We start from the raw sequence: 72089 nt of genomic DNA, 5'->3' as shown, positions 1-72089 counted from the left end.
CAAAATTAATTTTAATTAGCTTTAATTATTCTATATCAACATATGGCAGACAACAGTATATGGGTCATGGAATTAAATAGATCGTGGTGGGATCTCACCGCTTCAAAGATTTGGAATTTATCAACCTCTGCCTTTCCCAGCCCCACGTACCTACAGTTACTAAATCTTTCAAACTAGCAGCTCAATTCCTCCTGGTTTCTAACCAAATCTGCACAGCTAGATAGTACAATAGCAGTTCATCCCCACAAGAGGTGGGCTAAAATTAGTCCTGTCACCCCAAATTCTGGTGGCAATGACCTTGCATGATCCCATAGGCTTCCGAATGCTAGAATAGCTACAGTCTTCACATTATCCCCTTCCCCAGGTATCCTGTCCTCACGCCCAATTCCTGCTCTCCATTCCAACTCTCCACTGGAATTGGAGCCCAGGCCTCTGGCTAATTGATGTGAATTTCCTTTCCCAGTCTCTCTTCCCCTTTCCAAATGCCAGGCCACTGACAAAATTCTTGCTTCACATAGGAGTAACTATCCTGGTCTGACACCTGTCTAACAAGAGTATCATTGCTGCTAGTAATGTTGTTACTCTCTCCCCACAAGACTAGTGCTGATAGATGTGAACACCCACCTGGCTCCAGGTCAGGCTGGCCAGGAATACGTGAGCAGTATGATTTAGTGACTGCCTACTCTCGCAAGGGACAGCCCAGTGGTGGAGACGCGCCCCATTCCTTTACTAAAAGTAAAAATTTAGAAAACAGACTGAGAGGCCTTATCCAACAGGTTAACAGTAATTATTTGTCTGGATCATGGGATGGTGGAGGATTTTTCTCTTCTTCCTTATCCATCTTTCCTAACTCTTCTATAATAAACATGTTATTTTTAAAGAAAAAAATCAACTAACATTATTTTTAATCAATACTTGATCCAAATGTGTCATGATCATGTCAGCAACAATTATGCACTCATAGGCAACAATTATGCTAAAAGGGATAGGAACACCTCAGAGTGTCCAAGATTGGTTAAATGCTCAGTTCACTCTTCTGGAAAGAAGATTCCAGAAGTCATTCATTCACTAAATAAATGTTTATTAAACACCCACTATATGCTCAGCATTGTCACAGGCATAGGAGATAAAGATAAATAACATATAATCCCTCCCTGTAGAAGCTTTCAGTCCAGTGGGGCAGCAGACATTCAGACATGGATAAGAGGGGAGAAATAAACTATATGGACACAGACTATGTGTATATTTAAATAAAATACACACACACACACACACATATATGTATGTATTTTTGTTTATAAAACAGAATCAACATGAAATGATACTCTGTTAAATGTAGAAAATGAAAAAAGAGAAATGAAGGACAATTCCAATTTCCAGGCTGTTGAGAGGGGACCACGCTGCCTTTTGGGGGGATAATAATCTCGGGAGAGGAACCAGTTTGGTGGGGGAAATGGCACCTTCTGTGTTGCACTTGCTTACCAAGGGACCTGTGGGCAGCGGTAAGAGTGGTTAAGAAGTAGCAGAAGCTGGGGCGCCTGGGTGGCTCAGTGGGTTAAGGCCTCTGCCTTCAGCTCAGGTCATGGTCTCAGGGTCCTGGGATCGAGCCCCACATCGGGCTCTCTGCTCATTGGGGAGCCTGCTTCCTCCTCTCTCTCTCTCTCTCTGCCTGCCTCTCTGCCTACTTGTGATCTCTGTCTGTCAAATAAATAAATAAAATTAAAAAAAAAAAAAAGAAGTAGCAGAAGCTGAGAGTCTAGAGCTCAAGACAGAGGTCTGAGGAGAGAGACAGGGTGATTGAAGCCACAGGCATGGGTAGTGTTGCCTGAACAGTGCTGGGAATTAGAAGACAGGTCCTAGAAAGGAGCTCTGAGGAACACTGACATGTAAGAGCTGGATACCGAAGGGGAGCCCATGAAGGAGAAGAGGGAGGGGCCAGGAAGGTAGGCAGACAGCCGGGGGTGGATGGTGTTCCAGGAGCCAGGGCAGGCGATGGCTCCAAAACGGGAGAGTGGTCAACCATGCTGACCTTCAGGGAAATGTTGAGACGGGCAACCAGCGGGAAGTGTTCTCCACATCAGTGGATTTGACAACCAGGAGATTTGATGATCATAACCGGAACTATATCAATGGAACGATGGCCAAGGGAGTGAGGAATTCAGCACAGAAGTCACTTGTGCAGAGAATGGAAAGTAAAGAAAAGGAGACTGCCAGGAAAACCCCTCTGTCTAGAAGCCCAGATGTGAAGAACAGGGACAATCGCTAGGGTTGCTACGGGACACTCAGCTTGGCAAAACCAGGTTAGTGTGGACAAGATGAAAGGGAATCCCATGTTGATTCCCATGGAGATACAGAATAGAAACACAGATGCTGAAGGAGTAAATCCCCAAAGAGGTTGGATAGATGGGATCTGGAGTATAGGAGCAAAAAGGGAACCCAGCTAAGAGGAAGGACACCTCTCCCTTTAGAAAGGGAGAGGGAGGTAGAGATAAACACAGATGGGCACCAGCTATGGAGAATTCTCCATGGAATAGCCTGCCAAGTTCCACTGGCTGGAGATCAGGGAGCATTTGGTATGGGACTTGATTCTAAGGGTTTGCTTCTGCCTCCGTGGAAGGTAGGAGTGCACAGTTATGCATGCTCAGAGGAACAAGCAGGTTGGAAACGCAGCTGTTACTGGACACCTAGATGAACTTGAAGCTCCACGGGCACCCTGCCCAGCTGTGCTTCGTTCCACGCTATACCTGCCCGCGGTGCCCGGCACGGTGCCTGACATATGACACAGGCTCAGCAAAGTTTTTATTTATAAGTGAGTGGACACCTTGCACTGACAGCAGCAACAGTCTAACCGTCTGATTCTACCCAGTAGTTTTCATACCCTGAACATAGGACTAAACTTTAAGGCTAAATAGTTTCTAGAGAAAGGAAAAGAGAATGTTGATGCAGTAAGTTCAGGGGACTGACCAGAGAGCGGTTAAAGGATGGCATGTGGAGACGAGACAGAAACAGATTCAAATTATCTGCACACCTTGTTCAATGGAGGTCCCTACGTATACTCAAGAGACACGCTCCAGGGGCGCCTGGGTGGCTCAGTGGGTTAAGCCTCTGCCTTCGGCTCAGGTCATGATCTCAGATCAGGCCCTTGAGATCAGGCCGCTGGGATCAGGCTCTCTGCTCAGCAGGGAGCCTGCTTCCCCCTCTCTCTCTGCCTGCCTGCTTGTGATCTCTCTCTCTCTGTGAAGTAAATAAATAAAATCTTAAAAAAAAAAAAAAAAGGGACACGCTCCAATGGGATGATGGGGGGGAAAGGACATTAAATCACAATTTAAAAAAAAAACAAAGCACTTCTTTGTCACAGTTCCACGAATGGATAATGTCCACACTGGCATTTCCAGCCACCTCTGAGACGTGAAGGCTCTTTTAGTCAGCAAGCATCTCCTACCTCTGACTCTAAGAATGAGTCAAGAGGTGAAGGTTTCAGGCAGAGCAGACTCTTTACTCCAGCCAAGCCCCCACTCAGAGCCAGCCTTGGAGACTGGGGACTCGTGGACTCAGCCGGTCATTGGCCGCCAATGGCTTTGCCCCTGTCCTCCAGGTATGCCGGTGTCAGGCAAGGAGCCGAACCCATGTGCCAGTCAGCAGCCCCAGTTATCAGGAAGAATGTGAGCCAGGAAAACACGGTCTGAGGGCCAGCGACGATCAGCCTGGCCCAGGCACCATCAGCCACCTGCCAATCCTGGGGCTGTGGCTCTTAGAAGTGAAGGTTTGGGCACAAAACAGATTTCCTCCAGGACCAAGGAGCACTGGGTAAACACACTCCTTGAAATGTCACCTACCTGACTGCCTGCAAAGTTGCCCTCCCTGTCCACCCCCATATCCCTCTCTGCTGTCAAGAGCCACGAAGTACATCACTCAAGAAAGAGAATGGCTCCAGTCTTCCCGAGCAGCCCTGGACTGGCAGACGTGGCCCACCTTGCCCTCACTTTACCAGCCCCCATTTTATCGATGCCCCAGGATGAACCAGGATGAGTGGGTGGCAGACAGATGCCGCTGTGACTTCTGACCTCACCTCAAGGGCCAACGGGTGGTGGTGACTCACACAACCACTACACGACATAGAGTGCTGTCACCTCAGAGCGTTCTCCGAGACAGCGAGGCTAATAGGACACAAATTCCCCAGAGGAGCAGGACACCTTATTCCGGTGGCCCCAGAATAAGCCTGTCTGGGAGTGAATCTCAGCTCCCCGCTTCACGATGCACTGGCTGGTGAATGTGGCAAGTCGTTCTGTGTCTCCTTGTCATCATCTGTAAGACGAGGACAATAACAGAAGTGACCTCACAGTGTTATTATAAGGGTCTAATGAGATTAACACTTCCCAAGTGTTTGGCATATAGTAAATGCTCAATAAATGTTAACTGTTAGTTCCACGGAAATGCTATAAAGTGCCTAGGAATGGTTCTACACAAGTCATCAGGAAGGGATTAGTCAAGGATCCATCACTGCTGGGAATCACACAGGTTCTTAGTCCAGTGCTCCCCCTCCCCCCACGAAGCCAGGAGATCAAGGGAAATTATGTCAAATACTACCTAGGACGAAAAGAATGGATTAAGATAAGATCACCAGAATTAGAAACTTCAACAAAGCACAGCCAGTACTTCTCATGACAGAGCACCTGCAACCCCAGGAAGGATGTGTAGGACACCGCAGGATAGGCACCAGTTTTAATGTATAAGCAATTTTAAAATGTATTTTAATTTTAAACAAATACAAATATCATATTATTGAGTATTAAGGAATGCAATTCAAATCTGCATTAATTTTTACTATGAAGCATGAGACTTCAAAGAAATTTCACACCTGGAATGGGACAAATAGACACACACACTCACACACACACACACACACACACACACACACACACACACACTTACACAGTCACATGCATGATCAGTGATCTGCACCCCCCAGATCACTCCTGCCATTCGCTGGAAATGTTTAAGAGACTCATTCTGAACAAGAGCAGACATTCAGACACCTAACCGATGAGCTGGAAAGAATCTCTAGAAAGTGTCTGCCCCTGCAGGTGGAGCAGGATCTAAGCCAGGGAGACTCAGGCCAAGTCCTCACTCACATTCAGCTTGTGGCATTTGCAGACCCCTAGTGTTCCAAGTTCTCCTGCTGGATTCAGATTCTCTGCTGCATAAGACACTATAGGGACCCAGGAGCCCAGTGACACTCTCTCGGTTTACCTGGGGCAGGAAGTGTTGGCTCTCCAGTGAAGGTGGGTCCTCAGGCTCCTTATGGAAACACATCCCAGTATTTTAGAGTCAAGATGCCCTTCCTGATGTCTAACACACACACGTGACTCAGAGTCTGGTTAAACCCTTTGAATAAGGGAAAGCAGCCATCATGGCCATCAGCAGCCTTCTCCTCCCCATCCCATTGATATTTCCTTATAAAATGTCCTTCCCTCAATCATTTTGAGCAGCAAAGGCCCAGGGGAAAGAAAATAGGAGTTGACTTTTGGATTTCATTTTAATTATGCCATTTCCCAACCATGTGTCTCAGAGGGTGGGGGGAGGAATGGGGGGTGGGGAGCGGAGATCACTCAATATCTAGGAGACCTTGTTTCCTCATCTTTAAAATGAAATCTAGAAAGTCCCCCCACAGGGCTGTAATGTGGGTGAACTGAAATGATATACAGACAAACATCAAGGTGCCTGTCAAATGGGGAAATGGGTTTTCAAAAACTCTTTGCCTTTCCTCTTCTAGGTTCCTATATTCTGTTAAAGGTGTGTGCAAAGCTCATGAGTGTGGTGCAGAACAGCAGATACGAGCTCAGGCTTGGCGATCAGAGCTGGATTGGAGTCCCAGAAACTCCAGGACTAGCTGGGGGACTTCAAGCCAGTTACTTAAGCTCTCAGTTGCTAAGTGTCCTCATCTGCTAAATGATCTGAAAACAACAGTACAACAATCTTCACAAAGTTGTTGTAGGATAAATGAGATAATGTACTGCTCAAGGTATGTCATAGGTGCTCGATTAATAGCTGATGAATAAATGCATGCATGACCTAGGATAATCTCTTAGCACAGCACCTACGCACAGCAAGTGTTGGACAAATGCTTATTGTCAATGTTGCTATTTAAAAGAGCCCAGGAGTAGACTTAGCTTCTGGGAGGTTCAGTGTATCTCTTCTAACTGAGCATTCATCACTGCAGTTCATATCTAGTTTTTATTCTAGCTGTTCCTTATTATTGGCTTAGAATCTAATCTGAGGTATTGGTTTCCATTTTTATTCTGCCCTCTGTCTCATAATTATCCATTACATTCATAGCTTCTCTTCCCTATCTATGCCCATCCTTGGCCCATTGTTTTCATTACCCAGTAGCATCAGTAGAGAGTTTGTCGATTTGAGGACAATAAAAGCAAGACCAGAAAGGGTAAGAGATTTCACCAAACTCACACGGTGTCAGTATGTCATCAAGTGGAGGAAAAATCAGCCACAGGACTTCTAGTCAAAGCTTTGTTCAGAAAAGCATACCGATTAGAAATAGCCATGTGACACATTTAATGCAAAAAAAAAAAAAAAAAAAAGAAGAGGCAATTATTTAGAAAGTTATTCCATGAGAATACAATGATTACAATCTTCAAACTATCAGTCAGTGTAAATAGGTTCATTCAACCCAAGATACAGATATAGATATAGATATAGATATATAATCATAAAAATGAGAACTCAAAGGTTAATTTCTGTATTTTCTCCTTGTCCCATTTGTTAGTCAATAAATGTGCATAACATTTTGCCGGTTCTCTTCCTCTGCCCACTGTTCCGTGGATAGAAAGAGCCTATGCCTGTACAGAGCATCAGTACACACGTTATTTCAGCGGTACTCACATCCCTGCTCTCTCAGTTTGGATAAATGACTGCAGATACAGCAAAGAAGCCCAGGAGTGCTGTTCTAATGCTGAACTGAGCACATCGGGGCAACTTTCATAGGAGCCACTTACGATGCCAAGAAACAAAGTTCAAACTTCAGTTTCTGGAGGACATCAAAGGATATGTCAAGATGATGGAGAAGTTTCTTTTCTAAGCATAGATGTCTGCAGGTATCACAAGGGAGATGGCCAAAGTTCATTATTTTCTGGGAGGATCCCATAAACGAATGTTAGAGTTTCCTGGCATGCTGAGTGACTACTTATTGCCTTTCCCGACATCGCTTCTGCAATGTTTCTGCACCAGCTTCCCAAGGATATTTCCTTTCTCACTGAAGATGCACTACTTTGTATGACATGGACACTATGCCATCATGACCTGGTGCTGGTCCAAATGTCATTTAGTGAATGAATGATGTCATTAAGTGAAACCAATGGGGGTATATAGCCTTACTCCTGGAGTGAAAAAAATGATTATTTCTATCATCCAACAAATAATATGTTAGACAAATATTAATTCATTATTTGTTGTAATAAAAATATTTTCTCCCACGGAAGCTGAAACTCTCCATACTTTCTCTGATAAAGCAAAAGGATCCCCAAAAAGTCCCTGCTTCTATTGAATAACCAAGAAATGGGAGAGAAACTGAGTACATTAGTCTAGAAAGAGGGGAAGGAGAGCAAGAGAGAATGTGTTCCCCCAACAAAAGCTGTCTAGGTTAAGGGCTCAGAGATAAAGGAGAGCCCGTGTATTCAGCATATCATCAGTGAGTTTTATGTGCAGTGTGGTTAAAGCCTAGGGTACAAAAAGAAGTTGCTGGACTGTGTCTGCATCCCCCCACCAGTTTGTATGTTGAAATCTAATCCCCATGTGATGGTATTAGGAGATGGAGCCTTTGAGGTGATTAGGTCATGGGATGGAACTCTCTGGAACGGGATTAGTACTCTAGTAAAAGGAGCCCCAGTGCCCTCCATCAACCCTTCTGCCAAGTGAAGATATGCTGCACACAGAGACACAAGGACACAGGTTATCTGTGAATCAGGAAGCAGACCTCACCAGACTCCAAATCGGCCAGCACCTTGAACTTAGACTTCCCAGTCTCCAAAATCGTGAGGAGTAATTTTCCATTGTTAATAATCCAGCCAGCCTGTGGAATATGTCATAGCAGCTCAAGCAGACTAAGACAGCAGTGGTAAGAGCTGAGACTGAAATAAGTCAAGCAGAGAGAGTCAGTTATCATGTGGTTTCACTTACTTGTAGAGCATAAGGACATGGAGGACATTAGGAAAAGGAAAGGAAAAGTGAATTAGGGTAAATCAGAGGGCGAGACGAACCATGAGAGACTGTGGACTCTGAGAAACAAACTGAGGGTTTGGAGAGGGGGGAGGTGGGGGGTTGGTGAGCCTGGTGGTGGGTATTAAGGAGGGCACGTATTGCATGGAGCACTGGGTGTGGTGCATAAACAATGAATCTTGGAACACTGAAACAATAAAATTAAATGAAAAAAAGAAAAAGGTTAAACTGAAGAGATTGTCCCAGCTGCCTCAGCCAGCCACGTGGGGCAGCGTGTAGCCCCAGCTCTTCCCAATACCTACATTGTTTGCACACACGATGGCGAACATTGCTATGTCTGCCTCCCTAGCGTCCTATCCTCCGATCAGCTTCCCTGCCCCCTCTCAGTTTATACAGCACGTATAGGACTGACCCTCCCTCTCTCTAAGAATCGACACAAAATTCCTACCTGGACAATAAAAGTCTCACAGCTCCCTGGCCACAGTGATTAATTCAGAAGTTAGCATGTGCCCAGGGACATGTCCAAGAAGCATCGTCTCTGAACTTACACTTGGACTACTGAGAAAGAAGTGTGTTCCCCCCAGCGAGTTGACTGAAATAACAGAATATCAACGTGGAGCTCCACACAGCCTTCTGTCCACAACTCATTCATTGAAGAGCCGTTATTGAATAGCAATTACGTGCCTCATGCCCTTGTAGGCATTAGGAATACAGAAATAAGACATAATTCTGTTTCTTAGCTCTTCACCACCAACTCGAAAGGCAAATAAAGTAAATTAATCACTTTAATAAAATGTGATAATTGTTACAAAAATTAATATATCATCTGGAAAGGACAGCTAACTCAGGAAAGGCTTCCTGAGGTAGAAAAACTCACAGAACCTTGTTGGATAATTAGCAGGAACCTGGGTGAATTGGGGCATAGGGATGGTTCCAGAAGAGGAATCAGTAAGTACAAATGCACGGAGAGTATGTTCAGCTGGGCAGGCTCTGGTGACCCACCATATTCAATCAGATTGGAGAGTAATGCCCATCCTGGGGAATGGGAGAAAGGAGTCCATATAGTGAAGCTGGGAATGAATCATGAAGATCTGGAATTTTTGCTAAATACCATGAAGAGCATTTTTAAAAATTATACAAGTCACCATGTAGAGAATGGTTTGGGGAGTGCCAGACTGAAGGCAGGGTGAGGCTTAAAAGGCAGTTGCCAACATCTCCCTTGTTAAAGTCAACGCAAGCCAAACTAACGTTCTGGCAGAAAGGCAAATGTGAGCAGGGGGTGGGCGCCAGATCCAAGAGAGAACAAGGAACCAGAATAAACGAGATTTAGAGGGTAATTGAATTTACACAGCCCTGGCCTGGTCATGTCCCTGAAAGTAAAAGACGGAACTGTCAACTTACTAAGTTGAGTTGCCTGTAGGACAATGCACCAGAGTTGTCTCGGGCAGTAAAGGAGTCGGGAGATCCTGAGAGAAGTCTGCCGGAACTCACATGTGTGGTGGGTGGACTTTATTTGTTTATATGTTGCTTCTTTCCTGAAGATTCGTATGTGCTTTAATTTAGGTGTTATCAGCACACAAGTCTTCATTAAAATCATGGATGTGGATGAGATTGTCAAGGAAGAGCACAGACTTCGAGAATAAAAAAAAAAAAAAAAGCTTAAGCTAAAAGGCAGAGAAAGACAAGTCCATGTGGACTGAGAAGGCCTAAGTTAGAACAGCATCAAGAAAGTCAAGGAAGGAGGAATTTAAGACACAAAACAGGTAAATTTAATAGAAGGGAAGGAAAAATAAAATAAGATAAAAACAGAGAGGGAGGGTGTCTGGGTGGCTCAGTGGGTTAAGCCTCTGCCTTCGGCTCAGGTCGTGATCCCAGGGTCCTGGGATCAAGTACCGCATTGGGCTCTCTGCTTCGGTGGGGAGCCTACTTCTTCCTCTCTCTCTGCCTACTTGTGCTCTCTGTCTGTCAAATAAACAAATAAAATCTTTAAAAAAAATTTTTTTTAAAAAACAGAGAGGGAGGCAAACTATAAGAGACTCAAAACTCTAGAGAACAAACTGAGGGTTGCTGGAGGGGAGGTGGGTGGGGGATGGGCTAAATGGGTGGTGGGCATTAAGCCCACGTTTTGTGATGAGTACTGGGTATTTTATGTAAGTGATGAATCACTAAATTCTACTCCTGAAACCCATACTACACTATACATTAACTAACTGAATTTAAATAAAGTCTCGGAAGAAAAAAAATAAAAAGAAAGTCAAGTAAGGAGAGTGTGTCAAGAAAGAGGAAGAGGTAAAGAGAAAAAAATATAGTAAGAGATCAAGTTCTACAAGAACTTGAAAGTATCCCCTGGATTCCATAGGGTTGGTGGGATGGTCTGAAAAGGGATAGGACAGCAAGGAGAAACCATGAGGGGTTTTCATTGGCTGACCGGTTGGTTGGTTGGTTGGTTGGTAGGTTTGTTGGTTGGTTGGTAGTTTTGTTGGTTGGTTGGTATAAAATGGGAGGCACTATGGTGGAAACCCAATTAGAGAAGAAAAATTAGAGAAAGCCAATTAGAGAAGAATGTCTGATGGATGTGGTCCCACCAGGAGGCCAATGGGTATGGAGTTTATAGTCCAAAAGAAGGGATTACTCAGGGGTCAGGAAGTACATTTATGCCACTGAGAAGGGAGAGGGCAGCAAGGGATGTATGACTGCCCATGTGGATAATTTTGCGAGGTAGGCTAAGCAAGGCTGATGGGAAAAAGAATTATGCATGCTAGTTATATTAAAAGAATTGATTTGATCCATCATTCTATTAAAATATGTCAATGGAACTCCCACAGTGTTCAAAGCCAAAAATGACTGAGCTGATGGTGATAAGTTTCTGAACACTGATACTATTCTGCTCAGTCACCAAGATGGGTATTTTTATTTTTTCTTTCTTCTTCTTTTTTTTATGGTATTTTCTGTTCTATCTGAAACCACAGCCTGGCTTATTTTTTACTCAGTTTAATTTCTTTCAAGCTGTAGCCTGTGAATCACACCTATTTCAAGCAATTTTCATTTTCCCTGGTGTCAGACTTTTGTATCTTTTCCCCTCAAAAATCAGCAGCAGCTGGAAAGGTACTTGTTCCAATCAATAACCACTTGAAAATAGAAACTCAGATCTTTAAGATGCGTCTGTATGCAACTGCTACCTTTAAGACTTCTTTCTTGGAAGCAACCTTCCCTCCTACCAATATGATATTGTCCTTCAAGTTTCTGTTACAGAAAATTATGATCTGATGAAGTCTGGTTGGTGATACATGAGGTAGGCTTCATAAAGAAGGCCGCCCTCCCCTCCCTACCCCCGCCACCACCGTGCCCCCTTCCCAAATTGGATGTGGAGCAAATTCAAGGCTGTGTGAAAATCTGCTCAGCAAGGGAAAAAACTCACACTAGGTGAGGAATCAATTACTGAGGAGGCCATCCCTTCCAACCCATTTATTTTATAGCAATAAACTGAAGCCAGGAGCGCCGTCTGGTTCACTGGGATCAAGGCCAGGACCTGATTCCAGGTCTCCTGACTCTCCATCCACTGTTCATTCATCCTGTCATAACATCTCTTACTCCTGCTGGGCAGCAAACTCCACAGGGCCAGGAACCTCTTCCCTATTGTTCACTTAGATATCCCCAGCATAGAGGTGACAAGCAAAAATATCTGTTAGTTCACTACACTCAGGGCGGACTGCTACTTGTCACTCGTGAAGTTTCACGCAGAGCTAAACATCAGAGTAAAAGGTCTCAACAGAAAGAAAGAGAAATCACCAACCCATAAACACATGGTTTATGACCTCGGAAAACACCAGAGCCTCTGCTCATGCCTTCCAGGGTGGAAGCCTCGGGAAGAGCGGCCCTAGAGCCCTCCCTTGCTAAAGGATCCACATCAAGGTTTCACTTGTCATCGGGTTGGCAGACACCACACCCCAAGTCACAGCCCGAGAACACAGAAGTTTCCACGTTGCCTCCAGATCAGCTTTCACCAACCTGAATCCTCCTTAAAATATTTAACAGGCTCTCTCCTCTCCCCCAGATGCTGTAACTGCGAGGCTCCTCCCATCTTCCCATAATCAAACCTGCCTAAAATGTTTAGGTAAGTTGAAATCCCACTAATGTTCTTTTGGCACATTAGCAACACGTGCCATCCCGCGGGGGACAGCCCCTGTGGCAGCCTGCAGGCACTTAGAGGGACTCGAAAGGGGCTTTAGCCACAGTTGAAGTTTGTTTTGTAAAACAAGACCCTGGGAGGTTCTTCATTTGGCTGAAAACCATGTGTCAGCCCGATGGCTTTCTACTCTGGTGGAGACCAAATGCTTCTCAAATGAATCTGTTAGAAGAGTCTCTGGTGGGAATTGGATTCCCTCTCCGCATTCTTCAGTTTGAGTTTGCTTTGGTTAATGGTGCAAATAAGTACTTACATCTCTGGCCCCTAGATCAGGAGCTCCTGCTGCTGCGGCTGCTGCTGCTCTATCCCATCGTGACAGCCTGCTGTTACAGCCGGCCGGCCAGCTCTCTGAACTGGGATGCCACGTCAGCCGCCCAGAACCTTTCTGCTTGAGCAGCAGTTTCCCAACGGAATGATTCTCTGTGTGGGTCCTGAGGCTGGAAACATGATCTGACCGCCATGCTGAGAAGGTCATAGTTAAAGAGGCCACTACCTGGGAAGAGAGACGGAAACCACACATACCTCTTGGTGTGACTAAATAGCGGGTTGACTTTCTAAACAACGATGACAGCAAGTTAACAACTGACCCAAAAAGTCAGGATTAGAAATTAGAAAGAGTAAAATTTAGAGACTTTGAATCAGTATTATGGATTTTAGTTCATTAAAAAAGCATGAGCTTGGGGGTGCCCTGGGTGGCTCATTCCATTAAGCCTCCACCTTCAGCTCAGGTCATGATCTCAGGGTCCTGGAATCAAGTCCCGAATTGTGCTCCCCGCTCAGTGGGGAGTCTGCTTCTCCCTCTCCTGCTCCCTCTGTGCTCTCTCCCCCTCTCTCTCTCAAATAAATACAATCTTTTTAAAAAAATAAATAACTAAAAAAATAAAAAATTATGAGGTTGGAGTGAAATGAATTTCATTTAAAAAAAAGGGGAATTTCATTTCAAAAAAATGAGAAAGTGAGTGCTCATGAATAGGGAAATGGTTGAATAGATTATGAGATATTTATGTCATGACATATTAGGATATCTAGTAACAAATAATAAATTAGAGTTGTAGCAGTTCACTTGGAGGAATTTCTGTGGCATATATACCAAGCAAAAAAATAAATAAATAAAAATAAAGGTATATAATATTATCTCATTTGGGGGTTGTTATGAAATCTTTTGAGTGAAAAGGACTATATTATCCCATATGCATATATATATAATTATATAAGGATTCATGTATCTACATAGACAAAAGTATATAAAAGATACATCCCGGGCAGTTTAAATACTTCCTTTGTTTGAGGGAGATTATTGTGCAAGGGCAATGGGTAAGGGTACAAGTAACTTTGTTAAAGGCTTCACAATTAGCAGCATTTATCACATCACTCCTGTAAAATTATCTATATGAGAATGATGTGTGTGCTTAAAGAGAAGTACATGTTAAGTTTACAAAAGTGTTAATTAGAATGTTTTCAGGAGTTGGAATGCCATCTGACTTTGATTTTATTCTCTATCATTTTATATATCAATTTTTTAAAGATTTTATTTCTTTAAGAGAGAGAGACAGAAAGCATAAGCAAGGGGAGGGGCAGACGGAGAGGGAGAAACAGGCTCCCCGCTGAGCAGGGAGCCCCACCTGAGGCTCCATCCCAGGACCCTGAGATCACGACCTGAGCTGAAAACCGATATTTAACTGACTGAGCCACCCAGGCACCCAATACTTCAATTTTCTCAAGAAAAAACTTTTATTTATATAATCAGAAGAAACAATAAAGCTATTTTTATTGTGTAAAAATTACAAGTGGTATCTTGCCTGAACTGTTACAGGGCTGTGTCCCCAAAACATTCAAGAATTCTAAAGATGTTCTCGTGCTTCCCTGGAGCAGACAAGCCATGCCAAAAAGAAATGTAAAATACTTTTAGCCCAGACCTCACACAGCTCTCCTCTCCTTGAGGGTGATGTCAGGGGTGGTCCCTTCTTCCCCCCTTCATGATGTGGGTGCAGAGGGATGTGACCACAGCACACACACACGAGCAATGTCGCTGAGAGTGCTGTCCTCCATACTGTGATGATGCCTGCAGCGGTGGCCAGAAACCATTTAGGAGGGGCACCTGGGTGGCTCAGTGGGTTAAGACTCTGCCTTCAGCTCAGGTCATGATCTCAGGGTCCTGGGATCGAGCCCTACATCGGGATCTCTGCTAAGCAGGGAGCCTGCTTCCCCCTCTCTCTCTGCCTGCCTCTCTGCCTACTTGTGATCACTCTCTCTCTCTGTCAAATAAATAAATAAAACCTTTAAAAAAAAAAAAAGAAACCATTTAGGAACATGCTGATTGAGAAAAAGAAAGAAGTTGGAATTCACCAACTGATCCCTACATCTCAGTAACAGAGCCAGAGATTGGGAGGAGCCTGGGTGGCTCAGTGGCTCATTAGGCATCTGTCTTCAGCTCAGGTCATGATCCCAGGGTCCTAGGATTGGGCTCTGCATCAGGCTCCCTGCTCAGCGGGAAGCCTGCTTCTCCCTCTCCCACTCCCCCTGCTTGTGTTCCCTCTCTTGCTTTCTCTCTCTGTGTCAAATAAATAAATAAAAATCTAAAAAAAAAAAAAAAAAAACCCAGAGTCAGAGATTGGGAAACAGATGTTTATTGATCAGTGACCATTAACCCACACATTTTACATAATTAAAACATGGATGAGGTCACTAGGTATTCACTGGCTCCATTTTCTGAATTAAAATGAAGCAAGATACATGAATTCACTTAGACATTAAATGATCTTAATTACAGTGCTTGGGTGGCTCATTTGGTTAAGCAACTGCCTTTGGTTCAGGTCTTATGATCCCGGAGTCCCAGGATCGAGTCCCACATCAGGCTCCCAGCTCCATGGGGAGTCTGCTTCTCCCTCTGATCTTCTCCCCTCTCATGCTCTCTCACTGTCTCTCTCTCAAATAGATAAATAAAAATCTTTTTAAAAATTATCTTAATTACGTAAACAACAACAAAGAGTTTTTCTTAACTGGGGCAATCATAGAAAATTCAAGATGTCCCATCACTGTAAAGGTTGTGTAGCAAGTAGGCGTGTATGAATCAGACGGCATATATTGGTGGTGGTTATTCATTACCCTGGAAATGGGGAAGCTCCTAATCATATTTTATTTTTTTTAAGATTTTATTTATTTATTTAACCAAGAGAGACACAGCAAGAGAGGGAACACAAGCACTGGGAGGGGCAAGGGGGGAAGTAGGCTTCCAGCTGAGCAGTGAGCCCGATGCCACGCTTGATCCCAGGACCCTGGGATCATGACCTGAGCCGAAGGCAGGCGCTTAACAACTGAGCCACCCAAGCACCCCGAAGCTCCTGATTTTAAACTTAAATGAGGAAAAGGACTGATTTAGGTAAAATTTCTGAATTATAGAACTGTCTTAAAAACAACTTTTTTAAAAAGAAATGTCCAGGGTGCCTGGGTGGTTCAGTGGGTTAAAGCTTCTGCCTTCAGCTCAGGTCATGGTCTCAGGGTCCTGGGATCGAGCCCCACATCGGGCTCTCTGCTCAGTGGGGAGCCTGCTTCCCCCTCTCTCTCTGCCTGCCTCTCTGCCTACTTGTCATCTCTGTCTGTCAAATAAATAAATAAAATCTTTTAAAAATAAATAAATAAAAATTTAAAAATAATCCACAATAGTTAAATGTTTTTAATCCTAAAAGGATTTTTATTTCCACTCATCATTTTAGATAGAAATGGAGATTCAGAGAGGTTAAATAACCTGTCCAAGATCACACAAGTAGAACTTAGGGTTCTGGTTCTCCCAGACCATTTCACAACAATGTGCTGTAGATATTAAGCATAGATCTTGCCTAATGTGACTTGTCATAACTAGAGAAGACACTCCTAATTACCATATTCTTGCTTGGTACACAAAGAGCACCTCCTTAGATTTCTGCAAAGAATATTAAATATGAACTACATTTGCCACCTTGTCTTACAATTAGTGTACTGTCTTTTATCTTGATAGTAATCATTCAACTATAAGAAATGAAGGCTACTTGGGGTGCCTGAGTGGCTCAGTGGGTTAAAGCCTCTGCCTATGGCTCAAGTCATGGTCTCAGGGTCCTGGGATCGAGCCCCACATCGGGCTCTCTGCTCAGGGGGGAAGCCTGCTTCCCTTCCTCTCTCTCCGCCTGCCTCTCTGCCTACTTGTGATCTCTCTCTGTCAAATAAATAAATAAAATCTTTTTAAAAAAAGAAAAGAAAAGAAATGAAGCCTACATAGAGAGACCCATGAAAATCAGAACGTAAATAAGTGCCAAATGGGGAATGTCAGTAGTAAATGTGAGAAGAGATCAGGAGAGGGAGAGAAGCATAAGGTAATTTTGAAGGGGGTGAGAAAAGAAATCAATGCTGAGAGAGCTAGGAAAGAATATTCAAATTATGAGCTCTCTTCCTTGAGAATACTTCTACCGTTCAGGCTGTTATTAATGATATTGGGCCTTAAGGGACACAGACTCATGACCCTGATCTGAAGACAGTCTTGCAGTCTCATTTTCCTGACTTAAAAAAGATACAATTGGAAAATGTGCAAAAAGCATACATCTATCTATTCATAAACCTGCGTTTTCCTTGGCTCAGACATCTTGGGTAAATTGGGGGAGTTACAGACCAGTCTGTATGTAACTAAAACAACAGAATAAAAAGTGGAAGAATGCAACTACGGTTAGGTCCCAAATACATACCTTTTGGGTCTTGTAGACACATTCTTTCAAATATCAGCAGCAGATTGGAAGTATTGACTTTGACTTTGCTAAAACCAAAATTCATGGCAGAAAACAAGTACAAATGTTTCTACTTGAAAGAACTCTAAGTTCCATCCCTTAAACTAAACTACTTATATACAGCAGCCCAAAAATCTTATGTTTGCCCACCACAAAACTGTCAAGTGATGGGAAAACATCTTTAACTCCCCAGGAGAGATTATGTCAAAAGATTTTGAGCAGAGACAGTATATAGCAACGGTTATAAGCACAGGCTCCAAAACCACACAACCAGGCTGGCGTCCTGACTTTGCCACACTCTAGATCCACTGATGTCAGGTAAATCACTGAATCCCCCTTCCCTGGACCTCAGTTTCTGTATCTGTAAAATGGGCTTGATAGTAACTACTTCAGGGGTTGTTGTGAAGAGTACGGTTGATCCTTGAGGAACACAGGGGTTGGGATGTCCACTCCCCAGCCCCCTGTGCAGTCAAAAGTCCATGAATAACTTCTGACTCCCCAAAAACTCAACTACTAATAGCCTACCACCGCCAGAAGCCTTAGCGACAATAGTCAATTAACACATATTTTGTACATTATACGTGTTATGATACATATTCTTACAACGAATTCAGCTAGGAAAAGAAAATTATAAGGAAAATACATTTAGAGCACTGTACTGTATTTATCCAAAAAATCCACATATAAGTGAACAGGCAGTTCAAACCCATGTTGTTCAAGAGTCAACTGCAATTGAATCATTACGGGTAAAGCACTTAGGAAAGTGCTATAGTCTTTGGTTTATAACTGTAGCTTAATAATATTAGTTATTATTATTATTATTATTCCATGCCCTCTCTCCACAGGCCAGTCTCCCTGTGTCTCCACATAGTCACCAACCGAGAAGATCCTCCCCTCTTTACAAATGAGAAAATGGAAACTCAGAGAGACTGAGTAATGCACTCTACGTCACCCCGCCCAGCTAGCCCAGGTTGAACCAGACTTTGGATTCAGGACATGTATTAATTACATGTTAATGTAATTAATACATGTAATTAAGCCTCCCAGGTCAGCAGTTCAAAAATCCACAACATAGACCCATTCCTGTGTTCATACATTCACTCCTTCATTCACTAAAAGCTTACTGTGTGCCAGGCACTGGACCTGGTATCGGGGATCTAGATGTGAACTAGGCAGATGAGAAGGGAACTGCCTTTGGGGGCGTCTGGCTGGCTGAATTGGTAGAACATGTGACTCTTGATCTTGGGGTCATGAGTTCGAGTCCCATAACAAAGATTACTCAAAAATAAAATCTTTTTTTTTAAAGATTTTATTTATTTATTTGACAGACAGAGATCACAAGTAGGCAGAGAGGCAGGCAGAGAGAGAGGAGGAAGTAGGCTCCCCACTGAGCAGAGAGCCCGATGTGGGGCTCGATCCCAGGACCCTGGGATTATGACCCACTGACCCAAGCGCCCCTCAAAAATAAAATTAAAAAAAAAAAGAAAAGAAAGAAAGAAAGGGAACTGGCTTCATAAAGCCTGTATGCTTATGAGGGAGACAGATAAGCAAACAAAAATAAATCCATCACATCATATCACATCATCACATCATATCAGGTGATGGTAAGTACTATAAAGAAAATAAGAACGAGTCAGAGGATGGAGTGTCAGGGTTGAGGGGGAAGGCTTATTTTAGGTAGAAGAGTCAGGGAATACTTCCCTGAGAAGGTGAGATAAATCGAGGGAGGGGTATTCTATGGCAAGATCTGGGGGAAAGTGTGGAAGGTAGAGTGAACTATAACTGCAAATATCTTGGGACGGGAACAAGGTCAGCCTAACAGAGGAGTGAGAAGGTTGGATCCTGGAGGGAGCTGGTTTGGAGAGAGAAGGTGTAAAAGAGCCTCTTGAATAAGGGGGAAGCAAATGAACTGGGGAAATGAGACAGCGTTGCCAGGCAGCACTAAGAATCCACTTGAGCTCTGAGTTCATAAAACTAAGACCAGTAAGCCGGCTGTGTATTTTTATGCAGCCACATTTGGAGATTTGGTGCTTGGATGCAGACATGAGTAGGTGAGTAGAGTGTTATGAGGTCTGGGGGGGGTGGGGGGTTTGCCAGATAAAGGCAGCAGAGGGGAGAGAGGCAAGGGAGTTGAGCCTGCTGCATGGCCTCAGGCAGGTGAGGTGGAAAGCGGGGCCTGAGGGCCATGATAGACGTGACAAGTATAGGGATGATGGCTGGTGGACAAGTGAGACCAAACAATGGCTGGAGCGGGGTTCCAGAGGGAGTGAGCTGGAAGTGAGAAGGTAGTGGCCAGAGACGGGGGCCAGAAATCCATAAGTATTCGTACTAATACAAGTCCTACTAGCAAGGAACACAGAGTATTACTGTAAGACTAGTTGGCTGCGAAGGCATAGTGATTACCCACACCCGTTGTCCTAAACCTGGCCACAGACTGGAATGACCTGGGGAGCTCCTAAAGCACCCAGGCCTCTGATCTTCTAATTCTGGCTCAACTGGTTCAGACGTGGGGGTGGGAGTGCCTGAGGTTTTCTAGAAGTTTCCCAAATAATTTTAAAGGGCAGCCAGGGCTGGGGCTGACTGGTCTAAGCAGGCCAACCAGCACGAGGGAGGAGAGGAGTGGTGAAGAGCATGGATGTGACTCGACGGGACTCTGTGCTGCACGAGAGGAGTGACCGCAGTTTGGTGGCTGGTCCAGCATGGGAGGTTTATGGGGGTTGGATGGCCAATCCCTCAGAGCTGGTTAGGAAGGGTCAGGGAGGAACGATGGCCCGGGAGTGGCCATGAAGAGCAAAGCCGACCCCTGCCCCACCATCAGGCCCCAACGAGGGGTATCTCCATGTCCTAAGGAGTGAGTCGGGTATCAGTCCGAGCACAACGGTGAGAGGGACACTCAGAGAAGAGGCTGCGGACACAGTGGGAGGGGGTGGGGGGTCAGAGGGTGGGAGGTAAAGTCAAATAAGGATATGTACAGAGCTGTGTAGGGAAGGAGGCCCAGGAGTGTTGGACTAAGGGAATCACAAGGGTAATCACAGGCATGATTGCTTTAGTAGCAAAGCCTTTAGGGGAAGATGAGTAATTGATTTTAATTAAAGCTCCATTTTGTATTGTATTTAGACTCTTGGGCAGTGTATTAGTTTCCTAAGGCTGCTGTAACAAATGATCATAAACTTGGTGGCTTAAAAGAATAGGAATTTATTTTCTTATAGGTCTGAAATCAAAGTGTTGGTAGAGCCATGCTCACTCTGAAGACTCCAGGGGAGGCAGGGGAGGCTCCTTCTTGGCCATTGCCCAGGTTCTAGTAGCTTCCATCAGCCCCTGGCATCCTTTGACTCATGGCTGCATCACTCCAGTTTCTGTGCCTGTCTTCACGGGACCATCCTGCTCTGTGTCCAAGCCTCTCTCTACCCATAAGGGTAACAGTCTCTGGGTTAGGGTCATGCTAATCCGGTGTGACCTCCTCTTAACTTGATTATGATTACGAAGAGCCTAGCTCCAAATAAGGTCACAGTCATGGGAACTGAGGGCTAGGATTTCAACATATGTTTTTTGCTGGGGGGACACAATTGAACTCACAGCCATTCATTGGGCCATTCGTGGAGGTGATATGACAGCTGGGCCACTGTTCTTACCCAAAGAATACAGGCTCTTGGGGCGGGTATTAAATCCACTGAGAGGGTGCCGGGGTGGCTCAGTCGGTTAAGCGGCCGACTCTTGATTTCGGCTCAGGTCCTGGGATGGAGTTGGAGCCAGGCTCCATGCCCAGCAGGGAATCTGCTTGAGGAGTCTCTCTCTCTCTCCCTCTGCCCCTCCCCTGCTTGCTTGAGCTCTCTCTCTCTCAAATAAAAAAATAAATCTCTAATTCCCCTGAGAGCCTGTCACCACAGAAGAGGGCAAGTGTAGACCTGCTTTAGAAACCCCAGTTCCAGGGCAGGAAAAGCTGGAGGTCTCACGGGAACACATGTGGCTTGGTGGGCTGTCCTCAGCCCTGCCTAAGTGAAAAAACAAAGCCAATCGAGTGGAAAACCCATCCTTGTAGTGGATAAGCAATTCAAACAAACTACATGTTCATGGCAGGTCAGCAGTATCCTGAACAGATGAATAGCACATATTTGATGAGAAGCTAAAATTGACAAGATAATGAAAGCCTAACAGATTTCCTACGATCTCACCATTAGCATCAGGCAGCAAAATTAGAGAGAGAAAGACAGAGAAAAGAACCTCTGTTGTGCTACAGAACCCAAATTTAGTAAGATGGGTGATGTACTCTCTCAATCAATTATCAAGGATTAAGTGCCTTTTTTTGCAACATTGACACGAGAAAAATAAAATGCGTGGCACCATCCTGCAAAGGAAGCTATCCACCATTTGAGCGTGTGGAAACACTACAGCCACAGATGAAAGACTAGGTCTAGTTAACTGTTAAACTGTAAGGTGTAGCTAGACTCAGGAATACAGAAATCCCCAAAGAGGAGAGATTAACGATCTCAACATTACTCAAATCGGGCTTTCTGGAGTTTATAAGTATTTCCTTGGAACCTGTTTTGTGGATGCCAGGCACTGGACTAGACCTGAAGACTTCAACCTCCACTCTGTGAGACAGGTAGCACCTCAGTTTTCCAGGAGAAGAAACCAAGGTCCGCACACATAAAATGACTTGCCCAAGGTCAGACAGCTTGCAGGTTTCCAAGTTAGGGACGGAACCCAAGCCTTTTATCCTCGTCTATGGCTTTTTGTACGATGCATTAAAAGGAGGGTAGGGTTTAGATTGGCAAGTGAAAAACAAGGAGAGTGTTTTATGTGTGGGAAATAGGATTAATATTTGATTATTACATTTAGCTAATTGGCTCCTGAAAGCCAGCCTATACTCCCAGATGAGGAGCTGCTGTCAGTCCTCCAGCACTTAAAATATCTGGGTCAGTGAGAAGAGGATCACAAGATCTCCTTATGGTTATTTTTAACTTAAAAATAACCTTTAAAGAAAAGGAGAGGATAAAAATGAAAAAAAATATATAATATATCAGATATTTTACAAGCTCAAATCAAAAGGGAGCTGTTCAATGGGAACAGCTAGGTGATTGACCCTGACTTGCAAGCTGCAGGGAGGGGTCCCTGGTGGGTCACAGTGGCTCCCGGCTCCATCAGAACCGAGAAAGGTGGCCTGGAATCCACATACGAAAGTAAACCTGAGACAGGAGCAGAAACCAAAGGCAGGAGACACGCACATGCTGCTACCGCATCTCCAGACCTGCCTTCAAAAAGACCTTGGCCTTAATTCTTTCCTCAGAAAAGTGATGGACAAAGAGAGTGAGGTGGGTCTCGTCCAGCTTCCACCACTGGTTTTTTTTTGCATATTTCAGAACAAAAGGAAAGGAAGAGGAATCTTTTAAGCAAGTGCCCTGGGTCATGCGAGAGTGGCACCAGCTGACCTGTGAATGATGCTCTTATGAGAAAAAAATATTCTGAGTATTGCTTCTGAGTATTGCTTTACATCTTTGGAGACAAGCCGCAAAACAAACCCTCTGCACGGCTTTCCCATCAACTCAAAGATACCCAGGAATGAAGATGACATTAGTGCCAGAACATGTGTCTCCCAGGACCTCAAAGGGAGAGGTTCCTACAAAGCATCCCCCCGTGTTGTGTGTCCAAAGCAGCACATAAGAACAGCAAGATGGGCACTTTGCTACGCTGGGTCCCATGCAGGGGGGAAAGTATCAGAAAACAGGTCCTGAAACAAAGGAACTTACTCTCTGGTTGCATCTGTAACCCAAGGCCCAGATCATAGCCAATGTTCACTAAATGCTGAACGTCATTGAAGGTTAAGACTAACATATATGATGCAAAGGGACAACTATGCAAATCCATGGCTAAGGGCTGAACTGCGTGCTATGGGAGTTCCCAGGAGAGAAAGATCAGTATGAGCTGGTTTCCCGGAGGAAACCTGAATCCGACTCTGAATGGATAGAACTTGCACATAAAGGGAATGAGAGGGGCTCAGTGCAGAGAAATTCATTTCTTCAGGCGCTGTGTACATATGCCACAGACACACAGTGAACAAAGCCCATCCTGGACCCCGCACTCCCAGAGCTCATTATGTAGCCATCCATCTCCTTAGAGTAGAGGGTACTGATGGGTCATGACAAAGGCCGGTATTTATTTAGGGCCCATGATGTGACAGGCACTATGCTAAGTGCTTCATAAATATAACCTCATCTGACCTCACTGCAACTCAAGGTTAAGGGGTTCCTTACCATTTTACGGACTGGAAGCTGAGCCCACACAGCTAATTAGCACTGAGACCAAAATTCAAATTGAGGGCTGTCTGGGCTCAGGGCCCATTCTCCTCCCACTATACCCCATGGGAAATGAGGTCAGGGGAGGTGGTACAGTGCGTGCAGTGCTTGGAAGCCAGGCAAAGCTTCCATACTTACTATGGAGGAAGTAAGAAGTTTTTTGTTGTCAGTTCTCTCTTCCTGCTGTTCCTGGATCTCCCCTGCTAGAGTCGGATTCCTTAGGGATACACAGGAGACTCAGAGGACTGTCCAGGCAGGACACGGCCTCTCCCTCCAGATCTCCATCGGCTTTCCGGCATAGCGACCTGCAGTGGCCATCTTGACAGGAAATTTCAGAATCATTATTTTTCTCTTTCCCTTAAATTCTGAACCTATAGATGCCATTAAGGAACCAGTCCCCATGGTTTTTCTCATCCAGCCCTGTACTCGCATTTTTTAGCTTTCCTAAGATCTGCAAGAACCCTCAAAGTCACCCAGAAACTGGAACACCTGGGGGTTTTTGTTTGTTTTTTAAGGTTTCATTGTCCGGGGCGGTGTCTGAGTGGCTCAGTCGGTTAAGCACCTGCCTTCAGCTCAGGTCATAATATTGAGGTCCTGGGATCGAGCCCTGTATCAGGCTCTCTGCTCAATGGAGAGCTTCCTTCTCCTTCTGCGGCTCCACCTGCTTGTGCGCTCTCTTTCTCTCTCTCTCTCCCTCTCTCTCTCTCTCTCTCTGTCTCTTTCTGTCAAATAGGTGAATTCTTTAAAAAAAACATTCATTTTTTTTAAATTTTTTTTAAATTTATTTGACAGAGAAAGATCACAAGTAGGCAGAGAGGCAGGCAGAGAGAGAGAGAGGAGGAAGCAGGCTCCCCGCTGAGCAGAGAGCCCGACGTGGGACTCGATCCCAGGACCCTGAGATCACGACCTGAGCCGAAGGCAGTGGCTTAACCCACTGAGCCACCCAGGCGCCCCCAAAAATTCATTTCTTTAAAGAAATCTCTACACCCAACATGAGGCTCAAACTTACAACCCCAAGATCAAGAGTTGCATGCTCAACAAACTGAGCCAGCCAAGAACACCCCACTTTTTAGGTGACATCTTAATACCCAAAACAACCAAAGAGAAAGAGAGATGCTTAAAGTTCTCCTTATCTTTATTTCTCCACCTTCACAGGAAGGGCAAGGGGGTAAAAGAAGAGAGATCTACATTCTCTCCACCTCCCTTGAGGACGAGGATTGTCCCTGCCCCCGATGTTCTCCTTCATTCCTGTGCTGGGAAACACTGCTCCCTAATGAGGCCACGATCAGGATGGACAAGGTGAAGGTCAACCCACCTGAAGGAAATAGAATTGGAAATGCTACAATAAAAGTGGAAATTCTCACGCTCATACGGATATGTTTATCAACTACAAAACACTTCCACAGACATCCCTTCAGTGGACTCTCTCACAGTAATTAGATAGCATTTAATGCTGATATGACCTTTTTTTTTTTTCTTTTTGAAGATTAGGAAATTGAGGTAAAAAAAAAAAAAAGTGACTCCCTAGGGTCAGAGAGGTAACACTAGCAGCCAGGCCCACTGAGCTCTAATCCTGTGCTGTCTTCTCTGGCATATCTGCTCAGGAATCTTGATCTGGTCAAGGATGCCAGATGGGAACAGGAAAGCTTCATGGTCACTCTCTATGGTGCCATCCTCCAAGATCAGGGAGATTTACCAAACTGGGTTTTTGTTAAGTTTTTATTTATTTTTTGAGAGAGAGAGAGAGAGAGCAAGATGGGGTTGGGAAAGGGGCAGCGGGAGAGGGAGAAGCAGGCTCCCCACTGAGCAGGGAGACCAGTGCAGGACTTGATCCCAGGACCCAAGGATCATGACCTGAGCCAAAGGCAGATGCTTAACCAACTGAGCCACCCAGGCGCCCCCCAAATTGTTTTAATTTCATTTTATAATCTCCTATGAAATGATCCTCCAGAAGTACACACCTTTCTCTTATAATATTTGGTTTTGGTCCTCACAGTCTTTGAGATTAGTAAGTTCCATATGTGGACTGTTCCTATGTAAAGATGTGCTATTTTTACTTTGCCCTAAAACTATTTCTTTAAAGTGATAAAGTTGTCCCTAGCTCTGGGATTTAATAAGTTCATATTTTTATCCTATGATTTTCATTATTTTATAAATTTCAATCATATTCCTCTCTCAGCCTGTGTCTTTCCAGAATGAAGAGCCCTAATTCTTTTATCATTTCTCACAAAGAACCCTCTCTACTCTCTGTCCTTCTCTAGACCTTGTCTGGTTCTGTATGTCTTTGAGGTACATCAGATCATCGGGCACCCATTTCGTCCATTTCTCTGTGTAAAGGAGCACAATGACTTCAGCTAAAATAGTGTAGAGATATTTGAGAGACACTTTTAAAAATCAAACCATTCCTTTGCTCCATGTCAGCCCAACATATGCTGAAAAAAGATATATTTTGCTTCAACTCTGAATTGAATTTGAACACACTGATAGTAGACAGCCTCATAACCTATCATGAAAATGACAATTTATTTTCACATATATGATCTCATTTGACCATCACATGAACGACGCAAGGTAGAAAACACATATTATGACCTTCATTTTTTACATGAGTAAATTGAAAAGATGAGTCTAGCCCAAGGTCAAACAGCGGGAAGTAGAGCCTGAGTTGCTGGTCCTCCATTGAGAGAATGGTGCCTTTTCCATTGTGCAATACAATACAGGCTTCCTGATAACCTCTTGCGATTTCTGTTGAAGCACCAAACCATCCCTCTCCAAGTCTCTTTCAGTGGTCCACAGTACAGTCACAAAATACTCTACAGTCCTATTGAAAGGAAGGATGTTTATGGTTGGTCTAGACCCTCTTGCCCTGTCTCTCCATGCTGTCTCTACAATCTTATCATAGCACCAATAGTACTCTCCATTCACACCCAGAATTTTCATCTCTAGGCCACACCTCTCTTCCGAACTCTGGACAAGTACGTAAAACTGCATAGTTGACCTCTGGATGTCTCAATATGTACAAAAACTCATCTTCTGACCCCATCATATCCCCTGCCACTGCCAAAATCCAATTCTCTTCTGATGTTCCTCCTCTCAAATACTCTCCAGGTAGCTAGGAATCATCTTGACGTTTCCCTCCCTCTCCCCTCCACCAACCCTGTTTGTATGCAGAGCTCCTGCAGAGCTCTCTGTTGTGTCCATTTCACTCCTTCCCCATCATCAGCTCCTTAGTCCCAGATACCCTCCTCTCCCATTTAACTTTCATGCATTCCTAACTGGTCTACTCCTCTCCAATACTCTCTCATCACCACAGCTAGGAGAGTTCTTCCAAAATGCCATGTTGGTCATGTTACCCCTACCCCACCCCTGCTTAAAGCACGTCATGGCATCACATTCTTTCAAGGTAAGGGCACAAACCCATAACTGGCCCACAGGTTCCTGCCTCATCCGGGCCTGCCTGCAGCCTCGTCTCAACGACACCTGCTTCCATTGTACCCACTCCAGCCACCCTCCTCTTCTTCTAGCCCTTCTCACATATGCGTTCATTTGCCACAGGGCCCTAGAACATTCTTCCCTTTCTTCCTGCCTCCTTAAATTCCTAGAATTAAATGTTCCAGAAGCCTCCACCTTCAGAGTTTGAAGGGTCTTTCCTCAGGGAAACCTCTCTTGACTTTCCTGAGTTATCTTCCCCCATTATATTTTGCAGGGCACTCATTTGACATGGTTTTGTGATTTTAATTAATGTCTGTCTCCCCTAGATTTGTAAACTTCTGCTCTCCACTGTATATTTCCTGCACAGCGCTGAGCTTGGCACACAGAGGCACAGCCCTGTTTATTATATCAAGGTGAATAAATTAATAAGCCCACTAATAAGGAAGTGGTTGCATATGATACACATCCTCATTATGGAACCCTAATAAGCAGCTGTTAACAAGAATGAGACATCTATGGGGTGCCTGGGTGGCTCAGTGGGTTAAGCCGCTGCCTTCGGCTCAGGTCATGATCTCAGGGTCCTGGGATCGAGTCCCGCATCGGGCTCTCTGCTCAGCAGGGAGCCTGCTTCCCTCTCTCTCTCTCTCTGCCTGCCTCTCTGTCTACTTGTGATCTCTGTCAAATAAATAAATAAAATCTTTAAAAAAAAAATGAGACATCTATATTTACTAATATGGAATGATGTTCATGACATAGTATTGATTAAAAGCTGTACATCACACAACAGTATGCAAACTATGATTAGTTATTTTTTTACATCCTATCTTTTTTTTTTAAGATTTTATTTATTTATTTGACAGAGAGAGAGATCACAAGTAGGCAGAGAGGCAGGCAGAGAGAGGAGGAAGCAGGCTCCCTGCCGAGCAGAGAGCCTGATGTGGGGCTTGATCCCAGGACCCTGGGATCACGACCCGAGCTGAAGGCAGAGGCTTTAACCCACTGAGCCACCCAGGCGCCCCTACATCCTATCTTTATCACACACACACACACAAAAAAACAACCTCTGGGGGTGCCTGGGTGGTGTAGTTGATTAAGCATCCAACTTTTGGGGCACCTGGACGGCTGAGTCGTTAGCGTCTGCCTTTAGCTCAGGTCATGATCCCAGGGTCCTGGGATCGAGCCCCACATCAGGCTCCCTACTCAGGGGGAAGCCTGCTTCTCCCTCTCCCACTCCCCCTGCTTGTGTTCCCTCTCTTGCTGTGTCTCTCTATGTCAAATAAATAAATAAAATCTTTAAAAAAAAAAAAAAGCATCCAACTCTTGGTTTCAGCTCAGGTCGTGATCTCAGGGTCATGAGATTGAGTCCCATGTCAGGCTCCACACTCAGCGTGGAGTCTGCTTCGGATTCCCTCTCCCTCTCCCTCTGCCCCACCACACCCTATGTGCTCGCTCTCTCTCTAATAAATAAATAAATCTTAAAACAAACAAAAAAACCCTCTGTGTGCATTTATATGTGTGTATGTGTTTAAAGGGCCTACAACACCAGCAACCAACTGCTTACCCTGGTTTCGCTGGAGAATGGGAGTAAGACAGGTTAGAGAAAAATAGGAGAACAATTTCTACTCATAAATCTCTTGCTGCTTTGACTTTTTTCAATGGCCATGTGGTATCATTGTAATGATTTTAACAATACCATTTTTAAAAATAATGAGGCAATTCCCTGAAGTTTAGGAAATGGTTTCTAAACACAGCAAAAAATAAAAATAATAACAATTACTTTGTACAGGGTTCCTCAACAATAGCACAGTTCCAGAAGCCAGCACACCCGTAGCTCGGAACTTCAGTCTAGCATAGCCTGTGACAAAGATGCCAAAGGAAGAGAATAATTAGACATGCCAGCATTCGTTTGCTTAATTTGGGTCTTCCCTTCACATGACTTTTATAAACAATAAATATTTTAAAAAATCACTGCTCTTCGATTCACTTAAATGATCTGAGAAAGAAAATAAGTGAAAGAAATTATAGCGTCAATGTTTCTAAGGTTCATTTTTTTTTGTTGAATACAAGTGCTTATGCAAAGACACCTTTATTTCTCTTCGCTTGTTGAATAATAGATAAATCTTCCATGGTCTTTACCACAGCGCCAAGAGACAAGCTAGCTTCCTAAAGTCACACAGATTGTGGAAGGAGCAGGGACAGATACACTGGCGATGTGTGGACAAGATGACCCCACAGCTAATAGCACAAAACCTCCCTTGGGTTGCTGGGAGAAGTGTGTGCAGGTGGACAGACCCACGGTTAGTGACAAGGAAGAGGAAGGTGCGTAGGCGTGATTTCTCCAGCAGCCAGCCTGTGAGGAAGAGCTGGGGAAGGTCTGTGAATATGGAATAAATGCTGTCTCTTGGAGCCGCACTGATTCTTTTTCCAGACTAATGGCTCAGATGGTGGAACAACCAAACGGTGACTAAAATAGGAGTCGAATGCTTTTCAAATCAAATCATTCCAATGAAGCAGGGACACGGCAAGCAGAGGGCAGGTCATTAGGGGTTCTAACCAATACTTGTTAAACACAAAGAAATTCGCTCTCCTTAATGACTGCCTCTTTCAGTCTAAGTCATTTTGACATTAGTGAGCTGAGGACAATCGATCATTATGGCCAGGGACACCTAGTGATCAGCTCTGAACAGAGGGAAAGGTAGCTCCCAGCTGGGCCTGTGTACCTTTCCCGACCCTGATTCCTCTCTCTTCTCTCCTGGGATCTGTCCAGCTCATCTTCAATTATCCCACAGGGTGTCAGGAAATTTTTAAATTAGACTCAGAGTTGGTGTCTTGATATTTTTGAAAACAAACTTTCATTTAAATATAAAATAGTTCATTTTAAGAAGAAATAAGGTTGGGGGGGAAGCAGGTAAGGAGAGGCATACCATTAAATGGAAACTCAGGGCAGGCAGCTCCCAGAAAGCACGTAAGAGGTGCAACATGGGCCTGCGCCTCACAGAAGCACGACGTGGGCCCGCAACAGATGCAAGGGTGGTTTCCCCTCCCCCTCCTTCTGCTACTTTCTTGCTTTCAAATCCTTTCCCCAAATGATCACTTCCTATTTTACAATTCAGTTTTTTCCCAAAGCTTTTTTGGTGAGGAGATCCTGAGAAGAGAGTTGTTTCTAAACGGCCTGAGGTGCTTATCAGCAAACAAAGCCTCTTCCCCCATTCACTGGAAGAAGACCTCATCGAGACTAAAAAAGTACACCCAGCCCTGTGGTGTCCGCTGTCCATTTCCGCACCACCCCACCACTCTCCTTTGGGGGAATTATCATCATGGAGCGGAAGGAGGAGAGAAGAGAGTTAAGCACGGAGAAATTAGAGGACTTCACCTCACAGAGCACAGACTGTGGGCAGAGACTGGAGCTACTTCAACCTGAGCAGGGCACTCTACTCACACTCTCTGTTCTCTTCTCTGAACGGATTCACTTAGATGTGAGGGTAATACGTTGTGTTTTTTAAAACATTTTTTTATTGTGATAAAGTATATGTAACATAGAAAATGACCATTTTAGGACCACCTGGGTGGCTCAGTCAGTTGAGCATCTGCCTCTGGCTCGGGTCATGATCTCAGGGTCCTGGGATCAAGCCCTGCGTTGGGCTCCCTGCTCAGCGGGGGTCCACTTCTCCCTCTTTCTTGCTCCTCTCCCCAGCTTATACTCAATCTCTCAAATAAATAAAATCTTTTTTTAAAAATGACGATTTGGGGGCGCCTGGGTGGCTCAGTGGGATGACCTTCTGCCTTCAACTCAAGTCATGATCTCAGGGTCCTAGGATTGAGCCCCGCATCTGGCTCTCTGCTCAGTAGGGAGTCTCCTTCCCCATCTCTCTCTGCCTGCCTCTCTGCCTATGATCTTTCTCTGTCAAATAAATAAATAAAATCTTTTTTTAAAAACAATGATTTTAACCATTTTTAAATGGACAGTTCAGTGACATTAAGCATATCCGTACTCACGCAACCATCACCACCATCCATCTCAAAAATGTTTTCATCTTCCCAAACTGAACCTCTGTTCTCACTAAACAATAACTCCCCATTGTGTCCTCCCCTAGTCCCTGGCAACTACCATTCTACTTTCTATCTCTATGAATCATCTCAGTATCTCCTATGAGTGGAATCATACACCTTTATCCTTTTGTGACTGGCTTATGTCACTTAGCATAGTGTCTTCAAGGTTCATCTCTGTTGTAGCATGTGTCAGAACATCCTTTCTTTTTCAGACCAGATAACAATCTATTGTTTGGGTGTTACCATATTCTGTGTACCCACTTACCTGCTGATGGACATTTGGGTGGTTACCAAGGTGATGTATTCTTACGTACTTATTCCCACAATTTAGACTTGCAGATAATTTAAAATCAATTCCATTTATTGAGTATTTAATAAGGGTCACTCATGGTGCTAGGAATTGTGAGAGTACAAAGGTGATTCAGGCATGGTACCTGCTCTCGAGGAACATTGGGGAAGGAGGAAAGAAAGAAGTAAAGGAGATAGCATCCGCTAATAGCTCACCATGCACCAGGAACTTTGCCCAATCACTGCACGTATTGCTCATGGCAACATTATGGGGTAGATATTGTAACATCTACTTTACAGTGAGAAAAGGAGTTCTTGCGAACCTTCAGTAACAACCTCCAAAGTGGCGAGACTGGGATTCAAACCCACATCTTAGATGCGGAATGCTGTGTTCATTCTACTAGATCAGCTGTTCCCTTGGGTGCAAGGCAGAATGTGACAAATCCTGGGGGAAAAGCTACAGGAAGGTGGAAAAGAAGAAATGACCACCCTCCTGAGGTGACAGCCTCGTTCGTGGCAGAGGTCAATCCTGGAGGTCAGGAGGGCTTATGTTTGACGGAGATAAGGGAGTAGAGGAAACTGTTGCAGCAGAGCAAAGGAGGGTTGGAAGGAAATGTAAGTGCAGACGGAGGGGCCGGAGGGATGTAACATAAAGTAGAGCGGGGCAAAATCGAGGACATTAAAGAATGCTAGCTCGAAGAGTCTGAACTCCGCCAGGTAGACAATGGGAAGCCATTGCAGGTTTTGAGTAAAAACAAAGACATAGCTGTACTTTGGAAAGGTCACATGGGAACAGTGTATCACAAGGATGGAGGCGTGGTGGTAGTTTAAAGGTGGGAAAGCCAGTGAGGAAGTTACTGAAATTAGCAGATGAGACATAATTAGGCAGAATGGAAAGAGGATATAGAGGTCAGAGCTATCTTAGAGGTGGGGACAACAGAACCAGGGCACTGATGCTTTCTGAACAGGACGACCAGACATCCCACTTTGCTTGGCACATCTGCCTTCCTGGTTTAACGACTAATAGCATCCTTTCACTCCCAAAGACATCCAAGTTAGGGCAATAAAGCATATGTCACACTAATTAAGAGGAATAAGAAAACAGAATCAAAGGCAACCCTCAAAGATTTTGAACGCAGATTAATAAGGAAAGTGGTAACACCTTTAGAAGCACAGGAAGGAAATGAGGTTTTTTGGAGAGATGATGAGTTTGGATTTGGACGCTCTGAGTTGACTGCTGAGGTGAGGATTTATTTAAGGGAGATAAGCACCTTGCCCGTGGATTTGCGCTGTATCACATGAAGGAAGGCATCATTGACCTAAAAAATTAAAAAAAAAAAAAAATGTGGTCACACTTGCATATTTCAACAAATAGTGGCTGGTAGTTTGAGTCTTAAAATAGCTCAAATATTAAGACTGTCTCCAATGAACTATATATAGCTGACTATGCAATACTAACTAAATAATTAATCACCACAAACTCAAGGGGAAAAAATAACATTTAAGAATAACCCAACCTTGGAATTTTTCTGTCTCAAGTATGGTTTTCAATGTTGTCAGATAAATGATACCAGGTAAAAAGTCCTCAGGGCTGTCCATACTCTATGGTAATACTTCTGTGTGTTCTAGTTTTTGAAAGAATACAGCCCCTGCCAGAAGAATCGATAGTTTAATATTATGCAATTTTTATCTTTTTATTAAAATTGTCCTGTTTCCAGTGCAACCAAAATTGCAATCTATCTCAAATCCTATTTTTCTAGAAGTACAAGGTTATAAAACATAAATAAAGAAGCAGCCACAGTCATCAAGACAGTGTGATACAGGTGAAAGAACAGATAAACAGATCAATAGAACAGATTAGAGCCCAAAAACAGACCCAACCAAATACAGGCAACTGATTCTTAACAAAAGAGCAAAGGGAATCCAATGGAGAAAGGACAGCCTTTTCAAGAAATGGTGCTAGAACTTACTAAACATCCATATGCACAAGAAATCAATCAAGACGCTCTCCCTACATCTTTCACAAAAATTAACTCAAAATGAATCTTACACCTATATGTAAAAGGCAAAACTATAAAAGTTTCAGAAGAAAACAGGAAAAAAAAAATCCACATCACCTTGGATCTGGCAGTGAGAACCAAAGCACGATCCATAAAAGAAAAAAACTGGTAAGTTGGACATCATAAAATTATAAACTCTGCTCTGCAAAAAGCCCTCGGGAGAATGAGAAGACAAGCCACAGTCTGGGAGAAAAATCTTTGTAAAATGCATGCCTCATAAAGAACTTGTATCTAAAATATACAAAGAAGTCTTAAAACTCAACAATAAGGGACGTCTGGTGGCTCAGTCAGTTAAGCCTCTGCCTTCAACTCAGGTCATGATCCCAGGGTCCTGGGAGAGAGTCCCACATCGGGCTCCCTGATCAGTGGGGAGCCTGCTTCTCTCTCTCTCTGTGTGTCTGTTGCTCTGCCTACTTGTGCTCTCTCTCTGTCAAATAAATAAACAAAATCTTAAAAAAACAAACAAACAAAACTTAATAAGATGGGGTGCCTGGCTGACTCAGTCAGTGGAGTGTGTAACTCTTGATCTTGGGTTTGTCCTAAGTTCAAGCCCCACCTTGGGTGTGGAGATGACTTAAAAATAAAATCTTGATTTTTGAAAAACTCAATAATAAGAAAACAAACAACTCAATTAAAAAGCAGCAAAAAATCTGGACAGACACCTCATCCATAAAGACAGACAGATGGCCAAAAAGCACATGAAAAGATGTTCAATGTCATCTGTCATTAGAACAATGCACTCAGAAACAAAATACCCCCACACACCTATCAGAACAGCTAAAATCCAGAACCCTGACAACAGCAGATGCTGGCAAGGATCTAGAACAACAGGAACTTTTGATTCATTGCTGATGGGAATACAAAATGGTACAACCACTTTGGAGGACAATTTGATAGTTTCTCACAAGGCTAAACATATTCTTTTTTTTTTTTTTTTTTAAGATTTTATTTATTTATTTGAGAGACAGAGATCACAAGTAGGCAGAGAGGCAGGCAGAGAGAGAGGAGGAAGCAGGCTCCCCACAGAGCAGAGAGCCCGATGCAGGGCTCGATCCCAGGACCCTGGGATCATGACCTGAGCCGAAGGCAGAGGCTTTAACCCACTGAGCCACCCAGGTGCCCCAAGGCTAAACATATTCTTACCATGTGATTCAGCAATCACATTCCTAGGAAATAAACTGAAAACTTAGGTCCACACAAACGTTTATAGCACCTTTATCCACAATGGTCAATGCTCGGAAGCAACCAAGATGTCCTTCAGTACGTGAATGAGTAAACAAACTGTGGTACATCCGAGCAAAGGAATATTATTCTGTGATAAGAAGAAATGAGCGATCAAGCCATGAAAAAACATGGGACAATCTTAAGTGCAGTGTTAAGTAAAAAAGACAGTCGGAAAAGGATGCATACTATATGATTCCAGCTATATGACATTCGAGAAAGGCTGCAACTCTACAGACAGTAGGAAGATCAGTGGCGGTCAGGGGTTGGGGTGAGGAGCAGGGGTGAATATGTGGAGCCCTGGGGATTCTTTAGAGCAGTAAATCTATTCTGTATGATATTGTAATGATGGACACATGGCACTACACATTTGTTTTGGCAAAACCTACAGAACTGTATAGCACAAAGAGTGAGCTCTAATGTAAGCGATGGACTTCAGTTAATAATAATGTATCAATATTGGTTTATCAATTGTAGCAAATGTACCACAAATGCAAGATGTCAACACCAGTGGAGGGGCACCTGGGTGGCTCAATTGGTTAAGCATCTGCCTTTGGCTCAGGTCATGATCTCAGGATCCTGGGATGGAGACCCGCATCGGGCTCCCTGCTCAGTGGGGAGCCTCTTCTCCCTCTCACTCTCCCTCTGTGCTCTCTCTCTGCCTCTCTCTCCCTCTCTAAAATAAATAAATAAATAAAATCTTTAAAAAAAAAGATGTTAACTAGGGAAACTGGATGGTGGGAGAAGGAATATATAAGAATATTCTACATTTTCTGTTGAATTTTTCTATAAACCTAGAAGTGCTGAAAAAGCACAGTCTCTTAATATTTAAAAAATAATAAATGCAAAAAATTAAAATGGAAAAATGCGAAGAATGGAGGAAAATATAAGTGTAATTATTTACATATAATAATCTACATAGAAAAACCAACCAAAGCAATGGACAAGCAAATAAGAGAGATCAGCAAGATTGTAAGGGATGAGATCGGCTAACAAAAATTACTGACATCTCTCTGTATCAAAATAATCAACTAGGAAATATAACAGAAATAAAATAAAAATAAAAATAAAATTGTCTTCTCAAAGGCAACAGAAACAGTAAAGTACTATAATTAACATAACTAAGAATGATCCACAAGACTTTATGGAGAAAAACTTTAAAATCTACTTAAAAACATGAAGGATCTGAATAAATGGTAATATAACCCTGTTTATGAAATAAGACAACTTAACATTATAAAAATATCAATACCTCCCCAAATTAATCTAAAAAGCCAATGCAGGGGCGCCTGGGTGGCTCAGTGGGTTAAGCGTCTGCCTTTGGCTCAGGTCATGATCCCAGGGTCCTGGGATGGAGCCCCACATTGGGCTCCCTGCTTGGCAAGGAGCCTGCTTCTTCCTCTCCCCTCCCCATCCCCTGCTTGTGTGCTCTCTCTCTCTCGCTATTTCTCTTTCTCTCAAATAAATAAATTTTTTTTAAAAAACCACAAAATTTACCTAAAAGGATAAAGATTCACAAAAAACTAAATCAAATTTTTTAAAAACTAAGGTGGAAGAGTGACACTTCCAGATATTAACACATACTTCAAAGCTATAAAGATAAAAAACAGTATTATATTATTATAGGAACAGAAATCTGAACTGAAGAAATAGAAGAGAAAGCAGAGTGTATCTGGGAACTTGAAGGTAGCACCACAAATCAATGGAGAAACAATGAACTATTTGGTCCAGGATAACTAGATCACTACAAGGGGAAAAATAAAACTTGGTTACCTAATTTATATCTAATACAGAGGTAACTTAAGATGAATTAAATCCTTAAGTGTAAAATACAAGTATAATGTTAGTGGAGAGGAGCACCTGGGTGACTCATTCAGTTAAGCAGCCAACTCTTGATTTCAGCTCAGGTCATGAACAGGGTCCTGGGATCAAGCCCCGCATCGGGGTCCATGCTCCGTTGAGAGTCTGCTTGAGATTTTCTCTCTCCCTCTCCCTCTGCCCCTCCCCCTGCTCATGAGTGCTCTCTCTCTCTCTCTTTCAAATAAATAAATCTTTAAAAATAGAAAAAAAGTTAGTAGAGAAAAATAGAGAAGATCACTGTGGCCCAGATATGAAAAAGAACTTTTTAAACATGTCCCAAAGTGCACTAACCCACAAGGCAAAATATCAATGTGTTTGATTACATTAAATCGAGACACGGGTGATAGAGAAATGACAAATTCGGAAGGACAGACTTTTCCAAAGTCTCAAACTAACGTTCAGAACCTTGCTACTCACAAGGTGGTTCAAGGACCATAGGCTTCTGCATTATCTGGGAGCTTATTAGAAATCCACAATCTGGGGCACCTGGGTGACTCAGTGGGTTAAAGCCTCTGTCTTCGGCTCAGGACATGATCCCAGAGTCCTGGGATCGAGCCCCAAGTCGGGCTCTCTGCTCAGCAGGGAGCCTGCTTCCTCCTCTCTCTCTCTCTCTCTCTCTCTGCCTGTCTCTCTGCCTACTTGTGATCTCTGTCTGTCAAATAAATAAAATCTTAAAAAAAAAAAAAAGCCTCTGCCTTCAGCTCAGGTCATGATCTCAGGGTCCTGGGATCGAGCCCTGCATTGGGCTCTCTGCTCAGCGGGAAGCCTGCTTCCCTTCCTCTCTCTCTGCCTGCCTCTCTGCCTACTGTGATCTCTGTCTGTCAAATAAATAAATAAAATCTTAAAAAAAAAAAAAGAAAGAAAGAAAGAAAGAAATCCACAATCTTGGGGCACCTGGGTGGCTCAGTGGGTTAAGCCTCTGCCTTCAGCTCAGGTCATGATCTCAGGGCCCTGGAATCGAGCCCCCGCACTGGGCTCTGTGCTTGGCGGGGACCTTGTTTCCCCCTGTCTCTCTGCCTGCCTCTCTGCCTACTTGTGATCTTTCTGTGTCAAATAAATAAATAAAATCTTTAACCAAAAAAAAAAAAAAAAAAAAAAAGGAATGCACAATCCTGAACCCCCTTCCACCTTCAATGAATCATAATCTGCATCTTAACAAGATCCCCAGGTCTCCATACACACATTAAAATCTGCAAACGACAGATTACACAAGGAACTTTTGCAAATTAGTAAGAAAGAGGCAGGAAGCCCCGTAGAAAACTGCATGAAGGCTTTAAATTGCTAAACTCGAATGTTTACCAAATCTATAACGAGATGCTTACATTGATTAGAAATCAGGGAAATGCAAATTAAAATAATAACATGCCACTTAATGCCTACTGGTTTGGCAAAAATCAGAAAGTAGGACAATGCTATGTAGCAACAGGGTGGTGAAAAAAGAATTGGCACGTACCCTGGCACTGCTGGCAGGGGGCATAAACTGATCAAGTCATCCTGGAGAGCACTTTGCTGTCAAATTAAATATGCATACATCCTGTGACCCAACTACCCTACCCCCGGGAAAATACTCCCAAAGCAACTTTGCACAAGTCCCAACTGTGAGACTGCGGACGCTAGTGCCGATTACGGTGGCAGGGAATCAGGTCAACCCCAGCGTGCATCACTGGGAAGCAGAGGTGTAAACCACGGCAGGGGCACACCACGGCCCCCCTGGCAGCAGTGGGAAGCAATGAACTGGAAACAGCACCAGCAACAGAGGTGAGTCTCAAAAAGACAGCACTGAGTGAGAAATGAAGAAATAGAATAAGGTCTACAGCACAACCCTCTGCTGTTATTTATCCGTGTAACTTGAAAATAAACGACCATTGGGGATGCCTGGGTGGCTCAGTCCATTGAGCGGCTGCCTTTGGCTCAGGTCATGATCTCAGGGTCCTGGGATCGAGTCCCACATCGGGCTCCTTGCTCCGCAGGGAGACTGCTTCTCCCTCTGCCTCTACCTGCCACTCTGCCTGCCTGTACTCTCTCTATCTCTCTGACAAATAAATAAATAAAATCTTAAAAAAAAAAAAAAGAATATATAAAAAAATAAAATAAAAATAAAAAAAATAAACAGGCATACAAAAAATGATATGTTTTACAAGGACATATAAATCCAAGGACATGTACCAACACACTACAGAGAGTGAGTCTGAGGAGAGGAGAAAGAGGGGAGGATGGTAGTGGGCAGCGAGGATAAAGGGAATAAGGAAATACGGACATCCAGAAATACACTAACGAAGAAACAAAAGATGGTCCAACAATGCACATGTGCGCTGAAATAAGAAATTTGAATAACCATCCCTTCCCCCTTGAAATCCTTCCCCCAAAGCATAGAAAAAAGTAATTAAATAAAAATAAGCAGAGAAACCCATCAATCAGTCAAACAAATCAATTCTCTGCAGCACAAAATCCGTTTTCAAAAACATCTGCCTTGCGGGTCTTTGTGCCTTACAGAGACCTTTCCAGTCCATGCAAATTTAGACCTACTCAAAGGAGGGGGAAGAGGTCTAAGACGCACATTTTGAAATACGCATCCCTGCCCTGTCGATCACCATCACTCCCCTCACTTGGAGGCACAGCTCAGGTGACTCACAGCTGCATCTCTTCCTGTCAGTTCGAAGCCCCTTGTTTCCAGAGATCTGTCACAGCCCTACGACAGAAAATACTCGGGAAAGCAAGCATGACTCGAGAGAGTGATACTTCTTGTACCTGGCATCCCAGAGAAATGAGGAATCTCCTAACAAGCAAATCTTGACATAAAAAGAAAGTTGTCCCTTTCAATGCTAGAGCTTCTTTTTAATCATTTTGCATATAAATATTTATAAAAATGCAGCACACATTTACCTCACTTCTCTGAAAGATAACATTGGGGGAAAGCATAAGTTTTTTTGCCTGGGTGGCTCCGTGGGTTAAAGCCTCTGCCTTTGGCTCAGGTCATGATCCCAGGGTCCTGGGATCGAGCCCCACACGGCATCGGCTCTCTGCTCGGCAGGGGGCCTGCTTTTCCCCTCTCTCTCTGCCGGCTGTGGTCTCTGTCAAATGAATGGATGAAATCTTTGGGGGAAAAAAAAAAAAGAACTGAATGTTTAGTAAGTGTGATAAGGCTCTGAGTGAGAAACTAAGAAGGGAAGTGCAGGGCCTGAGACCAGAGTTTTTGACAGCTAATTCAGATGCCTGGGGACATTTTCCTCCTTCTGCATTCTCCCCGGAGAGGGAGGCTGGCTGCTCCATGCCCATCCCCAGAGAGACCCACAGGCTGTTCCCAGAACCCTCCCCACCGAGGGTGAAGCCATAATTAAATTTGTCTCTGGGGATATGCAACCCGGAATCTGGGGGCAGGGTGAGGATATTGCTTTTGTTTTGGGTTCCGCTGCTGGAATTTTTAATTAGCTTATCAAGCAGGACTAATCAGAGTAAGCTATAGCTCCCGAAATACATGATGCTGACTCATGGCTCCTTAGAAACCATCCCTTCCCCCCATCATAACCCTGTCCTGAGAGCTTCCCGACAAAACAAATTCCTTAAGTCTTAGTTTTTATTGACTGGCATACAGAATGTACCCCATGAAAGCTGATGAATAAAATGAACTCATGAATGAATGAATATACCCAGACTCAGTGGGCTTGTTTTTAAAGGGAAAAATGTTTAGTTAGTGATACACAGTCCCAGTTGAATTATATTTATCATGTCATTGCTCTGATTACAAGTTGATATGAATCTTCTTTGAGAAGTCAGTCAATGCATTTTACCAAAAAAGAGACACAGCTGACAAATAAGCATATGAAAAGATACTCGAGATCATTATTCAAGAGAGAAATGCAAATTAAACCCACAATCCGATACCACCAGATACCTACTGGAAGGGCTAAAATGAAGGAAAACGACCTGACAGTATGAAATTCTGGCCAACAATACTGTTGGTGGGGATGAAAAATAAAACCACCACCCTGAAACTCACTTGGTAGTTCATTAAACGTTAAATATAGCAAAACGTTAAATAGTAGCAAATCATTACAAACAAAATCCCCAGCGTACAAAAAGATAATGCATGCTGGAGCACCAGTGTCTCACCCAGAATATGCCAAGAAATAGAAAACCCAGATGCTACATGTGGGCTTTGGTAGGAATGCAGTAACAGTGGCCGTGTCTTCAAAACCTGGGTGGTAGAGACGGCATTGGAAACACTTGTAGCAAGGCAAGAAGAGAGAGCAGCGGACACAGTCAAGGGTGCCTCTTCCTGAGAAGCATCGATAACTGGCATTTGTATGATTCTGCATAGATCTCCTTTAAACTGACGTTCTTGGGGCGCCTGGGTGGCTCAGTGGTCATGATCTCAGGGTCCTGCATCAGGCTCTCTGATCAGCAGGGAGCCTGCTTCCCACCCCCCTCTCTGCCTGCCTCTCTGCCTACTTGTGATCTCTGTCTGTCAAATAAATAAAGAAAATCTTTAAAAAATAAAATAAAATAAAATAAACTGACGTTCTTATCTAATGATGTTAACTAGGGGCCATTGGAGACTGGGGGGAATAAACCTGCTCTGTAAATAAAGCCAACTATATGTCTATGCAAATTTATTAGAAGTTAAGCATATGGTTAGCACATGATGCAGAAATCCCAGTCCTAAAATTAAAAAAAAAAAAAAAAAAAAAAAAAGTCTGCAGAGCACTTGAATGTGAATGTTTATACAAGGTTTGTATGTAATCACCAAAAACTAAAAATAATCAAATTATTAATTGATAAATGAAAAAACAAGTTGTGGAACACCTACACAATGAAACACTCTTCAGCAGTTAAAAAAAAAAAAAAAAGAACAAATTACTGACATATGCAAAACCATGGGTGGGGTGCCTGGGTGGCTCGGTTGGTGAGGTGTCTGCCTTCAGCTCAGGTCATGATCCTGGGGTCCTCAGATCGAGCCCCATGTTGGGCTCCCTGCTCAGAGAGTCTGTTTCTCCCTCGCCCTCTCCTCCCCTCATGCTTGCTCTCTTTCTCTCTCTAATAAATAAAAATTTTAAGATTTTATTTATTTATTTGACAGAGAAAAACAAGAGAGAGAAGGGAACGAGAGAGGGAACAAAAGCAGGAGGAGGAGAGGGAGAAGCAGAATTCCCACCAAGCAGGGAGCCCAATGGGGGCTCAATCCCAGGACCCTGGGATCATGACCTGAGCAGAAGGCAGATGCTTAAAGACTGAGCTATCCAGGAGCCTCTCTAATAAATAAAATATTGGGGGGGGGGGAAACATGGGTAAGCCTCCGAAGAATTACGCAAGGTTTGAAAGAAGCTAGACCGAAAAGACCACCTCGTGTATGAGTCCATTTATATGACAGTCTGGAAAAGGTGAAACTTTGTCAAAGGGGCTGTGGGCTAGGAAACGGGGATTGGTGACAAGGGGCACAGGGGCCCCTTTCAGAGTGATGGAAACGTTCTATATCTTGATTGCAGTGGGGTGGTTACATGACTTTATGTGTTTGTCAAAGCTTGGAGTGAATTTTACTAAATGTAGATGACAGCTCAATAAACCTAACTTTTAAAAAAAAGTCAAGTCACATATTATAAAACCCAAATATAAAGATATCTTTATCTAAAACTAAGTGTCAGCCTGGGTTCCTTAGAAAATAAAGCCTAGTCAAAGTATACACCGTAGAGGCACATGGGTGGCTCAGTATGTTAAGCATTCGACTCTTAATTTCAGCTCAAGTCATGATGTCAGGGTTGTGGGATCAAGCCCCAGGTCGGGCTCTGTGCTTAGCAGGGACTCTCCTTGGGATGCTCTCTCTCCCTTTCTCTTTCTTTCTCAAACAAATAAATCTTTGGGGGAAAAAAAAAAGTACACCTTAAGGCTTCACTGCAATCCAAGGGAGGCAAGGGTGAGGGAAAAGGTGAAGAGAATCAAGGAAGGAGGTGTGTGTTACTGATCCAGAACCAGACACGGCTCCGGGGGACGTGTCCAGAGAGGCCATATAGAGCCCGCTGCGTGTCGACATACTCCATCAGGAGGAGCAAAGACAGCAATTTGTCTTGTCTTTCATTTGTCAAATCCTTCTTCCTTGGGGTAATGCAATCAGGAAGTTGGTGGGGAGTTTACCCCAAGGAAGATTTCTGGGGAAGCCAGCGAGCGCTTCAACAGGTCCTTGGGCTCAGAACTGTTCACCAGGGCCACAGCAGCTCCCACCAGGAAGAGCACAGTGGAGGCCCTGCCGAGAATCAGCCCTCCCACCAGGGAGAGCGTGCGACCACAAGTATTAGGAGATGGGACTTAGGGACAGGGTCTGACTGTATGATGGCAGGCAACAGTGGTGTGAGCCATCACTAGAGAGAGGTGACAAGGGGCCAGGACCTGGGGCGTATGTCACTGGCAGATATGGAGAGCCCCATGAACTCGATCTGGAGGAGTGAACACAAATTAGTACATTCTCTAAACTTAGACAGTAATTTAATTTTTTTAAGATTATTTATTCATTTATTTATTTATTGGACAGAGAGAGATCACAAGTAGGCAGAGCAGCAGGCAGAGAGAAAGGGGGAAGCAGGCTCCCTGCTGAGCAGAGAGCCCTATGCAGGGCTCAATCCCAGGTCCCTGGGATCATGACCTGAGCCGAAGGCAGAGGCTTAACCCACTGAGCCACCCAGGTGCCCCAGAGAGTAATTTAATTTTTAAGAATATTTCACAGATATACCCAGGAAACTTCAAGTAAACAATTTCACTCTATCAAATTTATTCATGTGGTGACCTCACCTGACTTTTATATGACAATCAAATTCAGATCTCTGAGGTGTAAGTCCTATGTCTGGATGAGACGTGTGTGAGTATCTCTCTACAGAAAGCAGACTTGGTGCCTCTGCATAAGGCCATACCCTGGACAGATCAGGGGGCTCGTGCATGGCCCGTCCATCAGGGCACAGATACCACACTTCAGAAAATAATAAATTCGAATTAAAATTCAAAATCTAAAGACTGTGTCTCTAATCCTGCCCATGAAATGTCCACGCAAATGTGTTATAGTTCACGGGACCTGAAAAAGCTCAACTCTGTATATTTATAACAGCCCGGTATGTTCCTTTACACAATATAGTCAGTGTCTGCTATGTGCCTTTACATGTGTTATCTTATTTAATCTTCACAACGACCTTAGTAGGCAGAGTACATAACCGCCCCCACTACAGATGAGGAAACTCAAGCATACAGACGTGAGTAATTTGCCCATAGCCAGGTAAGTGGTAGGGCCAGGATCTGCATGCAGGAGGTCTGAACTGAGAGCCTTCTACTCTCAGTCAGTCATTCCACACACACACGAGTACCTGCCGGGAGCTGGAGACAAGGAGATGCATGGCCCCTGCCCACATGAAGTTCATGGTCTATGGGAATGACAGGCACTGAACTATCACAGGCAGACAAAGAAAAGGCTCAGAGTGCTTCGGGAGCTCATATCTCGTGCCTATCAGACAGGCTAGGGAACAAAGTATGTAGTCATTAACATCAACTATCAAAGTCAAATCTATAAGCCCATATGTTCAGGAGAAAAGAAAGCTAGGAAGCACTGGTATCCGTGGTTATTGTATATATATATTTGTGTATATATATGCACAGTCATTTTCAGAGTCCAGGCAGGTTCCGATAAATAATTTTTTCTCATAGTTAACAGATTTACATGAAAAATATTAACCGGGTTGAGTGAAATTAACTATATACATTCATTTAATCATCTTCACTTAAAAAAAATATATATATATATATAAAATCTGGTTGTGCCTGGGAAAGTTCAAGACTCCTGGCAGTTTGAACTGTAAGACAGCTCTTTCATATAGATAATTCTCTGATGGATGGACAAACTTCATACTCGAGAAGAAGGTTTCTAAGAAGCAACTTCCTGGCTTATTTGAGGGGAGAGTCCAACATAGACGTAAGGAGCTCAATTCTGGTGTCAGAACAATCTGGACTGGATTCCAGCTCTGCCACTTACTACATAATACCAGGTAGTCTTGATTTCTTCTTCTGTAAAATGTGAAAAAAAACGGTTCAGGGGCACCTGGGTGGCTCAGTGGGTTAAAGCCTCTGCCTTCGGCTCAAGTCATGATCCCAGGGTCCTAGGATCAAGCCCTGCATCCGGCTCTCTGCTCAGCAGGGAGCCTGCTTCCCTTCCTCTCTCTCTGCCTGCCTCTCTGCCTACTTGTGATCTCTGTCAAATAAATAAATAAAAATCTTAAAAAAAAAAAAAAAGCGGTTCATAGCTCAAGGGACCATTATGAAGATGAAAAGAGAAAATGCATGTCAAGTGCTTAGCACTATTCTTGACCTACAGCACGCACCTAAGGCATGAGAACTGCCACTTCTATTCCTAGTCCTTTAAATAGTTGACATACGGGAAAAAGAGAGAGAGAGAAGAAATCGTAAATGGAGGGGGTGTGAATGAGATGAAATGGTTAGAGAGAATGGCCCCATCAGAGAGCCCAGGGATAGCAGGAAGGTCAGCAGAATGGGAAGAATCAGATTAACCCCGTCTGCAGAGCCCACATTGGAAAGGAGCAGAACAAATGGAAGCTGACAGGAGGTTAGTAATTAGATAGTTCATTCATGTTTAAGAGAAGAGAGAACTTTAGTGTGAGTGATTAAAGCAATAATTCAGGGATGCCTGGGGGGCTCAGTCAGTTAAGCGTCTGCCTTCAGCTCAGGTCATAATCCCAGAGTCCTGGGATCGAGTCCCACATCAGGCTCCCTGCTCAGTGGAGCCTGCTACTCCCTCTGCTTGTGCTCTCTCTCTCTCTCTCTCTGACAAATAAATAAATAAAATCTTTTAAAAAATAAATAAAAATTTTAAAAATAAATAAAACAATAATCCCAATCTGGCTTCTCTCCTGCCTGAGCAGCACCTGGGACAGGTCAGTGGGGAGAAGAGGCGGTTCAGACTAGCCAGCGTTGCACGCCTGTCCTAATTGTCCTCATCCTCTATCAACAGGTGTACGTGAGCCGTGGGTAACGCAAATCACAGCTCGCAAGACACATGATAAAAGCCACAAGACGGAATGGGACTCAGAAATTCTTGAAACTGGTGGTCTTTAAGTTTTTAAGCCACAAAACCTCTTCACAAAAGAAAAAGATGAATGCAAAGGTAAAAATGTGCAGCTACTCAGACCCCCCGCTGTGGAGGGGGGGTCCCAGAGCCCAGGCTGCTCAGGTCTCCCCCCACTTGCCCACATCCTGGCTGGGGCCTCTCTGTAGGGAAACATGGAGATGGCAGGTCGGAAAAGACAGGAGACTTTCACCGGGCTGCAACGGGAGAAGGCAGAGCCGGAAGTAGTCGGAAGTATCCAACCAGTTTTCTGAAGGCCAGACAGGTTCTCTTTTTATCACCCGATGCAACCCTCCGGACTGACATATGAAAAAGAAGAGGAAGAAAGTAAACCATGTTTGAGAAGAATATCCCCCATTGTGGGGAAAAACATCAAAATGGAAGGCTGGTGGGCAACAAAGTCTGGCTTTGACGGGGCGGGGGGGGGGGGGGGGGCAGTAATCTGCAAATGAACAAAATGTCCCCCCATCGATGCTGATGGGAGTCACCAAAACAAGTTTTTAAACATTAACACAAATTAAACCAAAAAAAGAAAAAGAAAAGGACTTCACAGTGAATGCCTAACACATTGACATTTACAACTATATTGCATATGCATGCACACAATTACACTTTGGAGGAAGTTTAAGCCGCATTGATGGGCCTGAGGGGGAATGAAAAAAGGGAGTGAATAGCCCACAAAATTAACCACAGTGACTAATGGATGAATTACACTCCTAGGATGCAAGGCGTAATTTAGTGTTTTGTTCACAGAACTTCAGCTTAGATCATCTGGTTGGACTTGAAAGTGTCTGTTTTCTAAAATCAAAGGTCAAGTTAAATGCTTCCTTCTTAGACTGTGTGTTACAGAGTTCACAGTTCATATAAACGCGGGTAAATGATTTTCTAAAGTACCATCACTTCCCTCTGCTTAAGAAACAAGTGACGCAGGGAGAGCTCCTCCCTGGCCTGGGCAAATTCAGCCTCCCAGGTGGCTCCCTAGGCCTGAGGCGACCCCCATGCAACCCAGAAGACCTGGTGAAATCCCGTCCCCTGGCGGCCTGTGAGACCCCATTATTCTGCACTGCCTTTGTACCTTTTCATTCCATAAAAGGAGGATTTATGGAAGCCAGAGAGAACCTATCCAGTCGTTTGACACCGATTATGTCCTGGCATTTGGCCACATCACCTCCTTCAAGAGCATCTCACCTCCTCCAGCTTAAAAACTGCTCCGATGTGTGGCTGGATGCGCCCTTGCTGGCAATACTGAAGAGCCGAGGACAGGGTTCTGGAGAAGACGGGAAAGCTCTGCTCTTTGTATCGGCCCCAGTACAGCCCCATGGCTGAGATATTCTTCAAGAGCAGAAGGTTGGCTGGCACAGAAGCAATGTTTCCTCCAGCAAAACCCACCACCACGATCCTGCCCTCCCACGCCAGGCTGGGGGAAGAAAGGACAAGGAAAAGAAATTATTAAAAAAAAAAAAAAAAAAAAGGCAACACAGAAATATTCACACTCACTGGAATGGCTACTATAAAAAACAACCACCACAATAGAACATAACAAGTGTTAGTGAGGATATGGAGAAACTGGAACCCTCATGTACTCTTCATGGGACTGTATAATGGTGCAACTGGAAAACAGTATGGAGGTTTCTTAGAAAATTAAAACTAGAACTACCGTATAATCCGGCAATGCCACTCTGGGTCTATAGCCAAAATCCCTGAAAACAGGGTCTTGGAGAGAGAGCAGCACTCCTACGTTCACAGAAGCCCTATCCACTGTAGCCAAGAACGAGAAGGAACCCAAATGGCCGTCAACCGACAGACGGATAAACAAAACGTGTTCTCTACGTACAAAAGAATATTGTTATTAAACAGGAAGGAAGAGTGCCTAGGTGGCTCAGTTGGTTGAGCGACTGCCTTCGGCTCAGGTCATGATCCTGGACTTCTAGGATCGAGTCCCGCATCGGGCTCCCAGCTCCTTGAGGAGTCTGCTTCTCCCTCTGACCTTCTCCTCTCTCATGCTCTCTCTCACTCATTAAAAAAATAAAAAATAAAAAATAAAAAAAATAAACAGGCAGGAAGTGCTGTCACATGCTATGACGTGGGTGAACCTTGAGGACATTACGCTAAATGAAATAAGCAAGTCACAAAAAGACAAATACTGTATGATTCTACCTACACGAAATATCTAAAGTAGTCAGATTCATAGAAACAGAAAGTAAAATGGCGCTTACCAGGGGTTGGGTGAAGGGAGAAACAGGAATTGATGTTTAATGGGTTTAATGGGTTTAATTTTAGATTTGCCAGGTGAAAAAGTGATGGACATCTATACCACAGCAATGTAAATATACTTTACGCTACGGAACTACATAAAGATGGTTAATGTAAAAAGTGGTTAATATTGCAAATTTGACATTATGTATTTTTTCAACCACAATAAAATGTGTAGAATGAGAAAAAGCAACCTACATTAACTCACAGAGATAAAAAGCAGGTGTTAGGGGAGGTGGGGGAGGAGAGGGCCAGTTACTATTTAACAGGTAATAGAGTCTTTGCTGGGGATGGGGACACAACATTGTGAGCATACTTAATGCCCCTGAATTTTATACTTACAAATGTTTAAAATGGTAAGTATTAAGTTACATATATTTTTTTTTAAAGATTTTATTTATTTATTTGACAGAGATCACAAGTAGGCAGAGAGGCAGGCAGAGAGAGAGAGAAGGGGAAGCAAGCTCCCCGCTGCCCAAAGATCCCGATGCGGGGCTCGATCCCAGGACCCTGAGATCATGACCTGAGTCGAAGGCAGAGGCTTTAACCCACTGAGCCACCCAGGCGCCCCAAGTTACATATATTTTTACCATAACTTTTTTAATCTTTTTTTTTAAAGATTTCATTTATTTATTTGATAGAGAGATCACAAGTAGGCAGAGAAACAGGAAGAGAGAGAGAGAGAAGCAGGCTCCCCGCCATGCAGAGAGCCAAATTTGGGGGCTTGATCCCAGGACCCTGAGATCATGACCTGAGCTGAAGGCAGACACTTAACCCACTGAGCCACCCAGGCGCCCTTTATCATAACTTAAAAAAAAAAAAAAAAAAAGCAACATGCATTAAACCCCCAGCTGAGAATTCCTCTTGACCTGACAAACAGGCAGGGGTGAAGCAGCCTGTAGCACTTCGGATTCTTCAGTAGGAAAACATAAAAACAAGCTATAAGCGGGGCACTGGGGGTGGGGGGTGGGGGTCAGTAAGTTAAGAATTTGCCTTTGGCTCAGGTCATAATCCCAGGGTCCTAGGATCCAGCCCCGCATCAGGCTCCCTGCTCAGTGGGGAGTCTGCTTCTCCCTCTCCCTCTGCCTGCTGCTCCCCCTGATTGTGCTCTAGCAAATAAATAAATAAATAAAAATCTTTTTTAAAAATTTGTAAACATCTTTATATAGAATATGTGTATCTCTGTTTGGCTTTTGTTTTTTGCTTTTCTTCTTTAGAGGGAAATGAGAAGCACTTGTGATAACACTTGTGATAATTGGTTACCCATTACCCAAAAGGCAAGAGGGGCATGAGAGTTAGCAGCTCTCTGTCCTGGCTCTCCGTGGAGTCAACATCCTCCTTCCTTGGCTTCCCTGAGCATAGTACCACCCAGCACAGTGCAGGTATGCTCAGGGGCCAAAGAAGCAACTGGGACCCTTGGGTGGGTATGCTGTTCTGTCTGCTTCTGTTTCTTCAGCTTTAAACTGAGATAAACCAAAAAATTGCACTTGCCAGGATGACAGGAGAAGTAAAACCAGTATTAATGGAACACTCCAGAGTCCCTGGTTAAAAACAGAGTGAGAACCGGTGTGAATACAACATTCCCACTAAAACTCGCTGGCTGCTTCTGAAACCAGTAAGATCAAAAGAGTCTGTGCTTTGGTGCCTGGTGAACTAGGGACCTGCCACCCCAGGTCATTCTAACATCTGAATGATGATCCAAAGAATTACCCACACTACGTACATAAAGTAATTAATCGGGGCCAGCATAGCTGAATTTAACACATGCATAATTTCTAAAGCATTCAATATTGCCAACTAAAGAGTCTGCAGTCATTTTCTGGATATTTTCCAGTTGGATATCTTGTTTTTCTATATTTAAGCATTTCCTGATTTTCCCTCTGCTTCTATTCCTTTTCACACTCCCACTCAGCTGTTCTCGTTGATGCCGAAACCTACAGGAAAAGTGAGCAGCAAAAATGTAAGGCCAGAAGGAAGACAGGTCTGGAAAGGTTTCAGCAGATCCCCAGGTCGAGCCCCCTTCTAGAAAGACCACCACATGCACCTGCGGAGCGCCTCCAGGAAGACATCTCCTCCCACAGTGTCGATGGCCACATTCACCCCCGCACTGCCCACCAGCTTCCTCACTGCCTCCTTCAGGCTGCCCTGACTATAGTTCACAGTGGACTGTGCGCCCTTCTGCATTGCCAGTTTGCACTTCTCGTCACTTCCGGTTGCAGCTATCACCTGCACAGAGAACACAAAGTTTCTGATGATCCAGAATATGTATAAGAGGGGCTCACCCTACCCACCCAGCATCCCATCAAAGGGTACCAACCAAGGAAACCAATGTGACCTTGCCACCCTCACATCAGCCTCAACCCCACACATCAGGGCAGACACTCAGCACCAGCACCCTAGCCCCCCACACCGGCTGGCCATGGGATCCACATTTCCAGGAATCCTGGATCCCCAATGAGTCTAGCTAGAAGATGACTCAGGAGACACTCAGAAAGTCTTCTCCAAATAGGGCTGAAACCGTCATTTCCTGAGCACTTACTGTGAGTGAAGTCGTGAAGATACCCAAGCTTAGAGTCAAGATAGCAAAGTACAGCAGTGTGAACGTGGGGGGGTATGAGGGTTGCAGAAGTACAAACGAGAGGTAGCCAGTCTAGATCATGATCTCGAAAAACTTCTCGGAGGGTAAAACATGATTCAGTAGGAAGATGCTGACATTGGAAGGACCTGAGTTCAAATCATGACTCTGCTACTAACGAGCAGTGTTACCTAAGATAAATGACTTAGTAAGAACTAATACATATTACTATGTGCCAGCTTCTCTTCTAAATGCTTTACATATATTCATAACTCACTTAATCCTCCTAATAGCCCAATGATACACACACTGTGAGCATCCCCACTTTAGAGATGAAAAAACTGAAGCAAAAGAAGTTAAGTAACTTGCTCAAGGTCACAAAGCTAATGGGAGGCAGAAGTGGGATCAAGCCCAGGTTGTCCATCTCCAGAGTTCATGCTTTTAACCTCTACAATGCCCACCAGCTTTCCTAAGCTTCAGTTACCTCATCCATAAAAGAAAATTTGTTTTAAAAGTCAAATGGAATACTGTGCATAGGGCCCTTGGGAAACAAAACGTTAGATACATTGAATCTATTGTTACACATACACCATCATTTATTCTATTTAAACCTCATAAGAACATTACGGGGTAAGTATAATGACACCCATTCTATAGATGGAGACACAGACCTAGAGGTTAAGTAATTAACTCAGTCTTAGCATGGTAGCAGATGGTATAACCATTCAAACCCCGGCCTGCTGCTTGACTCCAAAGCCCATGCATTTCCACTCCATCAGCCTGGAAGAAAACCATCTTACCGCCTGGCAAAGATGGCCATGGGCCATACTGTGAGTAAGTCTGGAGTTTGGGTCTCCAGAAATGCTTCCAACTTGTAAGCACTGCCTACAGGTGCCCTACCCCTGGATAGCACTCACAAACCAGGGCAGTTTGGCCCCAAGGTGACATTCAGAATTTGCATCCAAACACACAAGATCATCAGTGCCCTTAGAAGACTTCAAACTCACCCATTACTATTTGAACCTGAGAGCTACCCTCAAGTACCTTCACATAGCACCACAGAGGGGCAGACACCAGCCTAGGGTCAGGGAGTTGACGCCAATCTCTAGTCTCACAAGGGTGCCAGCGAGACCAGCCACAAGCCCCTGTCTCCCCTGGTGCCTCACTTTCTTCATCTGTGAAGTAGGGATAATAAACACTTTACCCCCCTCCAGCGGTTTGTTAGCAGCAGGGGTAAGATGATTGGTGTGGAGTCACTTTGAAAGCGATATGAAATGCTGTAAATGAAGGTTGTTCTCAAAATAACCTGTTCCAAGTAGGTGGCATGATGACATTTTAAAGCTGTTTTTATTATTTTGTTGTTGTTTGCTTTTGCTGAGAACCATTATGGCTACTGAAGAATATAGAGCTTGAAATAACTTTAGTATCTGAGTTGAAGTGAATTTTTCTCTCTACTTAACCTACTATTACTAATCAAAACAAATAGTGCAATTTTATCTTCCTAGAAATGGTAAATAATCAGTGGTTCTAGACAAGGAGGCTAATTTTGGTCTCCCCACTGAGAGGTGATAAGAGCCTGACTTTGACATGAAACGTGTTCATATTCCATGGAGAGCCTCCTGGTAGCTAAGACTGCTTTCAGAACTCACATGTCCTTCCCAAAGAGAAGTGACGAGAGCAAGGAGAGACGCCACCTGAAGAAATTCCAGAACAATCCAATTATCTCCAAACCTGGGTATCTTGGTGCCTTCTGGATATCCCAACTGCACGCACCCCAGAAACCTCACACTTAATGCTTCCAAAACTGAGCTCACCATTCCCTCCTGTCTTCTCAACTGCAATAAATGGCAAATCCACAAGTTAACCTAGTTTGCTCCTTCCCACTCAATGTCTAATAATAACAGGTTCCCTTTTTAAGAGATTCTTACCAACATGCCATGCCCTCTAGCAGGCATACTGCACGTGTAATTTCAATATTCCCACAACGACCCCATATGAGGAAAGCTTTATTTTACCCGTGAGGAAACTGAAGCAACTAAGCTGGGGGCAGTGTTGGAATCTGAACCTAGGTCAGAGTCATTTCAAAGTCCTTGTTCCTTCAACTGGATGAGGATCAAACTCTATTTTCTTCTACTCTAGTCTCTCTCGATTCATCATTTCCGGTGCCTTGGTTCAACTATCACCACCGCTGGCTTGGATGGCTCCAAGAGGCTGCTCTACTTCCTCCAGACCGTCCCTGACTTTGCCCCATCTCGCATCCCCACTGCTACCAGAATGAACTTGGCAAAATGTAAATATGATCACAGTTCTTCCCAGTTTAAAGTACTTAGTGGCTCCTGAGAGCTTCCAACAAGGATTCAAATTCTTCAGTGCCTCATGATCGTGTCTCTGCCTACCTCCCTAAAGTTATCTTCCACCACTCCCCCCCACCAAATCCTTTGCTCCACAGATGCTACTTGCCAACTCCCTGAATGCATCCTGGGATGCCCCATGTCTCTATCTTCTGACATGTCCTCCCTGCACTAAAATGGCCTTCACCTCCCTTCTTCCTCTATTCAACTGCGACCAGTCTTTCCGAAGTCACCTTAAATGCCTACGTTCTCCAAGAAACCCTCCTTATCTGACACCCACAGTCTCAGAGTGAGGCCCCTGCAGAGATGTGGGTCTTTCTTTCCTTTATTCTTTCATTTAGGAAATAGTTATTGAGTGCTTACTATGGTCTAGGCACCATGCCAGCTGCTGGGACTACAGTAATGAGCCAAACAGACACTATCGCGGCCTTCAGGGGGATTCCAGTCAAGCAGGAGGGAGACAGTAATCCCATCATGACCCAAGGAAAGGATTAACCACACACTGAGGTGTGTACCAGGAAAGAGAAGTACAGGATGTGAGGACACGGTCTACAAACAGCTGGGGGAGAGGGGTGGGAGGAGAGATTAACATCTCTGAGGGACAAAGAATACTTCCCTAAAGAAGTGACATCTGTGTTTAGACCCGAAGTGCAGAGGGAGACAGTTCAGAAGAGCGTTATAGGTAGAAGGAACAGAATCTGCAGAGGCCAAGAAGCAAGTCAGCTCTTGCCAGGTTCCGGTAACAGGACAGACAAGGGAGCTAATCCCATGTCCCCTCACCAGTCTGCAGGCAAATAGAAGGCCAGACCCTCCTCTGGGTGACTTTATATCCCCAGGGCCTTGCCCATGACATTAATGAGCAAACAAATGAACATATTCTATGTCTGAAAACTGGAGGTATGATTTTTTTGTTTTGTTTTGTTTTGTTTTTTTAAGATTTTATTTGTTTATTGGACAGAGAGAGATCACAAGTAGGCAGAGAGGCAGGCAGAGAGAGAGAGGAGGAAGCAGGCTCCCCACCAAGGAAAGAGCCCGATGTGGGGCTCAATCCCAGGACCCTGGGATCATGACCTGAGCCGAAGGCAGAGGCTTTAACCCTCTGAGCCACCCAGGCACCCCAATGATTTTTTCTTTTTTTTTTTTTAAACAGAGACCCCAACATGCAAACACCTGAGCCTGAAGAACGTTGGTTGCCACATCTATCACCGCCAGGCCTGTGGCTCCAGCTGCTGCCGTCACTAAAACAGTTTCTCTGCAGAGAAAGATGAACATTACTTCAGAAACCTTCCAAAATCATCCAATCATATGATTTCATGAACATTTAAAAGCAAGAAGAGAGAGGCTCCTGGGTGGCTCAGTGGGTTAAAGCTTCTGCCTTCAGCTCAGGTCATGATCCCGGGGTCCTGGAATCAAGCCCCGCATCGGGCTCTGCTCAGCAGGGAGCCTGCTTCCCTTCCTCTCTCTCTGCCTGCCTCTCTGCCTACTTGTGATCTCTCTCTCTCTGTCAAATAAATAAATAAATAATCTTTAAAAAAAAAAAAAAAGAAAAGAAAAGAAATTCTGTCCTAAGATCACTGTCATACTAAACGCTGCTGAATTTTAGAAGGTGGTGATAGGGAATGGCCCCCGCTCACCTAAAGTCTCCTCTCTGGAGCAATTCTGAGTCTCCCTGAAAAGGGCAAGAGGCATATATTTCAGGTAAAGTGGGGAAACTCCTGCATCTTTGAGTTTGAAATATCCCATTTAGGCACACCCAACCACGCCTCACAGAAACAAATACCACAGGACTCCATTAAAACCAGACTGAAACAAGTTTACATAAACCAGCTCTCTAAAGTGTAAGGTTTGGTGCTTCTGGGTGGCTCAGCTGGTTAAGCATCTGCTTTTGGCTCAGGTCCTGATCCTGGAGTCCCAGGATCCAGTCATAGGGCTCTCTGCTCAGCAGGGAGTCAGTTTCTCCCTCTGACCCTCCCTCCTCTCATGCTTTCTCTCTCTCTCACTCTCACTCTCTCTCTCTCTCTCTCAAAGGAATAGATAAAATCTTTTTTTTTTTTAAAGTGAGGTTTTCAGGGTGCCTGGATGGCTCAGTTGATTAAGCGTCTGCCTTAAAGTTTCTGGGATTGAGCCCCATGCCGGGCTCCCTGCTCATCAGGGAGCCTGCTTCTCCCTCTCCCTCTGCCTGTCTCTCCCCCTGTTCAGGTTCATTCTTTCTCAGATAAATAAAGTATTTTTTAAAAACAACAATAACAAAAAAAGAAAATGTAAGGTTTTCTAGGAGGTGATCTCCAGAGTGGCCAGATTTGAAACAGCTATTTCGCCAAATTCGTATTGGCCAAGTTCACAGTCTATCATTCCATCTAAGACACTGGACCCCCATCTCAGGTCACTACCTTCCTTTGGCCTTTCCTCACACCAAATGAACAAGAACCAAAGGTTAGGGAAGGGAGAGGGAGGGGCAAGGTCTTACTAGGCACTTCTGATCTCAGAAAGAGACCCTAGCCCTGGGTTGTCTATAGAGCCTCTCACCCTGGTCGAGTGCGTGCCCGATGCTCCAAGGCCAAAACAGCAGTGCCATAAGATACAGGCAGGGCAGCAGCTTCTCGGAGGGGGACCCTTTCTGGAATCTGCCACAGTGCCTGTGAAAAGAGGTAACAGTCACTTAGGGATTAAGCACATGTACCTGCCCATAAAGGCTGCTCAGTAAACATTATGATTTGGTTGAGTGATTGATCTGTGAAGGAACAAAGCCTGTCAGGAGCTAAAACCCAAGAGAAGTCAAAACCAAGCAAGCTGTGATGGAATTAAAATCGAAGAATTGGATGGTTCTCTGTCTGTTTTACCTCCATGAAGTTGTGGGGGGCGGAAATGTGTACTCTTCACCACTAGGGGCCGCCATTCACGTCCTGTACACGCCTACCTCACCACCCGGGCTGGCCACGTTCCCAGGACCACCTCTTTCACAAGCTTGATGTCGGGGAGAAACCTATTATATCTAGCTCATTGCCCCGGACCGGTTTTTCTACCAAAACTACCCATAGTCCAATCGGAGAGCCAGCCAGTTGTTCCAGGGGGAAAAAAATGCCCTTCTTCATCTCGGTGTTCACACAAAGCTCTGTGCAAGGGCTGTCTCTCAGATACAGAAAAGGGCTTTAGCATTTGAAAGAAAGAAGTACTTGGCTCAGAAACAAATACAAAGAAGGGGGGGGGGAAAGGGTAACAAGGCATGAGAGCTAGGTGGAGGTTAAAGGAAAGAAAAGAGGAAAAAAAGATCTCCAAGCAGACATATTGAGAGCTAGGGATACCTTTTGGTCAGTGACACATTCTTCAGCCATACCATTAAAGCCACTCACACCAATAACTCGATCTCCCTGAAGAGAAAATACCATTAAGGTCTTGTTCAAATACATCGCCTTGCCATTTACTGCTTTCCAAATTAATCAAAGAGAGAAAGAAAATCTTTCTTTCTGACCCCGTAAGTCGCAGGTTGGCCTTAATTATCTATTCAGAGTTAATGTTTAGTAAATAATTCAGCCATCTTCTCAATACCCCCACGAGGGTGCCAAGACAATACGAGCACATTTTGGACAGGACGGATTGAGGAAAAAGTTGAAATAAATTAGAATCCCAGAATTTTTCTCACAAGAGGCTGAAACTTGAGAATGTTCTATCCTCTCAGTAACTAAAGACTGAGGTGCCGTCTTCTTTAGTAATAAAAGGTTTTACGAAGCCAGGAACTTCCACTGGCTTCCTTCCTCCAATTCAGAATTAGTTTCTTCCGCCTTCATCTCGGTTTCTCTCTGGTGTCCGCTGGCAAAGGCCAAGAGAAGCAAGACCCTTTGGCTACAAACAAGGTTAGCACATTTCTCATGGCTACACACACATCAATTCCCTAGATTTTACCTCACTCACCTCTTTCACTGTGCTGACATCGGTGCCTATCTCCAGTACAGTCCCGGAAAACTCCATTCCTAAAACAAATTGTTTAAACACTAGGTTATCTATAAAGCCCAGCACCACAGAGATGAGAAAAGCCTGACCAACAGGCCATCCTATCCACTTTCTAGAGCTGAGAGGGCCTAAGTGCCCCCCCCACCCCTCCACCATACCCCAACCCACCCCTCCCCACTTGGGGAAGAACATTGCACCCAAAGCACAGGAAAGTGAACTTAAGATTTCATGATCAGAACCTGAAAAGCGACAGCAGTCCCATTCTTACCAATTGACAAATGAAAATTTCAAGAATGGGAAAAAACACCGAGCATCACACAGGTACACGAGTACTTCTGATCCTGCTTCACTGGGCCCTTGGGGTCCTTACAGCACTCCCATCACAATGTTCACCATATGCATTGATCTGTTTCTGTGTCTCCTCTTGTGGACTAGGAGGCCCTCAAGGACGTGAACTATATTTATTCATACAGTACTTGGCTCAATTTGGATAAACTGATGTTGTCTGTTCTTTCCTCTTCCACCTCCAAAATTTCTGAATTTAATGATCATACATTTGCCACTTGAGCTGCCAGAGGAGTAACTCAATTGATTCTGACATCCCCCGCCCCATCCAGCATGTCAGCAAATAATACAAACAGAGGGAAATGATTCCAAATGCTGAGACACAACCAAACACCCCAAGGCCAAAACAGAGCAACCATTTTGCAATCACTGTATCCTTAATAGTACATGTCTGTATAAAATATACACGCACTATATACACAATAAGCTACACTTCTTTCTCCTTAACTAAATTTCAACAACAAAAAGCAGTCATTTGTCCACATTTTCAGGATCAAAATGTAATCAGATTGGGCATAATTACAATCAGTGACTGCTAGAAATGTATAAACTCTTTTTCTTTTTTCTGATCCTCTGATATTAGGTTTCTTTGGGAATGTGTTTGTGAGAACTGAGAGTTTTAGCTGCAAACAGATGTCTATGCTCCTTCAGTGAAAAATCAATATTGAGGCACTCACAAGGAATAAAGGGGAATGACGAGGGCCGATGAGGACTCCATGATATGTAAAAATTCATTTGTTCCTTTATGCATTGTTAATGTCTTTATTGAGCATCTACTACCAACCAGGTGCAATGTTAAGATGAGGGATAAAACTAGGGACCACACAGTCAAGGGGCTCCCAATCTTGTGCTTCTCATCAGGGGTGAAGCTGACTGACATATATGAAGCATCACAGCAGGGAGGCAAGCAGCGCCTAGCGTTACACCTGAGTGGCACATAGTTCTGAAAACTCTGTTGCTTCTTTCCCAAGCAGTGACTTGGCCCCTCCATACTCACCAGGTGTGAAGGGAAGTTGGGGCTTTTCCTGATACTGACCACGGCAGACCAAAATGTCAGCAAAATTAACTCCACAGAAATGGACATCAACTCTGACCTGCAAAGGAAACATAGCGGCAGGAGGTGTCTGGGTGGCTCAGTCGGTTAGGCATCTGCCTTCAGCTCAGGTCATGGTCCTGGGGTCATTGGATGAAGCCCCGTGTTGGGCTCCCTGTTCAGCGGGATCTTTAGGAAAAAAAGGCAGGTGGTGGGGGGTGGAGAGGATAGCAGCAAAGCAGAGTGGTACATGGCTATGGAGACAAAGTTCATTCAGTTGCATCAAAATATTTCCTGAATGTCTGCTATAAGCCATGTACTGAATTAAGTGCCCGTGTGCAATCATGAGGCAAAATGCACAAGGTTCTTGCCTTTACAGAGCTAAGACTATGGTAGATATCTGCTGTCTACAGCCATCCCACCTGAATGTACTCCATCTAGTCTGATCTCAAAAGCTAAGCACAGTTGGGCCTGGTTAGTACTTGGATGGGAGAAGACAGACATCAGCCAAGTAATTGTGATAATTTATGTGTTAAATTACAACTCCTACACAAAATGTTAAAGAGAGAACTATTGTGCTGTGAAAATGCATAATAGGGTGATTTAACCTTTTGTTGAAGTCAGGAAAAACATCTGTGAGAAAGGAACACTTGAACTAAGAACAACTAACACAACCAAACATGATGGCATGTGCAAAGGTCCTGTGATGGGAACAAAAGAAAAACCAGTGAGTGCAGAGCACAAAGAGGAGAAAGAGATGGGGCTACAGAGCAGGGACCACACTATCCAAGGATGTGTAGTCTTTACTGAGGCTCTGGGTCTTCACAGTAGGAACAGTGGGAAGCCATTAAAGGATTTTAAGCAGAAGGGTAACATGACCAGCTGTTCTGAAGATCAACAATCACCGTGGAGGCCAATTCTAGATCCCCAGCTTCTATGCTTCACGCCCATGCTAGAGCAGAGGCAGGCCTGCATCAGTGTAACCAGCACTTTTTCACTCCATAGGCCAGTGGTTCTCAAAATCTGGTTCCCAAACCACCAGCTTCAGTGTCACCTGGGAACTTACTGAAACATTCAAATTCTTGGGCCTCACCCCGACCTAGGGAATCAGACACTCCAGGGACAGAGCCCAGCAATCTGTTTCAGCAAGCCCCAGGTGATGCTGACAGGCTGAGAACAGGACCGAGAAACAGGAGAAAATGAAGGCTGAGAAAATCGCTGACATTTCTCATTTAGGACAGAGGAAGCCATGTTGGTGAGAAGACATTTCTAGGGACAAAATGCATCCATTCAACGATGTTTTGAGTGTCTGCCATGTGCCAGGCCCCATTCTAGAGTATGAGGAGTTGATGGCGAATAAACTCACAGAGACCCAACTCCCATGAGCTAATTCCTTAGGAGGCAGAGTCTGGGCGAAGAACAGAACAAAGGAGCCCGCCTTCAGGCTGCACACACCGCGTGCATGATGCAGCAGTGGTTGACATGTACGGCACACGTAGGGCCTCAAGCCTCTCCACCTTAGATTCAAGGATGATTCAAGAATAAACGTCTTTCAGCACATGAATCCCAGGAAGCAGACTGGCTGCCATCACACGTCATTCAAATAATCCACTTCGCAGCGGGGACCCCCCCCCTAGTGAAGCTGACACGTCAGGACTGCAGCCACGAGCTTTCTCTCACCAGGGGTCCCCAACGCTGAGGCTCACTGCATGCTTCCCCTTGTCAGAGGTTTTCATTCTCCATTTGAGATGACACTGTGTCACCAGGGAGGTCACCGGGCAGGGCCAGAGTGACTTCCACATTTCACTGGAAATGCCCACAATCCTAAACTAATCTCACCCCAAATCAGGGCACTGCACCAGAGGAGGGCACAAGGCCCGTACTCAGAACTATAGGACAGACGTTACCGGACTGGTCTGGAGGAGGGAGGACAGATCATTAAATGCTGACACTGAAGAGGAAGCCATGGACGGGGTCCATTTCTGTGTATTAAACCAAGAACCTGCAAGGGGTTATGCAAAGTCGTGTGCAAAGCAGAATTGTCGGTTTCTAAGGCAACAGCTCTGGGGCCTTCTGCAAGAGGCCTACATCTGAGTTTGGGGGAGCAATCTTCCCTCAGCTCTGGTGGCCTTTTTGTGAACCCCGAAAGGGCCCTTCCGCCCCGCAGGGAGTTGCGCTCCAGGCTCCCGGTCGCCCCCTAGCTGAGCACTTGGGAACTCCATGCAGGACCGAAGCCCGCGGCGGGTGTGCGGCGGCCGAGGGGAGAGGGAAAGGGAGCGTCGGGGGGTTCCCGGGAATAGGCCCGTCACCACCCTACCTCGTGAGGCCTGACAGGGCGGGAGGCGACCTCCTCGATGGCCAAGGGCTGCTTCAGCTCGGCGCAGAGCGCGGCGCGGTAGTGGCGGCCGCAGCCCGGCCCTGCCCTCCTGTAACACAGAGCAAGCGGCGGGTTACGGGGGGACCCCCGGCTACATTTTGGGGCTCAGGGGAGAGTCGGGCCCCCACCTGCAGAGCCACGCCCGAGGCAGCCACGGGCCTCGAGCCACCGCCGCCATGGCCGGGAGTAGAGTGGCGCGCGAGTGGTGGCCCGAGGGGGCAGGAAGCGCGGAACGCGGCGCCGGCCCCGCCCCGGCCCCCGGGACAACGGAAGAGAGTCGGGGGGTGTGGGCGACGCCCGAGGCAGCGACCCGACGCGGGCGGGCGGCGGCCTGGGTCACCCCACGCAGGGCGCCGTGCTGCCCTGGGGTCTGAGCCCCTTGGGCCCGGCCTCCGGGTGCTGGAGCTCAATGGAGAGAAAAGAAAACAAAAGGAGTAGATTGGCCGAGATTAAACTCCGTTGGCATTTTACTAGCAAATTTGGGAAACTTAAAAACCACACTTGATGACATGTAAATAGCGGTTCTTGGGTTCTCCGCACTGAGAAATCCTAAATGCACAGGTAAAGGCCTCAATGTCCGCATCAACACCTTGCTGGAGTTCAATTCTTGTTACTAATTTTCTCACATTTGCGGGACTATTTACGCTAAAATTATACAGTTACTAGTAATCCACCGTTGAATGATTTTAGTATTCAGATCCAAAGAATACTTTCAGTTAAAGGCAGGCCCAAAGCTGGTGGTTTTTATATTCTTAATGCCTCTATTATGCCTGGCACATATTAAACACTCAATAACTGACTCAATGACTACTTAATTCCTTGGTGAACAGGTATACTCTGGAAAAGCATAACAATACAATCTGCGAAATATTATAAAACTGGGTAGATTTCTGTTGCATCAGTAACCAAATGTTTCTATATTAGCAAGATAAGAGAAGCAGGTAATCCTGGGAAGAATATTTCATTTGACAGCTGGCTTTTTTTTTTTTTCTTTTAAACACACCTCAACGTTTTTTTTTTTTTTTTTTTAAGATTTTATCTATTTATTTGACAGCGAGAGAGAGAGAGATCACAAGTAGGCAGAGGGGCAGGCAGAGAGAGAGAGGGAAGCAAGCTCCCTGCTGAGCAGAGAGCCTGATGTGGGCCTCAATCCCACAACCCTGAGATTAAGACCTGAGCCGAAAGCAGAGGTTTAACCCACTGAGCCACCCAGGCGCTCTCAATGTCCTTAAGACATCTGGTCAAAGAACGTAGCCTCTGAGGTTCCAGCTGAGCTCTACCACCTATCTGTGTGGCTTTGGCATTATAACTGATGGCTGTGGGCCCCAGCTTCCTCCTCTATAAAGTGAAAGCGTCGGACAACACAATTCCCAAATTGCTAAATTCTTTCAATTTTTTGATGGAAAATAGTCCAAGATAGCAAATGACCTGGAAGGAATGATCACGGGTGGAATGAAAGGAAAATAGCAAACATGAAGGAATGATGAACCTCTGAGATTATAGCCTAGAAGCTTAGGTAAGAGAGGAATCCAAGAACTAGGCCCCCACCACAGTGCTTAGTAGAGGTCACAGCCAGAAAATCTGAAAAGTCATTTTAGCCCTCAACCCCCTCAGGAGAGAACTCGGGCATAAGAGGAACATGAACTAGAAAGTGAGAAGACGAAAAAAAGTTTGTTTCCAATGAACTGGTTTGGGAACTCTTAGTGATTAGGCACAGAAAATCAAGCCAGGAATCAAAATGAACGTTCTGGTTGCCAATAACAATGAGCAACAAGAAATCTCAAGTTAATGAAGTGTGAAACAAATGAAGTGTGAGGACGAAATGAGTTGTTATGTATGGAAAATGTATTGTAAAATATTAGGTATCTATACAAGATATAAGGCAAGCAATTTTCAATTGAACTCCTTGAGAGTAACAACCATTTCTTAATCTCCTTTATGTTTGAAGTGCTTTGCGCATGCAACACTTTTAGGCATTTAATACATGTTTATCTTACGAATTGTTAAATGAGCACTCATTATCTAGTATCAAATTTCCAGATAATTGGAAGTATCTTTAAGCATCAGGTTTCTATTTTTGATTTAGTATTATTATGGAAATTTTTTCTATTGTGTTTTTCATAATATCCTTGTCATTCTCAGGGAATAGAAAATCAGTGAGTTTTGGGGAAATCTATCAATGCGGCATTTTCCATGTCTAACGGTATCCGAAGAAAATAGTAAAAGTCCCTTTAAGAAGAATCTTGGAGGGAGATGAAGGTATCTAAACTAAAAGAGGTGATTTTAAGCATTTATATGCAAAATAACTTGCACATTTCCAAAGAGCTTCAAAGGTAAGTGACAAGGCATTCAATGGTAGTTGCTATAGTAGCAAAAGAAATATTTAGCCTATCCATGGAAGAGCTGCCACCACACCATACTGTCTAGTTTTTGTTATCATTTCTGGTTATTTTGTTTTAATTGAGGGTAAGGGGGAAGAGTGGACAGGAAGAACAAAATTGGAGCCCTGGGGAAGAATGAGACCAAGCAGCCATATCTGAACAGATCAGCCTCTGAGAAGAAAAGGAAAGAATCCAGAACTACTCTGCAGACCAGTTTGAGGGGCTCCCTAGGAAGTAAAAGTGTAACAGATGACTCTTCCTCCTGGTCCAGCTCCCACGAAGAGATAATACTGAGCATCCAGAAGCTGCTGGAGGGCTAAGGGTGGAGAAACAAGTCAGAGCTGAATACGTAATCAGTTATGTTTTCACAGAACCAATGGACAAACAATATACAAACAATATTAGCACTGTACAGGACTATGCTGAAAAGGTAAAAGTTTCCCCCGCAGTTAGAATGCTTTATCCAACGCTTTCTCAGCTCCTCGAGAATAGAGACCGTGTCTCAGTGGCCCAAGCTCACCACCATGTCTATGTCAGCCCAGAGCAGGTGCTTGGTACATTGCCAACGCAGAAAGCAAGGAGCCCTGTGAGCGGAGCGGAGGAGCTCCCACAAATTACTATCCCAAGCACAAAACCAAAACATTTTAAGAGTCTTGGACTCACTTCCTTGCCTAAATATGCAGCTGCTAGGTATAATCTGACCCTTCATCTGCCTACTTTAGTATTGTCATTATAGATATAAATTATTACTTTCTGCCACAGGGATATCCTCCAAGATTCCTGAGGTGTTGGTGGAGTACTTTGCCTTTTCACTGAATTCCCCCAGATGGCTCTTTCTGACTGTTGCAGTTTGGGTTAGCTTTTATCAGCCTTAGAGAGGGACTTTGGCCCTTGACACGCATTGTACATATCGACCTTCCACTCTATTCCAAGAGCTCTATAAGCTGTGCTATGTCACTTATTTGCTCCAACATTCATGGAATCACAGAATTTCAGAGCAGGGATTGATCTTGAAGATAATCTAATCAAACTGCTTCATTTACGAGCCAGAAATCTGAGGCTCTGGGAGGGACTGGCCTGAGGTCACAGTGTGGGGTTAGTGGTAAGAGTAGCATTGGGATCTGGCTCTCCTGGGGTGCCTAAGTGACTCAGTCAGTTAAGCATCTGCCTTCAGCTCAGGTCATGATCTCAGGGTCCTGGAATCGGGCTCCCTGCTCAGTGGGGAATCTGCTTCTCCCTCTCCCTCTGCCCCTCCCCCGGCCCCACTCAAGCTCTCTGTCTTTCTCTCTCTCAAATAAATAAATAAAATCTTTTTAAAAAGAAAAAAAAATCTGTCTTTCCTGATTTCCTGCTTACTTCTCTTTCTACCAAGCTCTTTGGCATTCAGTCAATACTAGACACCATCATAATAATATATTGCATTTTCATACCCCTTCATAGATTGCAAATCACTGTCACCCAAATTGGTACATCCTGCCGTCGGTAAGAGTAATAATTATTATCATTACAGCTAATACTTATTGGTAATGTTACAAACCAATCACTAGGTACTTTTGCATTATTTCATGAGTCCTCACTATTGTCCTGCTATTGATATACTATTATCAACAGTATATCAATATCAATATATCAATAGTATAATGATATACTATTATTGATATGCTATTGATATACTATAATTTCCTAATGGATCAGGAATGTAGGTTTAAGGAGGTGAAGTAAGTAACTTGCCCAAGGCCACACGGTTAGGAAATGGAGCCATCGAGAAGCCTCCTGAAGCCTGATGCTGGGCAGTGACATTAGTATCTGGGTACCCAGCCACCTTGTGTCTCCCCTCACAGCCCCCTCCAGAGCAGACAAAGAAGCTTTTGTATGATACATTTTAAAACTATGCTTTGCTTGTGGGCTTAAGCTTTATTTTATAGGAATTTTACAGTCATTCTAGCCTAGAAAAGAGAGGAATTCCCTGAAGGAGGGCATACAGAGACAGCAGCCTCCAAGGGATGCAAGTAGTTGAGAGTCAGGAGCAGGAGAACACGGAATTAGGAGTTACTACCCTATTCCATGTAGCCAGAAGCTTGAAAATTTATTGATCTCATTTAAATTTAAAATATTGCATGTGAGATTACACCTGTGATTATGTGAAGTAGTTTTGATACACACACACACACATACACACACACACACACACACACACACACACACACACACACACGATTTTAATGAAACAGTGTGCTGACCGGGTTGCCTGCTTACCAGCCATCACTTCAGCAGGTACCAGAAGGCATTTGGGCAAAATTTCTGGCACCCTGATGGGACGATTTGGAACCAGTGGTGGCCTCAACACAGGTTGTTGTCGCCCCCAAAACTTATCACCAGTCTTTGATGCAGGGATCTATTTTCCACTTTAAATCATAATTATAGAACAGGTTTACAGGTTCCCAAGCATGCTAGCAACTTTTTGAAGCTTTTCCAATCCCTCCTCCCCCAGAGAGAACAAATTCTTCCCTTCCATATGTTTTCCCCAGAGAACTTTGTATAAACCTGTATTCGTTTGCTAATCTCATGGTTCAGGTAGTATTAATCTGTCTTTCTATCCCAGCAGCTGAGCTGTGAGCATCATGGATGGTTCTGAGGCTAGTACAGCAAAGTGAAAAGAAATGGGGCCTTGAAATCTCATGTACCTGTGTATGATGATTCCAGATTTAGCTCCTTACTTACTGGGAGCATGCACTCTCTGGGTTTCTATATCCTCATATGGAAGACAAGCATAGTAATCCCCAGCTCAGGCAGTGGTTGAGAATTTAGCAAGGGAACAGAGTACATGGCAGCACTCTCTAAATGGCAGCCCCTACTACGAAGACAGTCCCTGCCCTTGAACCTCTCACCATCTGATGGAGCCAGGCACATTTAATTAGGCATCAAAGATGCCAGTGATATGTCCTGTGACAGAGGGCTGCAAAGGGGACTGGGACAGCACAAGGGGAGGTCAACCTACCCCAGCTGGAGAGTGTCATTTCAAGAGAGCCTCCCAGAGGAAAGAGGAGGGAGAATTCGGCAGACAGAAGGCACAGCTAAGTGAGTCCCAGGCAAAGGAGTGCAGGAGAGATGTGGCATGTTCAAGAAATTGTAAGCGGTCAGCTAGAACTAAAAGGATGGTTTTGAGTTGGAGAATGTTGAGAGACGAGGCCAGAGAAGCAGGTAGAGGGTAGGAAGGGCATAGGTTTGGGAGTGAGGCAGTCAGGAATTCCAACTTCACTACTTCCCGGCCATATTCCTCACCCAAGGGGCTTCTTTCTGAGTCTCAGTGTCCCCATTTGTAAAGTGATGGTCATTATATGAACTATTATAGGTCAAGGGCCTGGCACAGAATATACATTTTTTAAATGGAAGCAGGTGTTACTTATCTGTTTATCTAGGATGGGCTTGGTGGGTTGGCTCACAGGACCTACTCATTTTGACTGAGTCAATACAAGGATGAATGAATGGGTGAATTCATTCACTTTACACATACTTATTAGATGCCATCCATGTGCCAGACCTTGTTCTAGTCACTGAGCATACAACAGTGAGCATAACAGACAAAAATCTTTGCCCTAGTAGGACTTGCAGTCCATCAATGAAGAAGGAAAAGGAGGCCCTGGTGTCCTTGAGGGGACTGTCCACTTCAGAGCCCAGATACCCCAGGTGGCTCCACGGTTATCTGATGGAAAGCTGATGGACTGACAAAGCAAGTTTCCGAGAGGTCTGGACGGGAGCCCCACCTCCTAACAATAAGAAGGCTCATGCCCCTCCTTTAATGCTTCTCACTTATCAGCCCCCAGCTTCCTGTTGTGATCCAGGGGAACTGGTGAGCTGTGCTGTTGGCAGGAAGAAATGTCAAGGAGGGCTCCATTCTTTCTTGGGCTCTAGGTCTAAAGTGGTGGCAAGAGGAAAGAGGAAAGCAGCATACACACAAAAAGGCTATAGAGAGGGTGATTGCCCTATCAGAGCCACCAAGTGATAAGGGAGATAAGGGAGATTCACCAAACTCAGCAGCCTTACCCGGCTTTGGAGGTTTTATTTCAATAGCAGGATAATCATATTTCACTTGTGTATATCTCTTTACAGAAAGGGTTGGCCTAGCGGGGATCTCATTTAATCCTCAGGACTACAAGGTAGGAATTAATCCCATCTCTTGCCTTTAATTTAACTCTTCCCTCTCCACGGCCTCCTGCCCTGGGGTAGAGAACCATACCCAAGTTTCAACTACAGATGAAAACAACCAAGACCTTCCTGCATCTCTTATCCCTCTCCAGCCAACACACTATTCATCCCCAAGCCTGGCAAAGAAGGCAGCTCCCTTGCTCTCCCTTCCGTTCACTCTCCTCTGGGATCTTCCAGTAAGTGCCCTCAAGTTGTTCTTGCCACAGTCACCACCGATGTCCCATCAGTCCGATAAAGGCCAATCAGTCTCCATTATCATGAACCCCCAGCAGCATTTGGAGCCAGTCTTTCCCATTCCCTCCCACTTAACCCACGAATTTCTCAGTCTTGCCGGTGATATGTCCTGGGACACCCTTTCTACCCTTTCTACCAAGGGTTCTTTTTTTTTTTTTTTAAAGATTTATTTATTTATTTATTTGACAGAGATCACAAGTAGGCAGAGAGACAGGCAGAGAGAGAGGAGGAAGCAGGCGCCCTGCTGAGCAGAAAGCCCAACATGGGGCTCGATCCCAGGACCCCAGGATCATGACCTGAGCTGAAGGCAGAGGCTTTACCCCACTGAGCCACCCAGGCGCCCCTCTACCAAGGGTTCTATCTACCACCCTTCTCTCTCTCTCTCTCTCCATGAACTCTCTTTTCATCTTCAAAATCCTGCTCCAGCTTCGGATCTGGGAGGCCTCCCTCACCACAGCGTCCCCACCTCTCACCTTCTTGCTCTCCTCCCCCACCTCTGGAACACAGACGTCCAGTCCCCATCTCTCACCTTCTTGGCCACCCTTCCATAGCTTCAGTAAAGCATACATCGCATTGTGTCGGGACTGTTCATGGGTGTGTGTTCCCCTGGGAGCTTACGAACAGGTTCAGGATGGAGTCAGTGACTTCTCCATTTTTGCATTCTTGGTGCCTGGCACAGGGCCTGGCACATGATAGACGCTTTGGTTTAGAGGTGTTTTTAAAAATTCTCAAGAGTCAAACAGCTGCGGGGAGGGCGCCTGGCTGGTTCAGTCGGTAGCGCATGCCACTCCTGATCTCAGGCTCGTGAGTTCAATCCCCAAGTTGGGCGTGGAGCCTACTTAAAAAAAAATAAAAGATAATAAAAAATTAAAAAGAACCAAACAGCGAGTATGGAATGGACCCTCGTCTTCTGACTTTAAAGGAGTCAGTCTCTCCACCTTGGCACAGAAAAGAGCCATGTTGCAAGTATTTCGTTGTAAGCGCTTCAACCCCAGCAAATTATAGAAATCAACAGAGAAGGTGGCAGGAAGGATTTCCTTTTCCCCACAAACAGTGCCTTGCTACCAGGTGTGGAAGAATTGTTTGGTGTTTGCGGCCTTCCTTTTAAAACTCCAGGATAGGACAAGAAGGAAGAAAAAAAAATCCCCACCTCCCGTTTCTTCCTCCCAGTGGACAGTCACTGCCCTCACTTCCTTACAAGCCAGGAGGCAGGAAGTCTAACCTTGCTCAAGAAATTCCTGATTTGAGAAAGCTAGGGAGGGACCCTGCAGCCGGGCCAGCCCTATTCCAATAAGACCCGCTGAAATAATCCTCCTGAGGAAACTTTAAGCGGGTAGTCACAGACATACCTGGAAGGAAGGAAACTTCCCCCTTTACCAGGAATAAAAAAGCTTTCTAGGGAGCGGCTTGGAAATCCGACAATGTGTGCCTCGCCAATTACAAGCTCAAGTTCCACCCAAATACACACAATCAAAGGCTTTACCAAGGCCACCGTTACATGCAAGAGGCCCTCCTGCTGTCTGGGCAACATTTTAGTGCGGCAGTGAAGCAAGATAAATGGCATCAAAGCAACAAGGTAAAGACAGACCCATGGCGCCGTGCTTTGTTTTGACCTGATGACTCACTTCGCCTTGTCATTTCTAACCCTGGGACGGGGAAAAGGAAATGAGGAGGAAAGAGGGGACTGTGTCGTGCATGTAATTTGTTTCCCCCTTTCAGACGGCTTTTTAATGAGCTTTCTCATTAAGGGCTCTGTGAGCCTCTGCTTAAAGTTTTTCAGACAAACAAATGAGCAGGACTGAAATCAGATGGCATCAGGCCAGCCCCTTGTTTTGTTTTAAAGATATAATAATGGGGGTGGGGGTGTGAAAGAAAACATTGTTATTTGTGAGAAGAGAGATTTGATAACTTTTGTCCGAGATAATTTGAAAATGAATGGCATGGTTGTACCCAACCCCTCATGAAAAATACTAATGTTTCATCAATTATTAGAATATTAGAGGGGATCTGTGATAGCATTTCTCTGTCAGCCGGTTCCCATGGAAAAACGTAATTGTCATGAGCTATCTGAGCCCTGGGCTCCCATTTCCGGTAAGGTACTCATTACATTGCATCAGAGGTCATGTCCCTCTAAGCTCTGAGCCCGATGGGGTCGGTACTCAGCCTTACCTCCTCTATATTTCCGCAGCCCATCACGGTGCCCAGACACATAGTGGGCACTCAATAAATGCGGTTTTACCATTTAACTGAATTCATTAGGTGCTATTAATACATGAAAACGCACATAAAATAATTAGACTTGAGTATTAGACTGCAAATCAGAGTAATTTATCACCTTTCAAGGTTCAACAAACATTTTAATGTGCGAACAGCCCCTAATTAAAGCAGCAGCCTTCAACGGGTAAATTATTGAGTGGGAGGAACTACCGATGAGGATTCAGAGATACAATTATTTAAAAAATTGTCTACTGGATTTCTGAGCAGGAATTAGCTCTTTTTACGATAGAGGAAAGGATGGGGTGGTTGCTTTATCTTTCCAGCACGTTTGCTTAACAGGACGTAAGTGCAGAACATACAATAGCAAATTCCAGCCGTTGCCTATGCTTGAGCCAGTTGTCGGCAATCCTTCTCTCTGCCTGTATAGCATAAGGGATGCCTCACTTGTGACAATTCCAGGGACTTCCACAGATGATACGTGGGAACAGTCTGACATAGTGTTGGCCGTGGGACGTGTGCTCAATAGAAACCAGGTGCCCATTGCCAGGAAGGACACAAAAAGAGAAGAGGGACTTCCCTCCATTCAATGGGAGAATAGACATCAAGACACAGTAAGACGATCCTTTCTAAAACGTTTGCTCAGTGGTCCGGCTAAAAATGCTGCTTCCTGCTCTTGTGTGTCCCAGACTACTTGATACCAGAGACCTAGGCTTCCTCTGTGTCTCCCTTTCTCACTGAGTTCTACACTTGAGCTGTGAGCAAGGAGACTGTGATCCATCCCTACAAGCAGAGTTATGACATCAGGTATCCTCAGACTACATACCTGGAACCCTTTCTCTGATGGACATCACCCAGCTGGTATTTCACAGTGCGATCTGAAGACCGTGCATCCAGTCCCTGAAGATGCAGATTTAAAGGATTGATCTCCCCCCTGGCTTGGCATCCTGGCATCTCTAGTTTTATCAGCTCCCACCATGATTCCCCTTCCTGCTGCAGTTCAAGAGCCTCTGACCCTGGCTTTCTGACCTAGCGGTGCTTTGGATCACTAGAGGGCACCCTGGAACAACATTTCTCCCAGGCTGTGGGCTCTCTGCTCCTGCCAACCGACCAACCGGGGCTGCACATAGTTCTGGGCTACAATTTCCGAGCCGATCCTGGAAACAGAGTTTCCTTTACGAAATCCCATCCAGTTGCCACATCACCAAAAACATCAAAGGAACACTTCCCCCGCGGAGCTGTAACACACGCAACTTATGAAGAAAAATGAGACTTCGAGTCATCCTATTTACTTATTAAATATTTACAAATCTACCCCAACCTGAGGGATTAAAGAAAGGATTGATAAAAGCAGACATTCTTCCTGCTCTCAAGAAAAATGGGGGAGAGATAAGGCATAAATACAAACTCACTTTAAAATATTTATAATTAATATTAATTTTCCTTTTTTAAAAAAATTTTATTTATTTATTTGACAGAGATCACAAGTGGGCAGAGAGGCAGGCAGAGAGAGGAGGAAACAGGCTCCCCGCTGAGCAGAGAACCCGATGCTGGAAACTCTTTCCCAGGACCCTGAGATCATGACCTCAGCCGAAGGCAGAGGCTTTAACCCACTGAGCCACCCAGGCGGCCACAATTTTCAAATTAATAAAAAATATAACCAATCACTAACTCTGAGACCGGTGCCAGTATAGACACAAACCGGGAGCTCCATAAGGGACCCTAAGCTGGCTGGGATGACTTGGGAAGACCAAGGATCCTTGGGGAGGCATCATGGAGAAGGTGGAACGGGAGAGGGAAGGAAGAGGGTAGGTCAGGGTGGCCTAACAGCAACATGCGCTTCTAATTCAGGGCCCTCCCTTGTGTCTCAGCAGGGATTCAACTCAAATAAACATGGCAAATGCAAACATGGGGAAGGACTGCTGGGCCTTCTGTTGTCAGACGGGCATCACGCCCACGTGGGCAACAAACACTCGGGGGCACCACTGCGTGCCAGGCGCTGGCCACACACTGGGAAGACAGCGGTGGGCAAGACAGACGCCTCACTGCTGCGCTCGGGTGTTTACAAGCCTTTAGGAGAGACAGACAAACACACATAATTACAAAGTAGTGTGTAAGTGATAGGTTAAATAGGAGGTCTGTGCTAAGCCCCTAGAGAAACCTAATCCAGAACTGGTGGGGAGGGGGCGTGCGAGGGACACTCCCCGGGGGTAGAAATACTCGACAGGACAACCTAAGGATGAGTTAGGAGCAGCAAGAAGAGGCATGTTCGTACATGGGGGAAGAGGAGAAGCAGACCACATTTGAGGAACTGAAAGAAATTCAGTGGAACTGGTGGGGTGCTGGGCAAGGGGGGGGGGGGGCACAGGGCTAGCAGGGGCCAGCTCACGCGGAGTCACCTAAATCCTCTTGGGGACATCCAGGTTCACCCTAAGGGCACTGTGGAGTCATGGAAGGGTTGTGAGCTGGGTTAGTGCTGGGACCAGATCTCCCTTTTAGGGGGCTCTGCCTGTGTGCCGGCGTGGGTCAAGGCTACCTCAGCATAGTAATAAGCCAGCAAAGCCAGAGGCATCCGCCTCTTTCTTTAATTGGCAATTTCTTGTTTCCTTCCGCCATGCTCAATCACCAGCTTCCCAGGAAAACCCTTTAAACACAGAGGTCTCTCTTTTTTTTAATTCTTTTTTTATTAAGAT

General features: G+C 44.6%; 1 protein-coding gene across 2 annotated transcripts; it reads right to left on the bottom strand.

The window, feature by feature from the left end:
• Positions 1–31278: 31278 nt before the first annotated feature.
• LOC111150755 (quinone oxidoreductase-like protein 2) lies at positions 31279–60557 on the bottom strand. 2 transcript variants are annotated; one of them, XM_022508341.1, is made up of 10 exons: positions 60490–60557; positions 60302–60410; positions 57949–58045; positions 56568–56626; positions 55961–56026; positions 55185–55294; positions 53829–53910; positions 49777–49958; positions 46668–46896; positions 31279–32548 (listed from the first exon to the last, which is right to left on the bottom strand). In XM_022508341.1, exons 1-10 carry the CDS (start codon positions 60537–60539, stop codon positions 32480–32482), a joined length of 1053 nt encoding a protein of 350 aa, XP_022364049.1. In that variant the 5' UTR covers positions 60540–60557; the 3' UTR covers positions 31279–32479. The 2 variants fall into 2 exon arrangements, with proteins under 2 accessions (XP_022364049.1, XP_022364050.1); XM_022508342.1 differs by lacking the exon at positions 55961–56026.
• Between the last annotated feature and the right edge of the window lie 11532 nt (positions 60558–72089).

The sequence above is a fragment of the Enhydra lutris genome, unplaced genomic scaffold, assembly GCF_002288905.1.
Source record: "Enhydra lutris kenyoni isolate GAN:26980312 unplaced genomic scaffold, ASM228890v2 scaffoldscaffold24, whole genome shotgun sequence".
NCBI lineage: Eukaryota > Metazoa > Chordata > Mammalia > Carnivora > Mustelidae > Enhydra > Enhydra lutris.
This window is presented reverse-complemented; position numbering and strand designations above follow the sequence as displayed.

Excerpts from the sequence above, each read along its gene's own strand:
- LOC111150755 (XM_022508341.1), bottom strand. The coding sequence starts at position 60,539 with ATGGCGGCGGTGGCTCGAGGCCCGTGGCTGCCTCGGGCGTGGCTCTGC. Across the intron at positions 46,897-49,776 it reads TTCCTGGAGGCGCTCCGCAG|CCTGGCGTGGGAGGGCAGGA; the intron begins GTGCATGTGGTG and ends TTCTTCCCCCAG. Across the intron at positions 32,549-46,667 it reads CAGTTTTTAAGCTGGAGGAG|GTCAATGATGCCTTCCTTCA; the intron begins GTGAGATGCTCT and ends TTAATTTTTTAG.